This window comes from Salvia miltiorrhiza, chromosome 5 (assembly GCF_028751815.1).
Source record: "Salvia miltiorrhiza cultivar Shanhuang (shh) chromosome 5, IMPLAD_Smil_shh, whole genome shotgun sequence".
Classification (NCBI taxonomy): domain Eukaryota; kingdom Viridiplantae; phylum Streptophyta; class Magnoliopsida; order Lamiales; family Lamiaceae; genus Salvia; species Salvia miltiorrhiza.
In genome coordinates, this window is record NC_080391.1 from 24571919 (window position 1) to 24643038 (window position 71120).

Below are 71120 nucleotides of genomic sequence, written 5' to 3' on the forward strand. Positions count from 1 at the left end.
TTAAATTGCATATTTTTGTGGAATAGACTACTCGTTCGTGCTCGTATTATTTTTACAGGTTTGAACTCGAATTGGGCTGATTTGGATGATATTGGAGAGAAGTACTTGAAGAGACGAGTCCGTAGGCACAAACGGAGGTCAAATTGGACACCGGATGATGAAGAACGAGTGTCGGGAAGTTCGCGGGTCAAAGTGCACGCGTCGGAGGTCGCGCGGTCCGGGCATGCGGCCGCATGCCACGGCCGCGTGATAAAACAGAGAATTTTGGAGGACCATGCGGGCATGGGGTGTGGCCGCGCGTGGTCACGCGGGCACAGCATGCGGCCGCGCGAGCCGACCGCGCGAGTCGCCGTATTTCCGCCCAAAAATTCATTTTTCTACTAATTACGCGATTTTGGGGTATTTTGAGTCCTACTTGACCTAGGGCATATAAATACTCCTCTAGAACTTATTCTCTGCACCTTTTTTTTATCACCTTTTATCATATTTTTACTTTTCCTGAGAGCTGAGAGAGACGGAGAACACATCCAGAGCAAGAACTGAAGATTCTCGATTTCACTACGATTTTTATTGTTGAATGTTTTCCTATTTTATTAAGACTTTGATTCTAGTTCATATGTCTATGTGTGGCTAGAATCCTTTTTCCCAGGGTTTAGGGAGTAAACATGATTTGAGTTTCTGACTGTTTGATTCAATCAATCGAGATTGTTATTCTTTTTTGTGTTCTTGTTTATATTGTTTGCTTTATTGCTTGATCACCAATTTAGCATAATCATAGGTTTTAATTTGATATCGAGAGATGATAATTATTACCTGAACTAAGAACATAGAACACATTTATTTTAATTCTAAAGGGAATTGATATTTGTGAGGGCGTTAATCTTAGGAGCTTTTAGGAGTTGCATGTTAGAAGTGTGATCCGGAGACGGTAGCCTTGCATGTAATCAACGGTTTGTATGCCATGAGAGTGAGTATAGACTAGCTTTGAGATTGCCTTAGGAATCATCTTGATGATTGAATTGAACTTGTTAGTTATGAGAATCTGTTGAAACCTTTGCCTTGGAAAATTCTTCTCATATCTATTTCTCTATTTCCCAGCTTGATTTATTTGTTTCCTGTTATTCATTTATTTAGTTTTAAAAACAAAACTCTTAATTTCGGTTTTCTAGATAGAGGAATAATAATCTAGGATAGGCATTGGTTCTAATCAGTCTCTGTGGATTCGACCTTGTTTGCCACTATACACAATTGCACCTGTGCAATTGCGGCGTGTAAAGAAATTAGCGAACAATCATGTCCAACTTATTTTTGTTTCTTCTGTGTATATGGCAACCTCATCTTGGGTGTAGGTAGAACTTGCATGCATTCCTTAGTCGAGACCCCATTGATCTAGATGCAAAATATTTAGACGACTTGGGCAATTTTCTTTCTTTCTAGCCCATTGAGCCAAAAATGTCTTACCCATTGTATTCCCCTTTGCTAGCCTTTTTTTTATCTTAAAAATTCTTTCAATTCACTCACATAGTATCCCTGTAACTGAAAATTCATACTCGATCGTAAGGACTCAGTAGCAAATAAGGAAAAAATGGACAGAAAAAACATAGTGGAATAAAATAGGTAGAACTCCCATAATTAAAAAGGTAAAATGAGGACAAAAATGCCCTTAACAAAAAGGCGTAGAAAGAAAAGAAAAGAAAAAAATGACTCAGAAAAAGTTTTTTTTTAATGAGTCCAAGTTGTAGGTGCTCAGGCCCGTGATGAGAGACAATGAATCCATCTAGGCCAAGATTATAAGTTGTTTGGCCACAAGTCTAAATGACCTTAGCCTAGTTCTAAATTCTTCCCACCTTATGCTTTAAGCTCCATTACAACCAAATAAAAGACCTAAGGATGAGTGTTTAGAATTTGGAACTGAGAGGTGGATATGTAAAAAGTATGCAAGCCTATGGAAAACCCTTGATGAGATGTCATCTTAAGCGTAAACAATGAACTTAAACACAAAAGTAAAGAGCAGGCTCAATTTGAATTTTGATTGTCTGATGATCTGTCCATTTATTGTTCTTCTTCAAAAATTATTGCTTAAGTCATTATGCTCTGTGTGATTTATTTTCCCTTGATTGATGACTTAATTAGTGTCTTGAGTCTTTGTTTTGTCTATTTGGGAAAGTTAAACGTGCATGCTTGAGGACAAGCATGGTTAAAGTGTGTGCGTGTGACATGCTTAATTTTTGTGCTCGTTTTTGTGTTGTGTCTAGATAGAGATTGAATCTTTTCTTGTATGTTTTATGTCTGTTTGTGTCTGGGAGGACACTTTTGAGGTAGGGGGCTCGAGGAGACTGAACTGGACACAATGGAGCGCTTATGTGGGATTTGTGGAATGAGCTGAAGCCTAGCCATGTTAGTTTGAGTATTGTGGTGTGGGTAAGCTTTAGTGAAAGAGGTAGACATGATATGTCAACCACGTGATCACACGTCATGGGCCAGAACAGACAGTATCTCTCAGAGAAGAGGTTCTATTGATAATGGGTAAGATGAAGATGATTTCTTGGAGAGAGTGTTGCAGCTAGGGGTGAGCATTCGAATTTCGGATCGAATTTTTGCCCGATCCAATCCGATTCAAAATCTAAAATTCTCCTAAAATTTAATCCGATCCGAACCATATTATCCGAAAATCCAAAAAATTTCGAATAAAATCCGATCTGAACCGAAAATCTAAAAAATTAAAAAAAAAATCCGAAATGTGAAAAAAAAATCTGAAAACCAAAAAAATCCGAAATACACATGAACCTAACTGATTAGATAATTACGATTGAATTAAGGTCCTAATTAGAAAATCATTAATTATAATAAATCAAGATGAGAGTGTAGGGTTAGAATTTAGAAATATTTAACTATTTAAGAACTAATCTACATATATATTTGGGGTTTTGACAAATAAAATCACGAACTAATTCGAGATTGTAATTTTAACGTGACTTTTGAAGTGTGGCGAATTAAATCACCACCTTTTCAATTTTTGCAATTTCGTCCCGTTAATTTTTTTTCGATCGTCAGAGTACTAAATTGGAGCTTGCATGGATTAGTAAAGACGATGTCGTTTTTGTAAGGCCTAAATGACATCGTTTCGTACTATTTAAATTAAAAATTTCCTCAAATTATAACGGAATTGTATCCTGTATCTACGTCTTAATTTTCAATATTCAGCAATTTTATTACAAACAACGCCGTAAGATGAATATTATGTGACGAACTAATCCACGCAAACTCCAACTCAATAATTCGACGATCGGAAAAAAATTGGGGAGTAGAAATTACAAAAATTGAAAAGATGGTGATTTAATTTGCCACACTTCAATAGTCACGTTAAAATAACAATCTCGAATTAGTTCGTTATTTTGTTTGTCAAAACCCCTATATATTTATATATAGTATTATAGGGAGAAGTTCCGTAGAGAACTGCAAATAAGTAGAGGACAGAGAACAAATTTAAAAAGTTACAAATAAGTTTATAATTTTGTATGAATAAATTAATGTATCTTATGAATAAGATTTTGGCATGGGTTTGAATCCTTACAAGGGCGAGATTTTATATATTTTTACTCTATTTTTATTAAATATACATATTCATTAGTTATGCTGATATATTCGTTAAATTTATATATTTATTCGTTGTTCTCCATTCTCTATTTATTTGCAATTCTCTATGGAACCTAGCACTAGTATTATAATATTATTTATATTTATAAATTTAGTTCGAATTTTGAATTTTTTCGGATTTTAAAATTATCAATACGATCCGATCCGAAAATTCAAAATTTACTTAAAAATCAATCCGATCCGATCCGAAACAAATTTACTTCAAAATTTACTTAAAAATCAATCTGATCCGAAACAAATTTCATATTTCGATTTGGTTCGGATCGAATATTCGGATTTCAGGTATTTTGCTCAACCCTAGTTGCAGCTAAGGCTACTTACCGTTGACCAAAGGTCGGCCTAACTATCGGTCAAAATCATACTTGCATCACGAAGGGCATAAAGGGCATGATGGAGAAGACAAAATTGAGTAGAAATAATAGGGGGATTGACCGAAATCAAGGGCATGATGCCAACGTGATGGATCATGTGCAAATGTGAAAGAGATAGGAGCAAATATTCCAATCCCCATCAAGATCGGGAACATACATATCTAACTCCCTTCGAGATAAGCATGGATCTTGGGCATGGCAATTCTAACTCCCTTCGAGATAAGCATGGATCTCGGGCATGACAATTTGGAGAAAGACTCCGCGCATCTCTGGACAATCCTATTTCGAGAAGGACTATTCAGCCTAGCCGCGTGTTGGCCGCCCACGCCCTAAAATTTCTTATAAATACTTTTGCTCTGTTCATTTTTGTGTGCATGATTTACGAGAATTACCGAAGATTATGTACCAACAAAAAAAATTCAATTTCAATTTTTACTATTAAGTCCCGTTTTGGGCAAGACGATCGTAGTTCATATTTTTGTTCGGCAACATAACAGTCTGTCCATGTCTAGTTTAATAGTAAGTTTGCTTTTTATTATTTCCATGTCTCAATTGATTATTATTTTCGTTATTTACTTATGTCTGGCTAAGTTTATGAGTCTGAGCTAGACAAAGATGAAATGGATAATAACCAATAAATCGTGAGGTTGAAATTGTACTTAAGTAACTACATGTGTGTTCCCAAAGTGTTGGGCAAGATTCCGAAGTATCAAATTCAGCTTGATTAGTTAATAGGCCGTTAATTAATTGAGTTGAACTAGATCGTTAATAAATCAAGATTATAAGGTGTGCAAGATCACTTTGCATCTTGAGAATATCATGGACTCGAGAGGTTGAAGTAGACTACGGTTTGCCTTTGTTAATATCAAGTCTATCTAGGGATCAACATTTCTTAATTTAATTGCATGTACTGAGGTGTCCTCGTGCGTGGTTGATCAAGATGGTTTTCTAGCATAGATCCCTCGCTGAATTGGAGTTTATTAGTGAAAAAAATAGAAAATCTAAGAACTCATTGGTTGGACAGAAACGCAAGCTAATGAGCCGAGCCTCGTCAAAACCTTATCAGGGAAAACCCAGAGGGAGAGACACCGGATAAGGGAAAAGAATACTCGTCTATTACAACAAAGAGAGCGAAAAGAAAGAACATAGCATGCACGCGCCTGGTAAAACGGGCAACATGAAAAAGATAAAAAGAGCAACCCAATGGAGTCCGACAAAACTGGGGCCAAGGCCTAGCGCACCAGAACCTTGTGAAAACCCACGGCTTGACATTCCAACTACCAACCACCAATCAAGAGAAGCTAGCATCAAAGACAGTCACCTGCATGGTACTCCCAAAAATTGCCGACCACCATCAAGCAACAACACGCAAGAAAAAAGGAGTGGCAGCATTAGCCAAGACCAGAGGCTCAATTTCAGGGATAGCATGATCCCACCACGCCTCGAAGGTGATCTGCGACCCGGTTTTCCTCACGATAGATGTGCGAGATGCGAATAGTGGTCACGCTCAAAAGGTTCCGAATTTGCTTCCAGCGACCAGAATATCTCCAAGGAATGCAGCTCAAATTAGAGGTGAAAGCATTGACAATGAGCATGGAGTCGGATTCAATCCAGATCCTGCTCCAGCCATGATGGTGAGCCATCTCCAAGGCAATAAGGAAGGCGAAGCGCTCAGCAGCAAAGGCTTCACCTTTCCCATCTGAAAAGTGACAGCATCCGAGGACGTTAGAGTGTGCGTCCCTACAGACACCTCCCCCATGAATAGTACCATTGCGGATCAAGCCATCAATGTTAAATTTGACCCAAGTAGGCAACGGGGCGAGTTAGAAAACATTGATGAAGGTGGGCGGCAGGCGCAAATTGCTAGAGACATCGAGGCTAGTAAGAATAGTGAGTTCATCTGTCGAGCCTGACATGTGCCCCAAGTTGAAGTTACTAGATGCCTCTTTGATGGTGGTCTTCACCATAGCGACGATGCAGTGATGAAAATGTGGAGTATCGTAAAAAATGGCATTGTTGTGGCTCTGCCAAATACTCCAAATAGCCGTGAGAGAAGCAGTGTGCCACATATTTTTAACTTGTGGGCTGCCGCCGTTGTCAATAGCCGCGAGCACGAGGCTGCCGAAGTCACTAATGTAGGACCATCAAGTCCGAACCAATCGAAAATAAGACCCCAAATGTGGCGCGAGAACCTGCAATCCCAAAATAAATGGTTAAAGCTCTCACTGGCAGCCATGCAGATGGGACAATAGCCCGGGCATAAAGCCATGGTGGCTAAGATAGTCGTGAGAGGGAATATATGCGACGCAGAATGAGGCGCCAGGCTACAATCGACCTACGCGTGGGGACTTGCACGCAGGGTCCAGATCCAAAGACCCCAAGCGACTTCTGAGTTAAAAAGGGCGAGGTGTTTCTGAGGCGCAGATGCCAAAACCATACCAAAGTTATCATGTATCTAGAAGTGTGAGTCGGGATTATCGGAGATCGGGGCAAAGATAATATCAAATGCCACATCAGGGTGGGCCTCTACGAAGGCAGGGGTGAAGTGTCAGACCCCGTCGAACAAAGAATTCGAAATCAACCCGCCTAAGTAGACATGGAGGAAATGAGGGACGTGGAGATGATCGACGATTCTGTACCCAAGCCAATTGTCTGTCCAGAAAAAAGATGGTGGAACCGTCCTCGATGGAGCAATAAGAATCATGTGTAAGACTCGGGATGTGGTTGCGGACCCCGAGCCAAACAGTGGACGTGGACTACCGAGATTTGATGTTCAAACAGTCGGTGAGATAACGACACCTGAAGAGAGTGAAGCCAAACGAAGTCGAAGTAAGAATCTGTCAGCTCAGTCGCATCATGAAACTCTCGTTCATTAAAGAAAAAGAATGAACGCCCAGCCCACCTTTTTCTTTAGGTGTACAAACTCTATCCCAAACAACCACAGAGTTGGAGCATCGGCGCACGTCTCCAGTCCATATGAAATTCCTACAGTCTTGGTCAAGTTCGTGAAGGAGGGAGATAGGCCAATTATAAACTAGCATACTGTGGATGGTAGAGCTCTCGATGACAGAGGAGGCCAAACAGATCGTGCCCACCATAGAAAGGTGTATTCCTTTCCATCTACGAAAGTAAGAGATAATACGATCTTTAAGCGGAGTCAATCTACTCGTCGTGGCCTTCCCAGCAAAGATCGGGACGCCGAGGTAGGTGAAGGGAGGGCCTGCAATGGCAAAACCCAAGCATCGCTTCAGGCGGCGGCGCCTAGCTATGATGACGCCTTTGCCGAAGATGATGGTGGACTTCTTTCTGTTGCAAAATTGACCCGAGACTCCAGCATAGATGTATGCGCCGAGCATAGATCCTTGCCTTTTAACACGAGTAAAGATAAATTTTATCATATAATTGAAGTATACGTGACAAATGGAAATGGGGGCACGGACCATTAATGGTTTATAATTGGTAGACACACAGTAGTGAATATCGATCTTGACCAAGAACCGATAGAGTGAATATCCATGGATTCGACGTCTTGCCCAGATTGTCTGTATTACCGATTTATTCGTGTTAGTGTTTTTAATTAGTTCATTTTTGTTTAGAGTCAAATTGAGGTTAGTCCCTTGAGACCCCGATAAAGTCTCTCGTGACCAAGACAACACGTCAACCCCAATATTTTTTCTTTTTGAGTTTGTGACAAGAGACGGAACTACACCGACTCTATGTGGGATCAACCCTAACTTATCACTGGCACTACGCTTATGTTGGGCAAGAAAAATTATAAATTTATTTGCACAAAGCTGTGACGACAGCTTCGTCAGTGGTGGGGTCATTTCTAAAAATGGGTTGTGATGAATCAAAAATCAACATCTAACTATAAAACGATAAATGACTCGAGGATTTACGTGGTTCGATCGTTAGATCTACATCCACAGATGAGGGTTTTGGGTGTTTCACTATATTTTTGAAGAGTGTTTACATTTACAATTTGAGAATTAAAAAAATGACTAACTTTTCTAACTTATCTAACTTAACTTATGAGTGAAAAATGAATGACCCCTATTTATATGCTATTAAGTGAGCTTCACCCATTTCACCTCTAAGGCCCATTTATCTAAATAATCAGGCCTAAGCCCTTATTACATGAGTCTTGAGCTTGAAGCCGAGTCGTTGAGCTACCAAGATAATTCCCGATTGATAAGGTTAGTCAGTGCTGCACAAAATATTTGAAATAATAATATTAATGTCAATAATAATAATAATAGAAGAAATATTTCAGCCATGTTAATTGCACAACATTGATGCAGAGTTTACTCCTCATCAGGTTGTGTTTATACTCTTGTGCGATTGACAAAAAAAGAAAGTGAACATACTCTTCTAGGACGGAGGTAGTATAATTTTAACAAAATATATTTAATCTGAATACTCGACATGTATTAACTTATTATAATTCATAAATTTTTAGTATTAACTTATAATACTCGACCTGTAATATAATTTATAAAATTTATATTAATAACTTATAATTTATATAACATTATCCGACAAGTATACCAGTAATACTCGAACAATTAATAACTTATAATTTATATTAAAATTACGATTTACAACTAAAATTAAAATTACATAATCAATATTAAATTAAATTTAAAGAAAGATAGAGAAAGATAAATAAATTGCACCTATTCATAAAAGAACAAAAATCATAGAAAAAATGAAAAACGAAAATCTTAAAAGTAACAATTTTTTTAAAAAGAGAAAATTAAAATAGACACTAAGTACAATATTATTAAGGATATACCGAAATAAAATAAACAGAATAGTTAATGTGGGATCCAAAAAAAATTGATCCATTTAATTTATTTTTAAAATGAAAAAGAATTCAACTATTTTATTGTATTATCCATGTTATAGCTATTTTTTTATTTAAAAAATTATATATATATATATATATAAAAAAAACTCTGGCCAATTACACACTACTTGCATGCATATTAGTTGTGTGAGAGAAATACACATGACTAACGAAAGGCTTGGCGTAAAATGAGGTTACAACTCTCGTGGCCTTAGCAAGAAACCGAGCGTGACAATATATCATCTCCCTATTTTTGGCATTTTCATTTCTCCTACTTTTCGTACATCCATTTACCATCGTCTCATCATAATCCTCCATTTTCTCATTTCCTTCACAAACAATTCATCTCTTCTGACAAAAACTTAAAAATTGTAGAGAGAGAAATATATAGTTTAAAAGAAAAAGAAAAACAATCAATCATTAAACAGTACGAGGATGGGAGGAGATTCCGACCGGCCGTCCTCCGGCGTGAAATTCGCACGGCGCACCAACAGCGGGCGCGTGATGAGCATGTCCCGCGATGAGGAGCTCGACATCCCCGACACCCAAAACGAGTACAACAACAAGTACACGGTCATGATGCCGGCCACCCCAGACAATATGCCCGGAGCCTCCTCCGCCGCCGGCGACAAGCCCGACGGGCCCTCCACGGGCGCGAGATTCCGCTCGGACCGCGGGCGGCAGGGGGGCGAGGGAGAGTCCGGCCGGAAGGTGGAGCGTAGGGTGTCGTCGGCGTTCAAGGACAATAGCAACAACAAATCGATGTTCCTGAGGAGCCAGACGCAGGATTTCGACCACAACCATTGGCTTTTCGAGACCAAGGGGAAATACGGTATCGGAAATGCTTACTGGGAAGAAGGTGAATCCTTTGATCATGAGACCGGGATGAGCATGCAGGATTTCATGGACAAGCCATGGAAACCTCTTACTAGAAAGATCAATGTGCCGCCGGAGGTCATCAGCCCTTACCGGTCAGTAATCATAATCTTGTTACTATTTTTCCTAAAACATAATAAACAATCATATGTGGTGCTAATTAATTAGCATGTATGTTGTGATACACAGAGTTCTGATCGTGATCAGGATGATAATACTGCTCCTTTTCCTCATATGGCGAGTCGAAAACCCTAACTACGACGCTCTGTGGCTATGGGCCTTGTCCATTATATGTGAGATATGGTTTGCGTTTTCATGGCTGCTTGACATTCTTCCTAAATTCAATCCCATAAACCGCTCAGCAGACTTGTCTGCATTGAAAGAAAAATTTGAAACAACTAGTCCGGCCAATCCTGACGGTCGATCTGATCTTCCCGGCCTCGACGTCTTCATTTCAACGGCTGATCCTGAGAAGGAACCTCCTCTTGTCACAGCCAACACGATCTTGTCGATTCTTGCAGTCGAATACCCCATCGAGAAGCTGTCAATATACATTTCAGATGATGGTGGTGCCATTCTCACATTTGAGGCTATGGCTGAAGCTGTCAAATTTGGAGAGGTATGTAATATTCAAATGTTATATAATGGGCTCAATTAGCCATTCTTGTATAAGAAAAGGAAAAAATGTCCATCCAAATAAAAATATGGAAAAACTAGCCTTTTCTAACGTAAATGTACAATTATACCCTTAATACTGTTACACACTTTTTCGCAAAAGTGTGTAATAACATAAAGTGTGTAACTGCAAAAAGTGTGTAACAGTGTATTTTACACTGTTACACATTTTTTCACAAAAGTGTGTAATAATGTAAAAGTGTGTGGTTGCGAAAAAGTGTGTAACAGTGTAAAATACACTATTACACACTTTTTTCGTTTCTAAAAAGTGTGTAATAGTATATTTTATATTGTTACACACTAAAAGGGTATTTTAGTCAGAAATGCTATTATTTCCATATTTTTATTTGTATGGCTAGAATTTCCTATGACTAAAAGGTTTTGGCTAGACTAGGGTGTTGCCTCTGTTATATATATGCTCATGTTTGATCACACTAAAAACTCAATCCTGAGTAATACACCATTACTAATCAATTAGAGATAACAACTCTCGCAATCTATAATCCAAATAGTCGGACTTAGTGCAACAAATTGTGCTAAAGCATGAGCTAATCTATTAACATATTCATAGACATGAAAAACTCTTATATTGTGTGCATAACCTGCATTAATTCATTAATACTTGTTATGACTTTATTTGCATGTTTTTCATATTAGAGGTCAGTTATGATTTTAGACAAAAATTAAAAAGGAAAACATACAAATATTCAATTCCATCGAAATTAATCAAATCAAAATCGAAATTCAGTTTTGGTTCCGCCACTGGTTGGTCCGATTAAAGTCTTAGAAAAATTCGAGTAAATCGATTTTAGCAGAACCGACAGTATGCCAAAATAGAAAATCATTGTATTAAACCAAAGAGAAAGTGAATATCTAGAATTCTACAGTTGTGGGTGCCCTTTTGCCGGAAGCACAACATCGAGCCAAGAAATCCAGACAGCTATTTCAACCAGAAAACAGACCCAACAAAAGGCAAGAAGCGACCCGATTTTGTCAAGGACCGGCGTTGGATCAAGCGAGAATACGACGAGTTCAAGGTGCGGATCAACGGGCTACCCGACGTCATCAAGAAACGGTGCGATTCGTACAACAAAGCTGAGACTGCGAAAGAAAAGAACCTGGTCCGAGAGAAGAACAACGGCATCATTCCTCCCGACTACAAGATCGAAGTCCCTCAAGCCACATGGATGGCTGACGGAACTCATTGGCCGGGGACCTGGTTCAGCACGGCCCCCGACCACGCCAAGGGAGACCATGCCGGAATCTTGCAGGTATCCCTACCTAGAGTTTATGAAATTACAAATGAGAAAGAATAATTAATAGTCTTTTTTTGGTTGCAGATAATGAGCAAGGTGCCCGCAAGCGATCCTGTGATGGGAGAGGCGGACGAGAAGACTCTGGACTTCACGGGCATTGACATAAGGCTTCCGATGTTTGCTTACGTGTCTCGTGAAAAGCGGAAGTCGTACGATCACAACAAGAAGGCGGGAGCCATGAATGCTCTTGTTAGAGCTTCTGCGATCTTGTCGAATGGGCCGTTTATCTTGAACTTGGATTGCGATCACTATGTGTACAACTGCATGGCGCTTAGGGAAGGCATGTGTTACATGATGGATCGAGGCGGTGATCGGATTTGCTACATACAGTTCCCCCAGAGATTCGAGGGGATCGATCCTTCCGACCGATATGCTAATCACAACACTGTCTTCTTCGATGGTGAGATATAATGCTTGCTTTTTTGCTTTAAAATCTTATCCACTCGCTCACATGTACACAATTTCATATGAACAAAAGGAAATATGAGAGCCCTGGATGGTCTCCAGGGTCCAGTTTACGTGGGAACTGGATGCATGTTCCGGCGCTACGCCCTCTATGGTTTTCCTCCACCACGAGCAATTGAATATAAAGGCGTTTTCGGACATAAAAAGAGCCTAGCTAGGACTGCCCACCCTGCCAACACCGACGACGAGCAGCCGCTCACTGACCATCCAGACCTCAACCTTCCTAAAAAGTTTGGAAATTCAGCCATGTTCAATGAATCCATAGCTGTTGCTGAGTATCAAGGACGTCCCCTTGCAGACCACTTCACCGTCAAGAATGGAAGGCCCCCCGGTGCCCTCATCGGCGCTCGCCCCGCCATCGACGCCCCCACTGCGGCTGAGGCCATCGCTGTCATTTCATGCTGGTAATAACTTTACATTCACACAATTTGCTTCATATCACAGAGCCCTAATTTGTAGACCACAGGTTTGAGGATAACACAGAGTGGGGAGACAGAATCGGGTGGATCTACGGATCAGTGACGGAGGACGTGGTGACCGGCTACCGGATGCACAACCGCGGGTGGCGGTCCGTGTACTGCATCACCAAGCGCGACGCCTTCAGGGGCACGGCGCCCATCAACCTCACAGACCGTCTCCACCAGGTCCTCCGGTGGGCGACCGGGTCCGTGGAGATCTTTTTCTCCAAGAACAATGCCATCCTGGCCACGTCGCGCCTCAAGTTCCTGCAGCGGATTGCGTACTTGAACGTGGGCATCTACCCCTTCACCTCCATCTTCCTAGTGGTCTACTGCATCCTCCCCGCCCTCTGCCTCTTCAGCGGCCAGTTCATCGTCAAATCCCTAGACGTCTCATTCCTTTCCTACCTCCTCATCATCACTCTCTGCCTTGTCTTCATCTCCCTCCTCGAGGTCAAGTGGTCCGGAATCGCCCTCGAGGAGTGGTGGCGGAACGAGCAGTTCTGGGTGATTGGGGGCAGTAGCGCCCACCTCATCGCCGTCGTGCAGGGCCTGCTCAAAGTCATTGCCGGGATCGAGATCTCCTTCACCCTAACTTCGAAAGCTGCGGGTGAAGACGAAGATGATATATATGCAGATCTGTACGTGGTGAAGTGGACTGGGCTGTTTATCGTGCCGCTCATCATCATCATCATCAACATCATTGCGCTCGTGATTGGGATCGCTAGAACGATTTACAGTGTGATTCCTCAATGGAATAAGCTCTTTGGAGGAGCATTCTTCAGCTTCTGGGTGCTGACTCACTATTATCCGTTTATGAAGGGTTTGATGGGGAGGAAAGGTAGGCTTCCCACCATTATATATGTCTGGTCTGGACTTATTTCCATCACTGTCTCCTTGTTGTGGATCGTCATCAGCCCTCCTGAAGGAACCATCAACTCCGACGCCGCCGAGCTCAAGTTTTGATCAGATGAATAATCTTAACTCTGATATATCAAGAAATTTAGTAGGTTTAGTTTGTATTGTTGTCCCTCAAAGCTAGGGTGCATGCAAAGTAGGGTTAGGAAAATGAGGGGTTTGTAGTGAAGGTGCAATTGTGGTTTAATTGGTTAGAATTTGTGTGAAATGTTTTGTTGTAATGTGTTTAAACATGTATTGAAATTAAAGAAGAAAGTGTGATTTGCACTCAATGTAATATGCCATGTTAGTAAATAGATATTTGGATGTGCGTATACCATATATGCATATGAGAAAATTAAACAAAAACTTGTTATTTGTGTGGTCATTTTCAAGCTTTGTCGAGTAAAAATTTATTTTCACACTTTCTCTTTAGTATAAATTTTGTACTTAGAGCATTTGTATTGGTTGAGTCAAGGCTTGATTCATCCATGCTTCGGGCCCATTTATAAGCCACATACTGCATTAAATTAACTCATCATGTTAACTCATATATGAATTAGTTTTGAATTTTTGATTTTTAATTTAATTTATTTTTTTTAAATCTATCTCATCTCTCATCTTTTTTGAATAAATATATATTTTTCAATTCTTTTTTAATTATTTTTTAACATTTTTTTTTTACTTTTCATAATATCAATTTTTATTATTGTGAATTCTTCTTTATTTTTCTAACTTTTCAATACTCAGCTCAAATAAATTAAGATAAAATTAAGTTTTTATTATATTTATAAATATGATAATTGAGTTGGTATCAGTTTTATATGAATATAGAAATATAAAAACGTTTCTCGTCCATTGCACGAGGTGCACATGCTAGTAATATACTCCCTTCGTCCCATTACAAAAATGTCTCATTACTTTTAGGCACGAAGATTAAGACAATGTGTAAAAGTAGATAAAGTGGGTTGGTGAAAATTATTTAAATATTAGGTATAGAGAGAGAGAATATATTGCCAAAAAAAGGAATGAGACATCCCATTATGGAAAGTGAGACATTTGTAGTGGGGCGGAGAGAGTATTAAAAAGACAACTTTTCAATTTGAAATAAATTTCAAAATTAACTGGCAATTTTGTAGTTATAATGAAATTTATGTTTTATTGGTAAATTTTTCTATTTCCTTTTTCTTCACATTTTTTTCTGGTTTTATTTCTTTCTAAAAATGTGAAATTCGGCTAATTATAAAGTGAAGTATTTAATATGCATATCAAGTTAAAGATCATAATTCACGATAAGAGCTTTAATTTTCTACTACTCCCTCCGTCCCCAAAATAAGTTCCTCTTTGGGGACGGCACGGGTTTTAAGGAAAATGGTAAAGTGTATTGATAGTGGAAAAAAATATGTTATAATTAGTATTGAGAGTGATGAAAATGTGAAAAAGTGTTATAATTAGTATTGAGAGTGGTGAAAAAGTGAAAAGTAAGAATAAATAAAGTATTATTAGTGGTGGGGTAGTTGTCCAAAAATAGAAAGAAACAAAGAGGAACTTATTTGGGGGACGTCCCAAAATGGAAAAAGATGAACTTATTTCAGGGACGGAGGGAGTATATTGTATGTAAATATTTGATTTAAAATGTAAATATTATATTTCTTTAAAGATTAAATTTTTAAAAAATATATATATATTCTCTTTCTTTCTTTTTGAATAAATCTAGTTTTTAATTCATTTTCTTTTTCTTTTCACAATATCAACTTTTATTATGGGTTAGTAGTATGTTTTACCCATTCTCAAAGACAAAAACAAAAAATACACACAGAAAATAAAACATATAAATACTATCCATTTTTTTTTTTTGTAAAACTTGATATTTATACCCTTAATGAAATTATAAATAAAAAACTAACCCACACCACAATTTCATTTTCATAAACTGTTGAACCCTCCCCCTCTGTTCTGCGGCCTTCCCCCATCCCCCATCCGCCCCTCACCGCGTCATGTCGCACCGCCACCTCGCTACTCCATGTCGCGCCTCGCCTCACAGCACCTCGTTGCGCCTTCACATATCTCTCTTTCTCTCCTTTCAAATCTGCAGCCATGGCCTCCGCCTCACATCACTTTTTATTTAGTGGTTTTGGCAAATAAAATCACGATCTAATTTGAAATTGCAATTTTAACGTGACTTTTGAAATGTGGCTAATTAAATCATCACTTTTTTAATTTTTGTATTTTTGTCTTCCCAATTTTTTTCGGTTGCCAAATTATTGAGTTGTAGTTTACGTGATTAGTTAGCCACATAATATTCACGTTACAACGTTGTTTACAATAAAATTACTGAATACTGACAATTAAGGTGTAGATACATGATACAGTTTCTTTATAATTCGAGGAAATTTTAATTGAAACTGTACCAAATAACGTCATTTAGACCTCACAAAAACATCCTCTTTTAATCCATGTAATCTCCAATTCAGCACTCTGGTGACAAAAAAAAAAAAAATAGAGGGATGAAATTACAAAAATTAAAAAAATAATAATTTAATTCGTCACACTTTAAAAAATCACATTAAAATAACTAATTCATGATTTTTCCTTTTACCAAAATTCTTTTTATTTATCGGAACTAATATTTGGCGGTGCAATGCGCAATATTGCAAATCATCCTCTCTCCCTCCTAAATTCAATTCTAAACATCTATAAGAAAAATTCCATGCCCCCCGCAATCTCTCCCCAAAATTTCTCATCTCAATTCATCCCCACCTCAGCATTGCTCCCCCTTTCTCTCATCTGCATATCCTCTTCATTTCCCCTTCTTCTCATCTCTGCGCCTCCGCGTTTCGGTTCGTCAATGTTCACGTAGACACACGTAATCAATCATGGGTCAGCAGGAATTGATCTACAGTTTCGTCGCCAGAGGCACCACCATTTTGGCTGAGTACACTGAATTCAAAGGGAATTTCACCTCCGTCGCCTCCCAGTGCTTGCAGAAGCTTCCCGCTTCCAGTAACAAATTCACTTACAACTGCGATGGACACACCTTCAATTACCATGTTGAAAATGGATTCAGTACGCTCCTTTCGTTTCGGTTTATTCTCTTTTTTCACGCTTTTGGGTTGTGATTTCTATATAATTATTTGTTTGGTTGTTAATATGTGCATGCCGTTCTGTTTTGAGCGTTTGTGTCTATTTATTTCTAAATTGGAATTATAGCATGAAAAGGAGTTATGAAGTGTGATTCATCACGTTCTTCATATTGTATGGAAATTTGAAATTGATCCGATAACGATTCTGTTGTACGAATGCTACATCCAGTTTCAAACAAATCATTAAATACTTCCAATTAGCGTCAGGGAAGTCTTGCAACTATTCACTCTCATTCTTCCCGTTTCAAACAAATCATTAAATATAAGAATGGATAGGCCAAGTTTAGATAGTTTATTTATATGAATAAAATGTGTAGAATTTCTTGTTTTTATCTTTGATATAGATGCATATATTTGTGAATTTATTTATTCCAACATTGGATCTGTATAACTGTCTTTTTTTATGCCACATTTGTAGCCTATTGTGTTGTTGCTGTTGAATCTACTGGTAGGCAACTTCCCATTGCTTTTCTTGAGCGTGTTAAGGAAGATTTCAACAAAAGATATGGAGGGGGCAAAGCTGCAACTGCAGGCCAAAATAGCCTCAACAAAGAGTTTGGGTACGAGCTGTTTCTTTCCTTTTGTTAATACTTATACTCTCTACTGTATTTCATGCAGTTCCCAAACTTTGATGGTATTGCAGCCCCAAACTGAAAGAGCATATGCAGTACTGTGTCGATCACCCTGACGAAGTGAACCAACTTGCTAAGGTTCAGTCTCAGGTTTCTGAAGTCAAAGGTGTTATGATTGAAAATATCGAAAAGGTAAAGATGTTTTCTGCATTATCTGGCCAGCTAAAGCTTGTGTTCTTATGGCTTATCATGCATCTGAGCTTATTGTCGTAATTCTGTTCATCATCAGGTTCTTGATCGAGGGGAGAAGATCGAATTGCTTGTTGACAAAACTGAGGATCTTAGGTCACAGGTTAGTTTGATAGATCTTGGGTGCCTTGTTCAATGTTTTAACTGCAGGTAATTTTTTTCATACTAGAATTATTTGCTTAAGAATTAACTTCAGGTTAGTTTTTTTTTTTTTTTTTATGCATTTGGTGGCGTTTACTTTTGAGGATTAACCTCGATGGATTAAAACAGTAAGGTTAATCCCTTGTTTACTTAGATGGATTGAAACTTTGGGACATCCCAAAGCCCTTGATTATTTCTATCTTTTAAGCTAGTTTTGCTTGATTCATATCCCATTGAAAGGGTGGGATTGGAGAAATCCTACTATTAAGGATTAAAATATTCAATGATGCATTTTATCAATCATGCAAAACAAACGCCCCCTAAAGATCATAATTTGTGGCAAATGCCTCCATCCAATCATCATGTTGATCAAGATATTATTTCTCAATAAAAAGACTGAAACACCTCATATAATTTTAAAATGCTCAACTTTAAAAAGTGAAGGCATTTGTTGGTTTTTCACGATCCATAATTGTTTAAAGATAAAAACTCAAAATGAAAATTTAGGATCCATCAAGACTATAATAAATGTGTGTGTGAGTATCTGTCTGTAGAAACACATACATACGAAATGAAAACAGAGTTGGAATCATTAGGGGATATCACTGAAGGCATAACAACTTGACAAGTCAAAAACTTGTTCACTTCTTCCATTATTACATGTACTATCCTCATGTATGCCTGTATTAAATTCATATCTTTGTGATTATTCGCACTTGAGTTGTATAGGTAGATGCATTTATTGTGAACTTTAATAAAATCTAGGTACAGGCTTGCAGCCTATATAATAAGGTTAATTTTGTCTTTGTAGTAAAGAACATTTAAGTAATGTTGATTGCAAATTATTAAGGTGACGTGATGTTGTTTTGAATTCATATATTTGATATATGCTAAAGAATTGATGTATCTAAATCTTTTATTTAGATTTTGAGACTATTATATTTGTCATTCAAATCATAACTATATCTACAATTTTCTGGTTCTACTCTTTACTGCCAATACTATATCTGAGGTAACTATATATGCCATCTATTCACAAGCTTCCAAGAGGCAAAAATAATAATAACTGTGACCAGAACAGTGAAGTGCGAAATTGCCAAAATATTGGATGGGAAAATGTTCTGAGATCTGAACACGAAGAAAGCATCTACTAGTTTGACAGGCAAAATGCACATTTATCTTCCAGCAACACTTCTGTTGGGCAGTCTCGTCTCGTGTATCGCCTCATATTATAAATGTTTGTATGTTTGGGGTTTCAGGCCCAGGATTTTAAAGCAAAAGGTACCAAGCTGAAGAGGCAAATGTGGTTTGAGAATATGAAGATCAAGCTGATTGTGCTTGGCATCTTGCTGCTTATAATTCTCGTCATCTGGGTTTCGGTCTGCCACGGCTTCAAATGTTAATGCAAATATATATGCAGCATACACTGCATTTTTTAGACGAGTCTTTTCTTTTGGCCTGCAACTTGAGATTTGCTCTGATTCAGAGATGAAATATAGGTGATTAGTAGCAGACAAGTTTTTTGCCGATGATCATTACTTGTTTCCAGAGAGTTTCTTGCTGTATTTTTTGGTTCTTGTTTAAATTCCCTTTCATCTCTGTTGCCCTCTTTGTTTCATGTCTCTTATTTATTTTATTGCAATGTGATTTTTTATCTCATGTTTTATATACGATGATGATGATTATGCATGCATGCATATGCATTCCACGACTCGCGAAACACGGCGATAATCTACTAGGGTTATATTATAAAATTGAGTATGCTTATTATACTTTATTTATGGACAAATGTATAATTTTTATTTTTTAATATGTTGTACTTATATTTAATTAATTTTATAGTTAGATTTCTATTATTGCAGGAGATAAGAATCTTTCAAAACCAAATCAAACTGACTAGAACTTGGAAGTGTGACTGATACGATTGAAATAACCTCTTACAACTTTTAATTTTTTTTATCTGAATCATATAAGATTGCAATCAGAATATCACGTCACACATTAATTCGTATTTACTAAACTTTTCATTCAACTTTAACAAGTTAATTGAGGGTTTCTTTCTGTAAAATATTCATTGCATGATGGTATATATATATTCTTTATTTCAATTTGAATGTGATTGTGGTAGAAATTAATCACAGAACAGGGCATGTTGTATTGATCATATATCCTAGACTATTTCAAACAATATGGTGATATTTTCAGATAAATATGATACTTCCTCCGTCCCACCATTTTAGTCCCCTCCCACACTTTTCACACATATTAAGAAAATACATTTAATTTTTATATTTTTATCTTTTATACCCTTATTTATTATTTTCACACATCCTTTTCACATTTAAGTGAAGCATTAAATAAGGTTAATTTAGTAAAAATAATATTTTTATATAATATTAATTAGAAAAGTGGACTATCGTTTTGGGACATCTCAAAATGGAATGAGGGACTAAAATGATGGAATGGAGGGAGTACATGTTGTGAATCCAATATTTCTTTTTGAAATTTGTATCCATTAATTAGGACTTTCTTATTGATACGCAGAGACAACAACCAATGACTCATTATGTGGATATCTACATTTATGATTAATTACGGTCATATGTATCAATTAAATAACGTCGGTAGATATTTTAGCTAAAAATAAGGTAGCTAGGAAGGTTGAACAAACCGTGATCCTGCCTTCAACACTTGGATGTGATGCAATAATGTGGAAGGAATTAGGTAATTGTAAAATCAATTCAAGCTTACATATATGAGTTTCTTGGTTCAACTACAAAGTCGCGATTTGTTTGGGACTTGCGTGAATTAGTGACCTGATGTTGGATAGTGTGCACGACGCTTCAATCAATCTTTTGTTTCCATATCTTACTCATTCATCCTTTGCCTCTCTATCTAAGGTTTTCTTCTCGAGTTAATGATAATTTATAACTTGGAGCTTAGTGTTCTTTTTTATTACTTACTATGAATTATGATCTCACTTTAGTTTATTTTTTGAATAATTATGACTTTGAAAATTTGTTAAATTTGCCCCCATCATAAATGTCGGCGTAAGACCTAACTACGTTCACTTATAAAAGACGCTCTTTGGTGCGCTCAGAGATCACCGTTCAGATCTTCTGCCTAAATCGATTCGGAATCCAGGTAAAATATATATTTTAAAAAAATGCAATGACTTTGTTACCTTATATATACAGTATGAATGAAATTACAATCAACCGAGCAGCTAGTCTACTTGGTTGTGCTTTCAATATGCAAGCTGGAGCTTGGAGGTCAGCAGTTTGAAACTCAACTGCTTCATTTTTTGCATTTTTGTAAAATCTTGCTTTAACGGTCATCTAATTATTTTTTATTGGTCCTGGGGCGAGTATGTACTAGTGTATGGAGGACGGGAATACGTGTTGAATTCTGTGTTTTAAGGATGGAAATGGATTCCAACAGCTAGGAACTGTTTCATTGTATAAAAAAATAATGAAATTTGATATGTTCGATTAAACCGATCGAAACTAGCAATTTTTGCAGTTCGATTTTGCAACGGTTTTAGTACTTCAATTGGTGCATTTCGATTCGCATCTGTGCTATGCGGTTTAGTTATCGATTCTGCAGAATTGGTGCGATTTTACACCGTACGGTAGGGATGTCAAAAAAGCCCGAAACCGACGGGTCGACCCGAATAGACCGATAAAAAAGGTGGGTTAGGGCTGAATATTTTTAGCCCGAATGGCCCGAACCGAAAATAGCCCGAGCCCGATAGGGTTGGCCCAAAAACCGAGTGGGTTGGCCCGATTAACCGAACACATTCTTAATAATTGATTTTTAAACTTTAATACTTTGCTTTTTAATTCAATAATAACATTTTGATGCATGTAGAATATGTTTTGATTTTTTCCAATGGTTAATAACAAACATCTATGATATAAAAGTCAAAGAAAGATAGTCATTTATATTAAATCTATATACAATTTTTATCAAAACGAAATTAAAGTTAGATATTATGTAAACTTATGTTAAAAAAATACTCCTACTACTTTTTCTATCTAAAATAAAGCGAATTGTCTTGATTTAAAAAATAAGACATATTTTTATTAAAAGAATATGATTATTTATATATATAAAAAAACATATAAAAAATCGTAAAACTTACGGGCCCGAACGGGCTAGCCCGAAACCGAATGGGTTAGGGTTAGGGTCGAAAACTTTTAGCCCAAAAAATAAAAAAACCGACTAGCCCGAACCGAAAATAACCCGAAACCGAATGAACTAGCCCGAAATCGAGTGGGCTGGCCCAATTGACATCCCTACCGTACGGCACCGATGTGCACCCCTACTTAAGGGGCTCTTGGGTGTGGGTGCCCTAATGCTACAACTTTTAACAATTTCGTTAGTCTTTTAGCATATTTCTTTTAGGGCGTGTTTGATGGGGTATATTGGGCTTGATAAATTGTATTTCTATCCTTTTCCTTCTGTTTGATACGAATTGTATGTAGTAGCTAAGGCCCGCAGTAAACCTCAGGCCCGTAGCAATTTTACTGTTCCAATTAGAAATTGGAACCACCGCCCACCCCCAGTTCAGTAATCTCCCTCTGTACAGTATTTTGGATTACAATTCCCGTTGTCAATTTTGTCCCTGAATTTACTTCAAAATCAATTCCCTGGTTAAATCTCGCCCTATTCCGTCATAAAGTCAGACGCATTTAGGAAGAAAGTTCTTCGAGCCTTCTTCACCTACGAACTGAGGAATGCTATCAATGCAACATGTATTATAAAGAATGCAGCAGGTATTCACATAAACCAAAAATGCAGCATGTATTATCAAGAATCAATTTACCTATGTGGCTATGTCAAATGCAGTAGGTATTGGGGTGTTTATTGCTCAGTTTCAATTTTTTTGCCAAAGGTATGCCCAACAAATTGATGGAGTTGAATCTCAATAACATTTTCGATTAGTTGAGAGAAAAGAAATTTACAGATCTTGTAACCCAAGCAATTCTGACATACAATCCTAAAAAACTCTATCATCAAACCTATTGAAAACGAAATGAATCAAGCAGCTATTAAAAACCTTCTACAATACCAAAAATCTAAAAAACCCTATAAAAAAACCTTACCTTGATGGAAGGTACTCATGGTGTTTATTTCGAAGATAGAGCAAATGCACGCCACGAGTTCTTCCGGAAAATTGACTCAATTGTACAGCGGCCAAAATCTTCGTCGAAGAGCTGATTTTGTGTGAATTATGGAATGAAACTGAAATTGGTGAAGATGAACCAAATAAATGTATTTTAATTATCTGATAAAAAAATTCGTGCCTAAACAGAAAGAAATTGACGCTCATCTGCTGATTTTCGTGAATTGAAGATGAAGGATAGTTTAGACTTTTCCATGAGTAAGTGGAGGACAATTGCGTAATTTCAACATATAATCTACATCTTAATTTATATTATCAAATACATGCAATTCATATATGTATTTTAGTGGAGGCTATCAAACATTCAAAACGTATTATCTAGAGATTATTTACCAATTATCTAGAGATTAGTTCACAATCTACTCCCAATTATGTTACATGCTAAGAGCACTTCAAAAGAAAAGTTGCATATTCTAAATGGGAGGTTGCACTTGCAACACACATTCATTCTGCTATATGTTAATGTCACACATAAGTTATTTGTAGTATCAATTTAGAGACTAAAACATCAAGCCTTAATTATTTCAACTAACATAGAGCAGATATACAAGATAAGAAATCATTTGGTAGAAGGGAGAGGGTTGTATGGAACACTCCCAAATGCAGCAACATCACCAGGTCGACTGAATACAATCTGCCATTAATGAGAAAAACATAACATTATTTACATGATTAATTATGACATTAATTAGCATTTTAGAATGTACACAAGAATTTTTCATGACAGTATATTATACAGTGTTGAAAAATAGAGATATGATAGTTTTGATCAAGCAATGATAAATACATAGACATTTGGCGAAGCTATGTTACCTGATAATCTCCGAAAACACAATATTTGAATCCAGCAGCAAAAAAGTCATAATAGTATTCCCAGGTCCTTATGAACTTCTCATCAAATCCGAGAGCCATAATATGACTAACAAAGAGGAAAATTTAGCAAAATAATATGAAGTAATAGTGCAATTTGGTCATATTTCTACTTGCCACACCTTTGGTTTTGGAGGAAGTTCTGTCGCCAACATCTAAGGGTGTGAAAGTAATGACATCCTATTTCTTCTAGGTGCACCACACTGCATACATCATTTCAATGAAACAAAGCAGTAAATAATTTACCTAAGAAATATATTTAAGAAGAACTATAATGTCACCTAAGCCTGGACGCAGCGGCCATTGCAGATATTACTCGGTTAAGTGAAGGCAGACATCCACCATGAAATATGTATTCCTTGGCAAAATCATTGCTGAGCCTCGCCTCATCATATTTCTCGTCAGCTATTGCTAATAACTGATGTAAAAAATCAAGTAGTTTTAAAGCTGAAACTAAAATCTGCAAAGCTGTTTTATCAACCAAAATGTACTCGTTACCTGAAGAACAAGAATACCATTTTCAGCTAATGAATATTCACAGCATTTGAAAAATTCATCCATATATTCATGCCCGACTTGTTCTATCATCTCACTGAAAATTGAGAAGTGCATATGGTTTACAGTAAAGTGACAACTCAATTTAAGAGGTTGAGTTCATTGGAAACTTTAGAAATAAAGGTCTCACCATGATACTATCCTGTCATATCTATAGTTGCTAGGCAATTGGCGGTAGTCGCAAAGAAGAATTTCAATTTGATCCTGATATTGCAATTTATAACTTGATCAATACAAACTCTATAACAAGCCAATTCTTAAAAGACACCGTAAGATGAAGAATATTAGAGGCCTTTTCCATGCCGAACATGGTCATCTGTATAAAATAGTTCAATAAAATGTTATACCTGTAGACCTGCTTCTTTTACTTTCAGTTCTACGTATTGCAGCTGCTTTTCTGACAATGTAATGCCGGTATATTTGCATCCTGTGTTTTTTACTACTTCAAATGCGAAACCTCCCCAACCACATCCAATCTCTAGAATGTGATGATCTTTATTAATTCTTGCCTGTAGTCAAAGAGAATTGAGCACGAGAGTTATTATGCGAGCCACATTTCTATATTTTTTGAAGCTCACACTAACCCCTCTAGGTGACTCAAATCTCTGACTTACGGGATGGAGGGGAAGCGTGTTACTATCTAAGCTATGCTTCTTCATCTATGCGAGCCACATATATTATTATTTATTATTAGAGATAAGTATAGTTTATGTCCCGAACTTTGACATTTTTCTGAAAAGATTTCCTCAATTTTCGCTTATTTTACTAGAAATCTCGAATTTTGAAAAAGAAAATGTAATTAAGGACCGAGATCAAGAATCCAGCAACAGAAATATAAATTGCTCGCCAGATTCTCATGTGGATATTATATAGATTTATTTCCACCTTATTATCAACGTGAGTATAGAATCTGTCCCAAACTTTGGTCTTTGTTGAAAAATGTCCACCTTAATTTACGTGTATTTTTTGTCAATCCTAAACTTTGAGAAAAATTGTAATTATTGCCTGAGATCTAGAATCCAGAGTCAAATTTTTGTGTGGATTTTTCATGGATTTTTTTTTTCCACCTAAGTTCTAGAGCTATAATTACGACTTTTTTCAGAATTAAGAATTTCGTGATTCAGCTTTCTATTGTCGGATTCTCAATCTCAGGCCACAATTACAACTTTTCAAAATTTGGAATTTAAAAAAAATAAATGTAAATTGGAGATATTTTTTTTTTAAAAAGTGCCGAAAGCTTGGGACATAAACTAAACTTATCTGTTATTATTACTATATTATTAGTCTAATAAGCTAAGATATATTGAAGTATTAGTTGGGTGGTTTCTTCATTATCCACATTAAAACTCCTCATTTTACCCACAAGTGTATATCCTATCAAACACAAATTCTTCAATATTGAATGAATGGGTTTCCTGAAAAGTTCATTCTATCCACTCTACATATTTCACCTTCTCAATTTATTCTCATGGATTGAGGTATGAGTACTCAATCCTTCATGTAAAAGTTAAGAATAAGACTTGGATTTTAAAGTTCAGTTAAACTAGTGCTTAAGAAATAAATTAATTACTAACTTTTGGCATCCAAAATGATCAAGTCGAGGTTTAACTAATGTTTCAGTGAATTTCACCTTTTCAATCAAAGTATGGACTTTCCGAAGCTGTGCATTCATCAAGTCTTCACCTGGATTCTGCAATGACAGTTTAAGTAATAAAATTGGTAAAAGGCCTATCAACAGATCTATCTATTGAAATCACTAATATTACCCGAAACATTGCACAAGAGTACGTCATTGTCTCATCCAAGAATAGAGAAAACAATTCATTGCTCTGCCAAAAAAAAGAAGGAAGAATAAGTTTCAATATTATTAAACTATTGGTGTACATTATTTCTCCCAAAGTTTGCTATGTCATTAATATAGATGAACACATTTCATTGTATTATTTTGATTGCTTTGAGTTTTCAAATTAAATTAGCTTTGTACCTAGATTACATAATGCAAGGTCGGAAGTAGTCCCATAATTACATTTACTGCTATTTTTGGAGGATATTACACTTCGTATTATTAAAGCATAATCAGGAAATGGTTTGTGGTAAACCTCAGCCTAGACACGGAAAACTTTCATTCCAAAATAATTTAAAATAAATAATTAAGTGAGATATATGTCCACTCACTAGGTCATAATGCATCGAGACGTTACGGCGTGCCTGAGATAGTGAGTTCTTTCTGGAAACAAGCTTGAAGAAATTTCTTGCCATTCCTATTATAGATGCATAAAACAACTTTGGAAACCATCCCCTAGCGATATCAGCGTTCATCGCTGTATTTGCTATAATCAACTGCAAAATACAAGTCCCAAAATTATTTTTATTAAGCAATGATAGATTATTTGGATCCATTTCTTTACCAGAAAAAAGTTGAGAAGGCCTTCATTTGCATCAACAAAAGAAATGTCACCATTAATGTAGGCATCAGCAAATCCTAAATCATCCTCCATTGCGACCTGTGAGAACAACATCCAGTTTGACTACAATTACTGATGTCCATTTGTTGTAACTTGAAATAAACTATTTTTAACGTGTAATAACCTAACCATACCTTCCAATAGAACTGGGGTTTGTGAACTCTCAAAGTAACTTTTAAATTGCTCTTTTTTCTTGTACCTTCAAAGGTGAAGATTTTACCACCTTCTTCCAGAAGACTGTTTAGCCACAAGTTTTGTCGGTTATAATCTAACGCTTGTTTCAGCAAAGGCAAAGGTCGTCAAAATCACACACATTTTTCTTTAAACAGTCTTAGAATATTATTATCTGTTATATATTGCAGAAACCAAAGAAGCAGTTGGTTAAGTCATTGACTAGAAGCTCACATTAGACATCCAGTAGCAATAAATCGCTGGAGAAACCTCGTAACGAAAACAAAAGCCCCAGTTTCAAACCAGGATGGAACCATGCATTTGGGGTTGTTTGAAAAAGTATAATGTCTTCTAAGCATGCCACTTGCAGCAAGTATGCCTGCCTGTCAACATCGAATTTATGTCAATAGAATAAAAGTTGGTCCAGGTTTAAAAGTCGTATCTATGGTGTGGTGAAATACCTTTACTCCATCCTCAGGGAAGCCATAGCCTTGAAGTAGAACATGTTATACCACAAAAGACCATAAGTCATAATATAAACAAGATGCTCGACATAAAGTTTTGTAATTCACCTTGATATGCTCCACAGAACCATAGTCCCCTCTTTCCTTGGATAACATTGAGCTCAGACGAAGCTCTGGATGCAGCAACTGACGGTATAGGGTGGCTAGTTGATGACCTATACAATGTATGTTTAGGTGTACGAAGTGGATTTAAAATCACGAGATATGAAACGTCGTGTTCTTTTATTTTCTGTATATCCATTAAAAACATAACAAGAAACTGGTTTAGTTACCACAGTTCAAAGAATTTTAGTTGATGGAGTATTTAAAGTAAATTGCAAAACCTGAACGTTGTTGAGCCAATATGTTATACAAGCTTTGTCATTGGTAGTTCCAAGAAAATTCCTTGAGCCCCATGCCCCTCGGATTTTTGGCATTTGATTGTCGTCATGATGAAGGAAAATATCACTGTCGTGAGAATACAATTGTAAAAAAGGATTCATGACTTCAAAAAATTAGCATCTTCCCTAAATATTATTCAGGAAAAGTGCAATTAAGTCGTGCACAGAAAACAAAAGAATTTATGCTTTCAATATACCATCCATCTAAGGAAAAGTTCCGAAAGATAAACAGTCAATTTGTATGTAATACAAAAGTTCATATATCAATGTCTTTATGAAGATTCAACTTTCTAGATATGATCGTTATCGCTTAATGCAACAGTAGTTGGTTTTGCACAGAAAAAAAGAAGATAAAAACGAAGGTTGACATGAAGAAGATAAAGGAAACCTGTAGGAATATTGAAAAGCACCAAGTATTCTTAATTCATCATATGTCGCCTGCGTTCCTAGGATCTTTAGAGCATCTGGAGCATGTGCAGCAATTATGCACTTATCATATGCTTCTTCCAAGCCATCTTTACATGTAATAGTACAACCTGAACCTGCATCATTCTTGGTTACACTAATTTATATTTGAGATATTTGTTTGAGAGAAAGCAAGTGAGGAGTAGTGCTTTGATGTATACTTACCCATGTCATTGGTAAAAACTGAACATATTTCAGAATCGGTTTTCACTTGACATCCTCTACTTTCCAGCTCTTTCTTGATCTACAGTAAAATCTTATAAGAGTCTATTTACATTTAATATGTCTGAATCATGCCTAGCTTGTTCCTCAAATGACATTTGTAGATTAAAGAGAAACTCACTACCTACCCCATTGACATAACTTTGTGAAAGCCATTTCGGTGTAAACCGTTTAGTGAGGCCAAGAAGCTGGAAAAAAGAAAATCATTCTAAACATTTAAAAAGAAAGATATGGTAACGATGCCACATCAATTTACTAACAAATGTAAACGTCTACCTCCAGAATGTCGTGATTACGCAAGATCGAAAGTGTTAAATAGGCAGAGAAGGTCATCACTGCTGAAGAGCATGACCAAATAGAAGCACAAATTGGAATCTGGAAAGAAACAAATTTCAAAGTAAGATTTTTGCTTGCATGACATGGACATAAAGTATGATTTTTGAATAGTCTTACAAGAAAAGCTTTCTGAAATAACTCAGAGTAACCACGGGATTGGACGAAGGTCCCCAGTGTTTCATTCCGGTCAATATCTGGATTGTTATCGAGCTCTTCAACATAACTGCAATTAGTGGAGAACTAATAAATGCCATTATTACAATCAAAAGAGGGCTGAGTTTTCTTAATTATGATACTACTTACAGAGAGGCGTCGTCTCTGAACTTAATGATTTCCCTAATCATTTTCCAAAACCATGGATTCAGGGCATTCTTCTTTTGTGCAAACAAACTTGAGAGTCCATTTCGAGTGCCCCATTCATAACCTTGGCCTTGATCCAAGCTCACAGAGTATGAAATGTCAGAGACCTCAGTATCAACTCCAACACTCTCAAATAGTTCCATCACCTCTGGATACATAGCCTGTCCAATAATTGAATCACAGGTCACACTTACACACATATTTTCGATAAACAATAAATCAATCATTCACTGTCTTCACATTCTTCTATCATTTGAATTCAACTCAACAGTGAATAGAAAGTTTCAGTTCTTGGATCTATGACTGCAAATAGGACGAATGGAGTTCTAATCCATGAATGCATAAGGACTACTTTGGTGAGACAAAGTACCTAATAGAGAAAACAAGCATTTCCAATTTCCATTAAAAATCCCAATATTGATAATTCCAATAGCCTCGTAATAGAAAAGGCCGCGCACACTTGTATTGGAGAGAAAGAAAAGATGAAGAAGCATGAGCATGACCAAGGCATTCGGAGCCCAGACAAAAGAAATCGCCATTTCTTTGAGCTTGAGGAAAGCCAAGTTAAGTTGGATTTAGGGAAAATGAATGGTGAGGCATTTCATCGAACATGTGATGCGCTGAGGAAGCACCATCATTAAATATCTAATGCTAGCTCTCGAGAATTGGTGCTTTCTACCAACGCTGCGTCCTCAGTTCTACTATATCAAATTCATTTCTCCATTTTTTATTCAGGCACATATATAATTTGCCGCAAAAAAGAAAAAGAAAAATGCTGTTTATCATAGTGTTCTCCATTCAAGAAGAGTGAGAATATCTAATCCCGCCTTCTTATCATATTGGGTGTGTTTGATAGCTAAAACAAAACTTTGACTTGCTAAAATAAAATTAGAAAAAATCTCAATGTTTTATTTTGTTTTCTTGCTAAAATTGTTTGCGTTTATTTGACTTCATTGTAATTTATTTCAATACTTACATGATTTACAAAAATAAAAATATCTATTAAAATTGACATTTCTTTAGGTTTATCGAAGAAAATATGAAAGTCACCAAAATAAAGTACTAGAAAGCATAAAAACAAAATCTCCTGTACACCCGGAGTATTAGTGACATTTCGATATAGTGATAGTGTCATTTAGTGTTAGTGTCATTTTAGTATAGTATTATTTATATAACATGTGATAGTGTTATTTGTAAAACTGAATAGTGTTAGTGTCATTTCAAAATAATGTTAATATCATTTACACGTGGATATACAGTATATTCGAGTGTACCAAAGACCACCTCAAGAATAAATACTGCCAGTAAAAATTGAAAATAACTGTCCTTTATGTACCATTTTTATTTAATTTAAGAAAGCTATCTATAAGTTATGGAGATTATTATATAATTTTAATTAAATAATGAGTACTATTACAGACAAGCTTCCGGTACTACGTTGATAGCTTATGTGTGGGCCAGGGGCGAGCCTTGCCGCTACGGGGGTGGGGTGACGGTTTTGCTGATAATTGGACGAAGATGACAACGACTAATTTCCTTTTCTTTTATTTATTTATTTAAATATATAAGGTTAAAATTATAAATTACTCATGTAATTTATAGTTATACATTTCTTATCAATCCCGAATATTAATTATCTTAAAATTTTATTTTACGTATCAAACACTCAAATAAATAACTAATCTCACATTTTCTATATTATTTTATCTTGATTTTATTCATTATAATAGAGTTAATGAAAAAGGGACAAAAATTATCATTATTATTATCATTATAGATAGAAAAAGGGACAAAAATTAACTAAGAAATGAAAAAGACCTCACACCTGATCAAAAATCATAAATCGTAGGTCGAGAGTAGTGCCATCAACAATAGCAGTCTTGGCCTGACCGCCTAAATTAGTTTCCTTCTCATACACTACCACATCCACACCTTCTTTCGCCAAAACATACGCCGATGCTAACCCACTTACGCCGCCGCCTATCACCGCCACTCTCGTCATCTTCAACGTTAATCTTTACAATTTTTAAATAAATTTCTACATATGTTACTATCAAATTGTTTATGCCAATACCATGTCGCGATTTACAATATAATTAATGCTTACCTTGTGAAGTTGTATGGTGAGATTAGTGCAGCTATTACTGTAATATTGGAATATTACACCCCCTCCTTATATATAGTCCATTGAAAAACCGTTCTAGGTACTTTAGCTAACATTTGTGTAAGCCAATTTGAAAGTAGGGCGGCCGGGCGGCGCAGCTAAACTTTGTAAGCCAATTTCAAAGTTTGGGGGGCGCCGGCGTAGCTAAACTTTTTTAACAACAAATATGTTTACATAAACAAATAAATAATTCCTACATATAATTAAATAAATATATTATATTTTAAATTCTAACTTTAAGATATATAATTATTTTTTTTACAAATTCATATTAAAATTTCCTTCTCCTTAATATCATTAAAAACTACTATAATTAAAAATATTTAAATTTAAAATAATTACTCCCTCCGTCCACGAAATAACTTCATTGGAGGGAGTGGTACGCGTTTTAAGAAAAAGATTGTTGAATGTATAGAGAGTGGGGAAAATGTTGCTGAATGTATTGAGAGCGGTGAAAATGTGTTATAATTAATATTGGAAATTTTGAAAAAATAAAAAGTAAGAGTAATTATAAGTGGTGGGGTATAGTCCAAAAATAAGTAGAATTTTTTTTTGTGAACGTCCCAAAAAGGAAAGATATGAAGTTCTTTCAGGGAAGGTGGGAGTATAATTTAAACAATCATGTAAGCTTTTATGCAAGGCAAAAAAAAGCATTTACTTATTTTTTTCACCAACAAATGAAAACAAAATGAGAAAAGAGAATGTTGTTCAATATTTGAGATAAATGAGAGTAAACAAAATTTATTTTGACATTTAGACAATTATAACTTCTTTATTTCAAAATTATTTTTTATAATTTTTACATCAAATTAATAATCTTCTCGTAATTTTTAATTTTATATTTTTATATTAAATATTTTTTCATGAATCAAAGTTAACAATTTTTAGAAAGAATTAAAATAGAAAAAAATGTGGTGGGAAAAAATTGAGAGTAGAGATAAAATTGGGAGGTTAAAAAACTCATCTTTTATATGTATATACTTTATGTCAAATCTTAATAAAAATATATTATAATTATATTTTTCTATTTTTCAAAATTATATTTCTAGAGGGGAGAAAGACATATGTAATCAAAAGCATATAGTTTGAGACTTATATAGCCACCACTTTTAAACAATGACTTTGGGGGTCAAAATGAAATGAAAAGACAAGCATGCCCTTACTAATTAGTGAATAAAAATAAAACAAAATTTAAATTAAATTTTGACTTGAAAAATTTGTAATAAAACAAAATAAAAAATTGAAAGTTGACCTTAATAATTAAAAAAACAGAATGAAAAATTGGAACTGCTTATTTTTCTCCCCACCGCGACCTCACTTTCTCCCGAACGAACGGCGAACGACGACCTCTCACCCGAACCGAGACTTCTTCTCCTTCCCCGTTGAGAGTACCGGAGAAGCAGCAGCAGCGTCGATCCTGAGCAACGGAGGCTTTGGTTTAGTCGGGAGATCCGACGCCGATGGCGACTCTCGCCGATTCACGGAACAGCGGCAGACGGAGCCAAGTGGCGCGGAAATTCCGCCTGAGTCAGCAGAGAGCTAGGGCTCGTTCGACAGAACGGCGACTGATTTTCACCGGATTTTAGAGAAACCACGATAGCATCGGCTCCCCCAATTTCAGTGTAGCAACGCCGGGCTTGAGAAGAGATGAGTAGCCGACTGGTTTTGGCGAGCAAGATAAGAGATAGAGAGGAGAGATCGAGGGATGGAAGGCCATGAGCAAGGGCTAACTAGAGTGAGCTCCATCCCTTTGCCTTGCAACTGTAATGGAAACTCTGTTTCTAGTAAATTTCTGCTGATAGCATTATGGATGGACAGTTTTAAGGCTTTATCATGGGAAATAACCATCCATTGCGATGATTCCCAGGGGAGCTGTTTGAATGAGCACTGGAAAACATTTGAAAGTTATTTGTCTGGTAAGAAGTACTTGGTTGCAGTTGACCCTTCCTCATCAATCATTCCTGTAACTAACAACGATGACAAGGTTACAAGTTGTGCTGTAGTCTGCCCCAGTGACTTGATTTCATCTTCAGAACAAAAGCTGAGTTCTGCCGATGAGATTGGCAGTACTTGCTATGCATATCATATGATAACTGGTTGCTTCAATGGCAGCTTAAAACTGTGGAGGAGCATGCCAGTTGATTCTTTGATCTCAGAAAAGAAGTGGGCTCTTGTTGGTCTCCTTACTTCTCAGCAAGGACCTATACTAAATGTCACTATGAGTCCCTGTGGTCAAAAGATTGCTTCAGCCTCCAAAACTAGTCAACTCAATTATTCTACTACACTTTGCATATGGGAATGCATGCATGTAAAAGGTGTGGGCAGCTTCATGCTGGAAGATAAACTATGTTTTGATGGGGAGATTGTTGCTTTTAATTGGTTAAAACTGGGAATTGGTCAGCTATTCCTCGGGTCATGTTTGACACCTCTAATTTTGCACGTCAGTTTGTTTAGATAGAAGAAACTATGGTGTTTCCCACTGAAATTATTTGTTTTAAGGTTTATTTGATTTACTCCCATTTTTCGTTTCTCACTTATGGAGTAATATAATTCATTTAGCTTTACATTTCTATTGCAATTTCACACATGTTGCTTTGGAATATAGTTATTATTTTTGTTGATAAAAAACAACTCCTGATGATTGCAAACTTTGATGAATGTGTATTCCTGCCATATAAATGATTATTTAGGATTCCAATCATATGATTTGGTTGTAGATTGACTGGATTTTTATCAAGAGTGATAATCTAGCAATTGTGATTTATTTTTCTTAGTAATAAAAGTATAAAATTGTATCTACACAGAATTTTATTTGTTTAGCAATTATGATTTATTTATTTAATACTTTAAGACTCGTGAACATAATCGAGCTTATACGAACTTTCTAAATTTATATTTATATTAAAAATAGTGTTCAATTCATTACCCCCTCAAACACATTGGACATATATCGCATGAGAGTTAAGTACACTAAGAGTACGTGTTAGAGTGCATATAATAGCATCGTAGTAATTGAGACGTGTTTGATTAAAAACAAGTATTCGATTTGATGTGTTAACCCTTGAATTTAACATAGGAGATTAAAAATCCAAATTTCCGATGCCCGAAGTCCTTCAAATCGGGAAAATAGTAAGAGTTCTACGGTGCACATCGACAGTGCACAACTACGTACACAGTGAATCGGGGAATACACAGTCAACCACAAACGGGGCATGTTTTAGTAATTCATATGCAATTAAGTGAAATTAAGTATGCAATTTCAATTAATAGACATTATATTCAATAAAAATGAGTCAATAGTGTTCAATTCCATTACCCCCTCAAACACATTGGACATATATCGCATGAGAGTTAAGTACACTAAGAGTACGTGTTAGAGTGCATATAATAGCATCGTAGTAATTGAGACGTGTTTGATTAAAAATAAGTATTCGATTTGATGTGTTAACCCTTGAATTTAACATAGGAGATTAAAAATCCAAATTTTCGATGCCCGAAGTCCTTCAAATCGGGACAATAGCAAGAGTTCTACGGTGCACGGTGACAGTGCACAACTACGTGCACAGTTTAACAACTACGTACACAGTTTGCCCCAAACGGGGCATGTTTTAGTAATTCCGATGCAATTAAGTGAAATTAAGTATGCAATTTCAATCAATAGACATTATATTCAATAAAAACGAGACAATAGTGTTCAATTCCATTACCCCCTCAAACATATTGGGCATATATGGCATGAGAGTTAAGTATACTATGAGTACGTGTTAGAGTACATATGATAGCATCGTAGTAATTGAGGCGTGTTTGATAAAAAAAACAAGTATTCCATTTGATGTGTTATTACTTGAATTTGACGTAGGAGATACAAAATCCAAATTTCCGATGCCCCATGTCCTTCAAATCGGGAAAAAATAGCAAGAGTTCTACGGTGCACGGTGACAGTGCACAACTACGTGCACAGTTTAACAACTACGTACACATTTTGCCCCAAACGGGGCATGTTTTAGTAATTCCGATGCAATTAAGTGAAATTAAGTATGCAATTTCAATTAATAGGCATTATATTCAATAAAAACAAGACAATAGTGTTAAATTCCATTACCCCCTCAAACATATTGGACATATATCGCATGAGAGTTAAGTACACTAAGAGTACGTGTTAGAGTGCATATAATAGCATCGTAGTAATTGAGACGTGTTTGATTAAAAACAAGTATTCGATTTGATGTGTTATTACTTGAATTTGACGTAGGAGATACAAAATCCAAATTTCCAATGCCCCATGTCCTTCAAATCGGGAAAAAATAGCAAGAGTTCTACGGTGCACGGTGATAGTGCACAACTACGTGCACAGTTTAACAACTACGTACACATTTTGCCCCAAACGGGGCATGTTTTAGTAATTCCGATGCAATTAAGTGAAATTAAGTATGCAATTTCAATCAATAGGCATTATATTCAATAAAAACGAGACAATTGTGTTCAATTCCATTACCCCCTCAAACATATTGGGCATATATCACATGAGAGTTAAGTATACTAAGAGTACGTGTTAGAGTACATATGATAACATCGTAGTAATTGAGACGTGTTTGATAAAAAACAAGTATTCCATTTGATGTGTTATTACTTGAATTTGACGTAGGAGATACAAAATCCAAATTTCCGATGCCCCATGTCCTTCAAATCGGGAAAATAGCAAGAGTTCTACGGTGCACGGTGACAGTGCACAAGTACGTGCACAGTTTAACAACTACGTACACATTTTGCCCCAAACGGGGCATATTTTAGTAATTCCGATGCAATTAAGTGAAATTAAGTATGCAATTTCAATCAATAGGCATTATATTCAATAAAAACGAGACAATAGTGTTCAATTCCATTACCCCCTCAAACATATTGGGCATATATCGCATGAGAGTTAAATATACGTGTTAGAGTACATATGATAGCATCTTAGTAATTGAGACGTGTTTGATAAAAAAAAAAAAGTATTCCATTTGATGTGTTATTACTTGAATTTGACGTAGGAGATACAAAATCCAAATTTCCGATGCCCCATGTCCTTCAAATCGGGAAAATAGCAAGAGTTCTACGGTGCACGGTAACAGTGCACAACTACGTGCACAGTTTAACAACTACGTACACATTTTGCCCCAAACGGGTCATATTTTAGTAATTCCGATGCAATTAAGTGAAATTAAGTATGCAATTTCAATCAATAGGCATTATATTCAATAAAAACGAGACAATAGTGTTCAATTCCATTACCCCCTCAAACACATTGGACATATATCGCATGAGAGTTAAGTACACTAAGAGTACGTGTTAGAGTGCATATAATAGCATCGTAGTAATTGAGATGTGTTTGATTAAAAACAAGTATTCGATTTGATGTGTTAACCCTTGAATTTAACATAGGAGATACAAAATCCAAATTTCCGATGCCCGAAGTCCTTCAAAACGGGAAAATAGTAAGAGTTCTACGGTGCACAATGACAGTGCACAACTACGTACACAGTGAATCGGGGAATACACGGTCAACCACAAACGGGGCATGTTTTAGTAATTCATATGCAATTAAGTGAAATTAAGTATGCAATTTCAATTAATAGACATTATATTCAATGAGTCAATGATAGTACACAACTAGTGTACACATTTGAGATTTTAATTAATTTTGAACAAATTACCCATTAATCGAGCATAACTAATTAAGATTTTTATGAGCCTCCAACTCATTAGTTAATAAATATATTTATAAATTCAAGAATTAATTAATTAATTAAATTACTATATAAATGATAATTAAGCTAATTCATAAATACTATGTCAACTATGTATATAGTTCAACTATGCACAACATTTACATGGTTGATGTTATTCAACTATGTACAAATTTAATCAATTATTTACGTATTATAGTCAATTGTACACATAATAAATATTTAAAAATAATAAATAATATGTAACTTAATTAATTAAAAATAACTAATATACTTAATTAGAAATTTAATTAACTGGCTAATTTATATATAAAAAATATTTATTAAATTTCAGTAATAACTAATTAAAATTTTTTGAGCGAGCTCTAACTCATTAGTTAATAAATATATTAATAAATTCAATAATAATTAATTTATTTAATTAAATTAGTAATATACTAATCGATTTTAATCTAATTTAGATCATAATCAAGAATGGATACAGCTTGGAACTAAATAAATGACTCTTCAAATCAATAGATTTCTTGTGTAACAAAACTTACATGTGATATCTTCATGTCTTTCACTGCAGCATAAATTAGGTGTCTTGTTAATTTTACTTTGATCATCGTCTTCTCCTTCTGCATTTTAAAGTCTTACAATTCAAGCCCCTGGCAACACCATTAATCAAATTCTGCATCTTCATCCCACAAGCTCGCCAAATGATGGGATGTATGAGGGTTCAATTGTGCAATTTTCCAAGCTAAAGCACCACCCGGGGCAGATTGAGGCGGCGACGATCATGGTGCACATCCTCAACAGTAGCGCCTACGTCAAGGCCGCGCAGGAGCTCCGCGAGACGAACCCGCTCCAGAAGCCGAAGCAGGACCGCTACGCCCTCCGCACCTCCCCAAAACACAATCACATGAAATAGAAATAAGAAAGTAAATTGCCATTTCTATAATGAAAATGTTGAAAAGTACATGAAAGTTAGTATATGCTATTGCTGCTCATAAAAATGATCACAAAATTCCATATTATGCAAACTAAATTGCCATTTCTATGATCAAAGCTAAGCAAGGTTATCCACTCTAACACAGCAATCAATATATGAGACGATCCTTCTACGACACCACATTGCACTGCATTATGTGAAGAACCCCTAGAGCTGTTACCTGTTAGCATTGACAAAGGTCTTCAGGCGTTCAAGTATACCGTCACCAAGATGATCGAGCACGAGATCAACTCCGTCAACAACAACCCCTTGATCGATGTTTCTAAAAACAAGGCCCTCCATGGTGGCAACTTCCAAGGGACTCCCATCAGCGTCTCCATCGACAATTCCAGACTAGCAATCGCTTCAATAGGTAAACTCATGTTTTTCCGGCTGCCGAACCAAGCACCGCGTCGCCGACTACTGCTGGAGAGGAAGTCGCCGCTGCTGAGGAAGGGTCGCGCCGCCGACTGGAGTGCTCCGCGCCGCAGAGGAAGGGTCGCCGCTGCTGCTGCCGCTGGAGAGAAAGGTCGCCGCTTCCGGAAGTCGCCGCTGCTGAGGAAGGGTCACGCCGCCGACTGGAGTGCTCCGCGCCGCAGAGGAAGGGTCGCCGCTGGAGAGAAAGGTCGCCGGCGCCAGTGGAGATTTTTTGGGAAGGTCACCGCAAAGAGAGAAAGGGGTTTTCTTATTTTTGTTTTATTTTTTATTCTCTAAGTCAAATAAAATTTATTTTAATTTCCTTTTATTTTTATTCAGTAATTAGTAAGGGTTATTTTGTCTTTTCAATGCTTTTTGACCCCCAAAGTCATTCTTTAAAAGTGGTGGCTATCAAAGTCATAAACTATATGCTTTTGGCTACAAATGTCTATTGTCACTTTCTAGAGAGAGTAAGAGAGTAAAATAGAGAGGTTCAAATAAGTTCAAGAAAAGAGATTATAAAATATAAAATATTTTAAGTCCTTAGATCGTGAATATCTATGGTGCATTCATTACGTGTGAGTATGTATGTGTGTGTGTGTGTATATATATATATATATATTAAAGAGAATATGCACTTATATATGTAGTCATATTGAGGATTGGAACTCAATATTTGATTCTCCATCTTAAAAACACAAATTGTATTGCCCTTAATTTGAGCAGACCAGATCGGGTTGGGCGCATTGGTTCGGGTGATACTTTTGGCACTAATGTTATAATTTGTGCCAAAAGTACCAAATTACTTCCCTCATATGCTCAAAGTACCACAAATTCTATTCCAATATTTCACCTTGTACTATGGGGGAATATGCTTGACCGAGCCCTTGTATTCCGCTGTCAACATGCCTCTAAAATCTATCATGCCTAGGGCCTGTTGAGACCGTTCATGGTCAGAACCTGCCTCTGATCTAGCGCATGAAACTCCAATGATGTCGGGCCCTCAGTGGTGTTGGACTCAAACTTCATATCGGCGTCGAACTATGGCACCAAATGCTTCAAATCCTATCGCTGCAAATCCGATTTTTACATCCTCCACTAACCCCAATACCTCCAACGGGGATAATGTCTACAGTTTTGGGCACAACCTCCACCCGAGAATCAATGTCTTCCCTCCCACTCTTGGTGATCAGAGTCGAGATAGATTTGTCTTGTTCCCTCGTCGTGAGTGGTCTGCGTTAGAATTGCCCTTACCACCATAAAATCCTCGTTGTCCACCTCTTCGACGGAGGCATTGAGGTTGTAACTCCTCATGTGACTGACCGGTGCAAAGAATGGGGGGCTGGTCTCTCCCTCCCCGAGGAAGGTGACGATATTGCATCAAGAGGCTTCCATTTGGACTTTTTGAATGGGGAGGGCCTCAAAGTTTTTTCGGCTCATTTTCTAGCCAAAAAATGGGTTGGCTGCATCCTTGGGCTCCTTCCCCGTCTGGTGTTACTCTTCCTGCCCGGAGGTCTCTACATGGGGTGGCGGCACGACTTACTTCTCTCCTAACAAGGTGGGAGCCTCCGTGTTGGACGTGAAGTTCTCCAGGGGTGTGGTATCCACTGGAGAAGGGCTCTAGTCGGAACGAGACATAAATTTTGATCTGGTGGCTTTGGCTTTCTTGGACTTGGTGGTTTGGGTAGTGCTACGAATGGTGTTCGGTGCATGTCTTTACCATTTTGATGGTTGGTACAAGGATGACTACCGAACGTCAACATCACAGTACGAATGTGCAAATCTAACATCTCAATCATTCCTTGTTACAACGGGAAGTTATGAAAAGAACAACAAATCAAAATTTGAAGAAGGCTCTCCCCAACGGCTAGATTCATTCTTTGATCTATATACATCGAAAGATCAAGATACGCGAAGAGAGGAGGCTCCCCGATGTTGCTATGGATAGTAATAAGTTAAATCCTTATGAACCAGCAACAGTTAAAATAAGAACTAGTTCCACTGTAAACACATTGATCCTTGTCAAGTATTTTTCATTGTAACTGTGTGTTCACATAGTTGGAGACTCCCCTTGCTTAACCTCTTACCCTCTAAAGAAGTAAGGTGTTGAAGTAAGGAAATAAGTCGATGAGTAAGCTTCGGATGTGATCGTTTGAAAGTTGATGGAGTAACGAGTGCTACCGAAAATAGCAAACGAGATCACAACTGCGTAAATTACCACCCACGGTATTGCAACCGCGCAAATTAATACCAACAATATTGCAACCGCGTAAATTGCTAGTACGGTATTGCAACTACGTAAATTGCTAGTACGGTATTGCAACCACATAAATTGCTAGTATTGCAACCATGTAAATTGGTAGGAACGAAATTGCAACCACAAAAATTGCTAAGCAACAGTCATGATCACGGAACTCGTGTGATCAGTCTAAGGTTATTTGACTGGTTAAGCTGACTTGCAGCTATAAAACAAAGAATCCAAGGTTAAAGGATTCCTTGTTGAATTCGTGTGTTATACTTTATAGTTTCTCTTTTGCCTTGTTGAATTTGTTTTTAACTAGTTATATCAAGTATCAACAAACCAACAAGACATTCAATGGAAAACTGATTGTGTTTTTACAATCTGTACTTAGGTTCAATATTGCTTTATATGTCAAATCTTTTAACAAGCCGACCTCATGCATCACAAACTACATGTACATTAACTGACTTCCAAACCTTATCAGTTTGACTCAAGTCGCTGATACTGAGCATTCACAAAAGATTTTCATGAAAACGAGTTTTGATAATCACCAAATTCCGCACTTGTGTTTGAACAGAAACCTCAGCTATCAGTTTACCTGTTATTAGTGAGCTTATCTGATTCAACAACAAGATTACTCTCACCAAGTTGATCTATCTTTATCCAACTGACTCATTATCAGTTGAGCTGTTCAATATTTTGAGAATACATGTATTCTCCTCCCATACCCTAGAACATATACTCATATTGGGACCAACAAATTTTCTTAAGACCTTATGTTTTAAATTCCCTAATTGTTTGTTAATCTTATTATTCGCAAACATCTATTGAATTCTGCTTGTGACATGCTTTGGCAAACTAGTTGAGCTTTCAATGTAACATCCCAATTTTTCATGTATAAACTTCTTGTTTACTCCAATCTAATTGAGATGAACTTGTTTATTTCTATTGTTCATATGTTGGATTTTTTTTAAAAAAATGATTATTAGTTTATGTTAGGTCCGGAGGGTCTCGAATAGGTGTATGGAGGGGGGAATACACCTATGGGCTATTTTTCTCCTCTACAACAGAGGGATCTCAAGATAGAGATCAAAACGAAACTTTACAAGCAAACTGTGACACCTGTTAACTGAAAAGAGTTTTGACCAAACAGGGTTGACGACTGATACTGAAAACTCTTCAGTAAGGAGTTATCAGTTAAGTTACTGGAACTTAACTGATGCACGTAAGGGCTTCAGTCGAGTTTGCTAAAACAGAGATGATAACACTCTTCCTGACTATCAGAGGATAGATCAGTTAGACTGATATCATACGCAGCGGAAATAACTTTGTTTCGTAATAGCATCGATTGAGCACGTTGTTAGTCTTATGTTTCTCTTTGCAGTTATTCAGTATTCAGTTAATCAAATGAAACAACACAAGTAAGAATGTAAAACTGAAAGCTGTAAATAACACAGAGATTTTTACGTGGTTCGGAAAACACTTCCTACATCCACGGTCGGTTGATCAGACCAACAATCCACTCCGCAAGTGCTTAACTGGTGCACTGCAAACCAAACCGTGTGCTTGCCGGGTGCACACAACCGTACCACTGAAGATTCCACTGTTCAGTACCCACACTTCACTCGTGTCGGATTTCTCACTCCTAGCACAACCCGTGCTAAGATCTCTCAGAGTCAGAGTACCTTCCTGAACTCCAAAACACTCAAACACTCTACTCTTTCTCTCGAAAGGAGGTTTGAAAACTTGCCAACTATACTTCAAAGAACAAGTTCTTTGGAGCAAGTTTGACCTAGGCTTCTGGGTAAATAGAGGTTTGCCTAAGGTCTAAGAGAAAGTGTGTAATCAGCAGTGACTGATTTTTGGCTTTGGAATTCTCTTCTTCGATTCAAGCTTTGGGGAGGTTAAGCTTTTGGCTAAGAAACTATTTTGGCAGAGTTTCAGCTTATGTCGTTGAATCGGTGAAGATTGAAGTGATCCTCAAACGCTATTTATAGGAGAGGTCTTGAATAGATCCGTTGGCGGAGAACGTCTTCAAGATTTATTTCGTTGGAGAGCATTCGAATTTGGGCTGAGGCTTCAATCTTCGAGGTTCCTTGTTTGGTGGGAACGGCTATCTTGAAGAGCAGGAGATGTGACATTCCTGATAAAGTAGCCACCAAATAGGAATGACCTCTGCAGAGAGGGATGATCCTAAGATCTCTGCATTTAATGCGGCTGTCCTTTTTGGATTACGTGGCTTCCTTTGAACGTTGGAAGTTCAGTCCGAGGAAGAATGTTTAACTGATACTTGACTTTAGTATCAGTCCGCTGAGTCCACGCGGCACGCATTAAGTAATCAGTTCCTAACTGATTCTTCAACTGATACTTCAGTTGGTATCTTCAGTCTTCAGTCTTCAATCCTTCGTCCTTCAGTCTTCAGTCTTTAGTTTTCAGAACCGCAAGCTAAACTAGAAACGAACTCTAACACTTGAGTTCAAACCATTCTAGTCTATTACAATTAAGACCTATGGATTTTGGTATCATCAAAACAAGGATTAGGATATTCCACAAGGTTCCCAACAATTTCCCCCTTTTTGATGATGCCAAAACCATACAACAGTTCTAGACAAACAAAAAGACTGAACTCAGAGCACAAGTTCTAAAATTGGATGAATACAATTCCCCCTTAACAATAGAACCTATAAACTTGTACTTAGATTCAAGTACGCAACAGTTCTAAAACAGAACAAGGTGAAGACAGTAAAACATTAATCAGAGCATGGACAAAGAGTCATTGTCTTCAGGTTGAGATAAAAAAGAAGTTCTTTTCATTAAAAGTAAGACTGATAAGCCATCAATCGAGATACAGAGCAAGACTTACATTGGAGTAAAAAAAACAAAAACATCATGGGAAACTCATGGACTCCAGCAGTCTGCATTGTTGCGCCTTGAACTTATTGATCTTCATCTTCTGTCTTCGTGTTCCTAAGCTTATTCCACTCTCACTTGTTTTCCGTTGATTTTAGGTCTTATCATTTGGCTAATCTTCCTCATGATCATTGTGATGATCATTTTGCTTGATCGTCTTCAGTCTTTTGAGAATAAGTCTCTAAGAACTTTCCCACTTTTTGGCAACATCAAAAAGGTAGAATTGACTGAAGGATGAAGCTAAGACCATTGCGAGGAAACAGAATCGCAGAATGGTCCAGAGAAAGATGCTGAGGGTAAGAGGTAGATGGAGAATGCGAAGGTTTAGAAAAAGAAAAAAGTGAAAGATGAGAGGAGACGAAGAAATGGCAGGGGTTGATTTGCATGGCTCTCGAGACTGGGAAGAAGAGAGCAGTGAACATGCAAACCAAAGGAGGTTGAGGAGAGGGTTTTTGGTGAAGAGAAAGAAGCATAAGGGGGGAGGTGTGTGGGTAAGGAGAATCGAGTCAGTGGCTACCGTGAGGATAGACACTGTCGATGTTGCACCGGTTGACAACGAGCTCCTGCTCATTGTTGTTGCACCACACGGAAGCTTCACAAAAAGGTGAGAAGCTTGCCTGAGAAACATGTGAAGTCCGTCTTCTTGAGACAGGTACTTCAAACCGTATGGTCCGGGCGTGAGGATGGAAGACACTCGCTTCGCTGGATACAAGTGAGGGTAGAGCAAACTTTGACGTCGGAGAGACGTTGAGATCCAGTGGAAGGGTCTGGTGAAGACCAAGTATGTGAGCGTCATTCTCCCACTCCATGACTTTGCAGTCATTGATTTATCCTTTTGTCGGAACAAATTTTCTCTGCAAACTTTGGAAAGATTGGAAATTTTTCTCACAGTGAAGGCTGTGGAGAGTTGTTAGTTGATGCAGAAAATATGTGAAGACATCATGGTATAAATAGACAAATTTACCAAGTAAGAAGATGAAAAGTTTTTCGAAAATTATGCCTAAAATGTTTTTTTTGAAGTAAAATTTCACGTCCGCCGTCACTGTAGGGGACGGAAGCTTCAAAAGGTGAGAGATATCATTGCATTATGTCATGTCAATGAGGTTCTCAAGAAATTTGATCACAGAGGCAAAAGGTTGGAAAGATTTTTAGAAAAGATCAGGACATGTTCAATCAAATACGAATTTTCCCTTTAAAACTACTTGTCCTTCTCGGATATTCCATTTTCCAACAATCAGTTAAAGATTTTGAAAGAAACTGATCAGTTAGAGAAATAATTTTGAACTTAAAACACAAAGCTCTTAACTGAAATAACTGATTTTAAATAGTAAGCTTAAAAATACTTACTGATCAACTGATCATCGTAGTCAGTCGATACCACTTGATCCTGGTTGATTTATCAGGATGATTTCTCTTCAGATGAGCGCTTGTCTTCATTGCTTTCCACGTCAGCGGTCGTAGAGCAGCAGTTGGTTGACCACCAGTCAGCATGACTGTTTGAGAAAATCTTCAAACACAACATCACTCTTCTGGGTTGATGAGGCCGATCCTTCCATACAGATCGTTGAACCTTTCTTCTGGAAGAGCCTTGGTCAGCAAGTCCGCTCTCTGAACAGCAGTTGGAATCCATTCTACAGAGATATCCTTCTTTTCGATGTGATCACGAATAAAGTGATGTCGAATGACGATATGCTTGACTCTGGTGTGATGAGCTGGATTCTGGGAGATTGCAATAGCACTGGAGCTGTCGCAATAGATTGGGACTTCCTTTTCGTCTATCCCATAGTCCTTCAACTGTTGGACTAACCATAGGAGTTGTGAACAGCAGCTTCCCGCAGCAACATATTCAGCTTCAGTTGTGGATCTCTGTACTTGGTTGAAGATACAGATTTCCCTTCTGATCCTGGATCAACTTTCCAGTTTGTATTCATTGGGATCTTGACTGATTTCATGTGCTGAATACCGAACTTGGCTATCAGTTCCTTGGCATACTTGGACTGATTGATCAGTATTCCTTCGCTGGTCTGCTTGACTTGCAATCCGAGAAAGAAATTCATTTCTCCCATCATGGACATCTGGAATTTGTTGGTCATGATGTCAGCAAACTTCTTGCACATGCGTTCAGATTTGGATCCGAAAATTATGTCATCGACATAAATCTGAACAAGCAAGAGATCTTCTCCTTCTTTGAGAGTGAACAACGTTCTGTCCACAGATCCTTTCTTGAAACCTTGTTCAACAAGATACTCAGAGAGAGTATCATACTATGCTCTTGGAGCTTGCTTCAAGCCATAGAGCACTTTCTTCAGTTTGTACACCTTTTCTGGTCCTGCAACCTCAAAACCTGGAGGTTGTTCCACGTAGACTTCATCGGTGAGCACTCCATTGAGAAATGCACACTTCACATCCATTTGGTATACCTTGAAACCTTTTTGAGCTGCGAAGGCTAAGAAGAGTCCGACTGCTTCCAATCTGGTAACTGGGGCAAACGTCTCATCGTAGTCGATACCTTCTTCTTGACTGTAACCTTTTGCTACAAGCCTTGCTTTGTTTCTCACAACATTTCCTTCTTCGTCTTTCTTATTTTTGAAAATCCATTTCAAACCAATCACATTTGCATCGTCTGGTCGATCCACAAGCTTTCAAACTGAATTCCAATTGAATTCATTGAGTTCTTCTTGCATTGCGATGACCCATTGAGTGGACTTCAGAGCTTCTTCGACATCCTTGGGCTCTGTAGATGATAAGAAACAGTTGAAATTCTTATCTTCGTTGATGCAGTTCTGGTTGATATCAAAGACGAGGTTACACATTGATTTTCGAGTCTTGACACCATCTGATGGTTCTCCAATGATGTTCTTCTTTGAATGGAGTTCAAACCATCTTCGATACTTCTTGATCTGTTCTGGTGATGGTGGGGCTTCTTCAGTCAGAATGGTTCTGAAGTGTTGAGCACCTTCTGGAGCAGGGGAGAGTTGAGCTGGAGCTGCTTCGGCATGTTCAACTCGTTCTTCAGCAACTGGAGTTCCCCCTTGACTGATGCCATCTGCATTGGCTCCAGTCTGAGCTTCAGACCTTTGGCTGATCTTCTGATACTGAAGCTTCTCAGTATCTTCATCTTTTCCTGGTCCCCACACCAAGACAGTAGAAGGCTCGATGTTGTCGATTTCAGCCTTGGAAACTTCAGTGTTCTCAACACATCTTTCAGTTTCCTGTTCCTTGAAATCATCTGTAGACTCATCAAAGACAACATGTGGTGTTACTTCAACACAAAGAGTTTGAGAATTAAACACTCGATAGGCTTTGCTGGATCGTTCTATTCCAGAGTATCCTAGAAAGATTCCTGGATCAGCCTTGCTATCAAATGTGTTTAATCTCTTCTTATCATTGTTGTGGATGAAACACCTAGAACCGAAAGCATGAAAATATGCAATTGAAGGCTTCCTGTTCTTCCATAGCTCGTATGGAGTTTTTACATGTCTTTGAGTGAGGAAGGAGCAATTCTGCGTGTAGCATGCGTTGTTGACTGCTTCGGCCCAAAACTTCAAGGGGAGTTTTGATTCGGCTAGCATCGTCCTTGTTGCTTCCTTCAAAGACCTGTTTCTTCTTTCTGCAACTCCGTTCTGTTGAGGAGCTCTTGCTGCAGAAGTTTGATGACTGATTCCTTGTTCCTCACAATACTCACGAATGACAGTATTGAGGAACTCAGTCCCACGATCTGATCTGATGTTGATGATGTTGACTTTCTTTTCGACGCTCAGTCTTATCAGCAGCTTTGGCAATTCCACCAGTGTCTCTCTCTTGGTGTAGAGAAAGATAACCCAAGTATATCGTGAAAAATCATCCACAACAACTAAGGTGTACTTCCTACCGTTGTAGCTTCTTGGAGAGATTGGGCCAAACAGATCCATGTGAAGTAGTTGAAGAATTCTTTCAGAGGAGTGTCCTGGCTTTGACTTGAATGACGTCCTTGTCTGCTTTCCTCTTTGACATGCTTCACATTCTTGCTTCTTCTGAAACACAATAGAAGGCAGACCTTCTACCAGTTGATGTTTAGCAAGCTTGTTGATCGTCTTGAAATTGAGGTGGTTGAGTCTCCTGTGCCACAGCCAGTTGAGCTCCGAGCTGCTTTTGCTGATGAGACACGTTTCTGGAGGGTTGTCTTCCCATGAGACGACGTAGAGACTTCCTTGTCTGAATCCTTTCAGAACCACCTTTCTTTGATTGTTTCTAATAGTGAATTCGTCCTTTTTGATTTTCACTCTGAAACCGCTGTCACAAAATTGACTCACAGACAACAGATTATGTTTAAGACCAGAAACAAAGCTAACATTACTGATACTGGCGTTACCCATGTCGAGCATACCATAGCCTTTTGTTTCTCCGATTGAGTTATCTCTGAATGCAACTTTGGATCCAGCTTTCTCAACGTATTGAGATAGATATTCTTTGTAGCCCGTCATGTGCTTCGAGCAGCCGCTATCCAGATACCATGTCCTAATTGAAGCTTTAACTTCTTCCTTCTTTTTATGTTTCCTGATTTTGACCTGCAAGGAAGAGTTAATTTAGGTACCCAATCAAGATTTAGGTCCTTCAATGTTAGCTCGAGTTCCCTTTGGAACCCATATTTACTTTAGAACTGGTCTGGCTGATCTCTTGCGCTTTGCTGATCGTCTGACAGAAGTAGTTGGCACTTCAGTTGGCACATGAGCATTCTTCTGTTGAGCTTTCCTTTTGAAGGCCTCACTCTTGTAGGAGTTCTGTCTGATGAGTTGTTGAGGTCTTCTTTGCTTGACGAAGTATCTCCCTTGAGATACTCGAGTCATTCCAGACTGATGGAGACTTGACTGATGTCGTGGGACATGAGTCATATGATGTCCAGTTGCTTGTTGTCGTGGATGTCGCTTGGCTCGTCTGGACTCATCATTGTTTTATCTGCATGGATGTTGTTCTTTCTGAAACTGAACTGATTTCAGTTTCTGACTGATGTGGTTGTTCATCCCCCTGGACTGGTGAGGAAGATTTTTCTTGATTCCTGATGTTCCTTCCCCGATCTTTGACTGAAATCTGCTTTCCAGTCTTCTCAGTAGGATGATCTGGTTGGGGGCCTCCTTTGTTCGTCTGTAGCTCCGTGGAGGTGGAACATTTATTCTTGCCATCAGTTTGTGTTTGCGAACTTCATCCATATCATGATCTCTTGATTCTTCTGATGTGGTGTTTTCAGAAGTATCGTCCTTTGCATTGATCATGATATTATTTCCTTTCTCAGCTGCAACCTTTCCTCCAATGCTTTCAACAAGGCCTTTTGATGGAAAGTTGCTCATCATGGGAGACTTCATCATGCAGTCCTTGACTGTTTCTTCCAGTTTGTGATTGAGCCTCTTGATTTCATGAGAAGCTCTATCACATTCTGAGTTGGAGATTCTGAGCTTTTCTGCATTTAATGCGGCTGTCCTTTTTGGATTACGTGGCTTCCTTTGAACGTTGGAAGCTCAGTCCGATGAAGAATGTTTAACTGATACTTGACTTTAGTATCAGTCCGCTGAGTCCACGCGGCACGCATTAAGTAATCAGTTCCTAACTGATTCTTCAACTGATACTTCAGTTGGTATCTTCAGTCTTCAGTCTTCAATCCTTCGTCCTTCAGTCTTCAGTCTTCAGTCTTCAGAACCGCAAGCTAAACTAGAAACGAACTCTAACACTTGAGTTCAAACCATTCTAGTCTATTACAATTAAGACCTATGGATTTTGGTATCATCAAAACAAGGATTAGGATATTCCACAAGGTTCCCAACAATTTACTTTATTAGCATATGTTTTGTGTAATGTTTGTGGGGAATTTTATGCTTGTTGTTATATCCATGTATGTTTTTATATACTTTTAATTCATGTTTGATTATACTTGTTTAGCTATATATTCAGATACATGTTTCAGATTCAGTTACATGTCCAGATACATGTTCAGTATATCATGTCCAAATACATGGTCAGTTTTAGGGGTTTCAGCATATGTGTATAACAATGTGATTTATTAGCATGTTTAAGCGTATGTGGGTTTTTGCATGGTTCCTCACTGAGTATATTTTCAATATGATCACCCCTCTTTTCCCTTACAGTTTTGCAGTTGTGGAGTCGAAGTGGCTATGGAAGTCGAGAATGACTAGGGATAAAGAAGTTCATGTGGAAATTTAAGTTTAATTTATCTTGCCTTCGTTTTATGATTGAAACTTCATTTATTTTGTTTATGGTATATTAGTTTTATCCTTGTATTTAAAAAGATTAAAGCTGCATTCTTTTATATTTAATTTCTGTTGAATGAATTTTTTTAGGTATTCAAAATTTGCATCCTAAAACATTACTGTATTACTTGTTAAAAATCTCTTTTATTTTGACAAATCCATGAATCTGATGTAGTTATTATTCATGCTTTAAGATTAACTTTTATTTGATTAACCAAATTCGTTAATAAGGAGCTTATATATTTTTAAGGGTATGGTTCCTTTTACGAGAACTAAGAGTTGTAGTTTAGCTTATATATATTTATGAGGGCAAATAGCACCAAAATCCTTATAGTTTCGCGAAATTCGCATTTTTCTCTTGACCTTTAAATTTCTTGTTAAAATCCTTAACCATTGCTCGGATTCTCGTTTTTTCCTTAGTGACGTTTTCCGGCCATTGATTAGATGACGTGTCACCAGCGTGGCACACTTATGCTGAATAGATTAATTAGAAGCTAAACGACGTCGTTTTGCGTCTAACCTAATAGCGTCAAAATCCCTGAAGTTTAGCGGGATTCTCATTTTTCCCTTGATCTTAAAATGAAGCTAAACGACGTCGTTTTGCTAAGCTTCTTGTTGAGGGCGTCTGGTTTGGTTGAGGGAACAAGGCGGTCGATTGTTGTGTGTCGTCGTTTGACATAAAGACAGAATTGAGAGAAATGAGGGAGGCCGAGGTCGGCGGCGGCGGTGTCGCTGCTGCCCAGCCAAGGGCGGATGGGAGTGGACAGAGAGAGAGATTCAGAGGGTGCTTCAGTTTGAGGGATCAGACGAAGGACGAGGGGGCTCCTCGCCGGAGTTACAGCGTTGGCAGCCTCGTACTTGTCTATCCATGGTTGAAGTTCCAGCGGGATGACGAAGACGAAGACATGGATTGGGTGTTTTTTTTGTCTCAAGAACCCTAAATTGAGGTCAGGGGAAAATTGCGAATTCGGCGAAACTTCGAGGATTTTGGCGAAATTATGTAGTTTCCGTCGCCGGAAACTTAATCCTACGTGGCTTTCCGACAGCCATGTCAGCATTAGTTAAATTATCGATCAATTTTATGGGAAAAACGAGAATCGGAATTAAGTTCAAGGATTTTAACAAGAAATTTAAAGGTCATGGGAAAAATGCGAATTCGACGAAACTTCGAGGATTTTGGTGCTATTTGCCCTATTTATTAGTACTAGCAGAAAGAACGTACGTTGTACGTATAATTAATATTATTTTATTTGATAATATATTATTTTAAAAAATATATTAATTCTTTACTTTTATTAGATAATTTATGGAATGAATATATTTATCTATAAGTCTTATCAATAGCTATAGATATATATCACATAGATTTAGTGTAATATCTAATGAATTAATATATTTTTATAAATATATCATATGTAAAATAACCTTAAAATAAATTATTTAATAGGGGTAAAATAGACAATTCACATATTGTGCTTAAAGCTCTTTTTATATTAGTATAACAGGGGTAAAATAGACAATCCACAAGTTGTGCCTTAGAATGCCTTAGGCTCTTTTTCTATAAGTATAGATAATCAAATTGTAGTTTAGCTTATATATTTATTAGTATAATCAAAGTAATTTTTTTTTGGTTTTGTAATAAAGATAAGAAATATTTATTACTCCATATTTTGGCATATAAAAAAATTAGGGTGTTATATTCAAAGTCTGATTGAACTTCATGCATTCCTGTTATGTTGTGAGATGATTTACCCCCTCCTTTCTCCACTTCTTAATCCCCTCCCGTCATTGCCAATTTGAAAGTCTTCATTCGAAAATCGGGATGCAACACCACATCAGTGCCCGCCGATTTTGAATTAAGAGAAAATAAAAATGGTGGGAAAATTGAACAAATGTGAAAGTTTGTGATAAAAACATAAAATTTTTAAAATTTGTAGACAAAATGTATTTCGGCTAAAGTTTGTAATATTACATATATTTAACCCTAATTTTACTCATAATTTATTAATAGTACTTAAAGACTAAAACATCAAGCCTTTATTTCAACTAACTGACAGCAGACCATCCTGAGAAATCAGCTGGTAGAAGGCAGAGGGTTGTATGGAGCACTCCCCAATGCAGCAACATCACCAGGTCTATTGAATACAATCTGACATTAAGTGAGAAATAACAAAACATTATTTCATGGCACAAAAAGTAACAGAAAATTGTGTAAAAGCTAGAGATATGTAACCTGATAATCTCCAATAACACAATATTTGAATCCAGCAGCACAATAGTCAAAATAGTATTCCCACGTCCGTATGAACTTCTCATCAAATCCAAGATCAAGAATTTTACTAAGAAGAAGCAAGTTTCCTTTAGAAACATTAAAATGTAATAAGAAATGACTGTTTAGGAGTATATATAGAACTGTTAAGTGCAATTACCTTTTGTTTTGGAGAAAGTTGTGTCGCCAACATTTGAGGGTGGGGAAATAATGACATCCTATTTCTTCTAGGTGCACCACGCTACATGTAATCATTTTAATTAGATATGCATCAATACAATTTACCTTATACCCATATTTATTAAGAAGGAAAACGTGGATCACCTAAGTCTGGATGAGGCAGCCATTGCAGATATTACTCTGTTAAGTGAAGGCAGACAACCACCGTGGAATATGTATTCCGTGGCGAATCCATCGCTGCTCCTCCACTCATCATATTTCTCATCAGCTACTGCTATGAACTGATGGAAAAAAATCAACCAGCTAGTTTTTGTTAGAGTTTATATTAATTAAAACTATGTATTTTTATTCTTCTAGAACATAATATTACTTTCTTATCATGTATATTACTTTCTTCAATATAGAACATAATATACAATATTCTTAGGTTGCAATTATTTGGAGATGATGGGAAGGTGGAGATGATGGGAGGTCAGCTAAGTCATACTCTTTGGGAAGCCCTAACTTTCTCAACTGAAGTGGCTCAGTCATCATTTATATCGATGTGCTGATAAAATTTGCACATCAAGAATTCAAGACCTCTATAATTGGAATTGTTGATTTTGATTATTTATTATTTGAGAGATATTGTGGAGGTTCTTTTTCTCTTCTAAATACTTGTAATTAAGAGAATTCATCCATTGGGTTCTTGTTGGTACAATTTGGTTAACAATATTTTTCTCAATGGTATGGTTACCTGAAGAACGAGAATGCCATTGTCAGCCAATGAAGATTCACAGCATTTAAAAAACTCTTCCAAGAATTCATGCCCAACGTGTTCTATCATCTCACTGAAAATTCAGCATCAGAAACATATACATCATAACATCAACTTAATTTTAAATGGTTGAGATGATTGTAGATATAATAAAATTTAATGAGTCTCACCATCCTATTATCCTATCATATTTGGAGTTGTTAGGCAGTTGGCGGTAGTCACACAGAAGAAATTCAATTTGGTCCTGATATTGAAATTTTAAACATGAGAAATGACATCTCGTAACACTATGCACAAAATTAATCCGAGATTTCCTTATCATATATTCATATGCATGTAGTAACTAGATAAAATGTTATACCTGAAGACCTGATTCCTTTACTTTTGGTTCCAAATATTGCAGCTGCTTTTCTGACAATGTAATGCCAGTATATTTGCATCCTGTTTTTTTTACTACTTCAAATGCGAAACTTCCCCAACCACATCCAATCTCTAGAATGTGATGATCTTTATTAATTCTTGCCTGTAGTCAATAGAATTTAGCATGAGAGTCAAAATTAAGAATATATGATGATATGGCTCATTTAAATTATTTTCTAACATTCAGCATCTGCTACGGTCATTTCGAGATTTAAGGAATGTATGAGTGAACGTTACCTTTTCAATCAAGGTATGAATTTTCCTGAGCTGTGCATTCTTCAAGTCCTCACCTTGATTCTTTAAAGACAATAAAAGATATTATTGGTGTTCATCGAATTATAGTCTATAGATACAATACAAGGCCTATCAAGAGTCTATGAATACTACCTGAAATATTGCGCTAGAGTACATCATTGTTTCATCCATAAATAGAGAAAATAGCTCATTACTCTGCCAAAAGTCAAATAAAATAAGAGTAACCATATGATCATCTAGTATAAATCTCATGCATGTCATAGCAAGTTAAAAGCCAAAACGATTAACATATTAAAAGCTTGATCTTTGGTCCATTCAGGGCATAATTTGAAGAAAGAAATTTAATATGATCAAATTTGATTACTTGAAGGTAAATTTGTAAATGATTAATTTGCATTATAGATAATCATGCTTACTAGGTCATAATGCTGCGAGATGTTACGCGGGGCCTGAGATAGCGTGTTCTTCCTGGAAACACGCTTGATGAATTTTTTTGCAGAAGCAACTACAGAAGTGTGAGAGAAATTTGTCCACCATCCCCTAAACATATATACCAGCACAGTTCATATATTCTCATTATGTTCCATATTCAGGATTTATATACATTGATCTTTTTTTTGGTTGATTTATACTACCTTCCCTTGTTCAAGTTTGAGGTATAATAATCCAATTCTGTGTTTGCTATAATCAGCTGCAAAATACAAGTTGGAGAAAGTACACTTTTAGATAAAATGATAGCTGCAGAGTTAAAATTTAATGAAAGTACTATCTATTTCAGATCCACTTTCATACCAGAAGAAAGTTAAGAAGGCCTTCATTTGCATCAGCAAAGTAAATGTCACCATCAATGTAGGCATCAGCAAAACCTAAATCAGACCCTGTAACAACCTGTGAGAAAGATATTCAGTTTGATCCACAATTACCAATGTCTTTACTTACCTAATCTTACATACTCTGCTTGTTTAAGGATGCCTGAAATAGATTTCTTACCTTCCAATAGAACTGCGGTTTGCAAACTATCAAACTGACTTTTAAAGGGCTCTTTTTTCTTGTACCTTCAAAGGTGAGTATTTGACCTCCTTCTTCCATTAAACTGTTATAGAAAAGCCAAAGATTGAGAAGTAAACAGCAAAGGATCAAAGGCATTTTTCTCTCAGCATGGGATTCATATGAAAGATGCAGTTTTGCAAATGTCATTGACTCATTATACATTCTGAAGTTACCAGAAGCTCACATTAGACATCCAGTAGCAATAAAGCGCTGAAGAAACCTAGTAACAAGAACACGAGCCCCATTTTCAAGCAAGGATGGAACCATGCGTGTGGGATTGTGTGGAGAAGTATAATGTTTCCGAAGCAAGCTATTTGCAGCAAGTATGCCTGCCTGCCGAGATCAAATCATGTAAACAGAATGAAAACTGGCCCAAGAAAGCAAGAAATTTAAGGCCGTATTAATAGTTATGCACAATACCTTTACTCCATCTTCAGGGAAGCCATAACCTTGAAGTAAAACAATGCAATACCAATGAAAACTATTAAATCATCACACGCAATGCTAAACATAATGGACTGCAGAAAATGCTTCTAAGGATTTCAAATGCACCTTGATATGCTCCGCAGAACCAGAGTCCCCTCTTTCCTTGGATAAGACTGAGCTCAGACGAAGCTCTGGATGCAGCAACTGAAGGTATTGGGTGGCTAGTTGACCACTTACACAATGTCTTTATAGGTGTATGAGGTGGATTTAGAGTCAAGAAAAATGGAACCCCTGGTTCACAAATATTCTGTACATATATATCCATTGAAAACAGGAACCACATTAAAATTTATTATGTTCCGATAATTACAAATTTATTATCTAACTCGGAAACTATTTCACAAACCTGGACATTGTTTATCCAATACGTTATAATTTCAAGAAAATTCCTTGAGCCCCATGCTGCTCGGATTTTGGGCATGAAATATTCGTCGTGATGAAGGAAAATATCACTGCCATAAGGTTGAAGAATAAAAAAGGACTCATGATTATTAAGAACATACATATACTTTCAATACTACACATAGAAGGAGTTAGGATCCATTTTAAGGCAATATTTCCATAAGAGTATATGCATAAAGCTCTTCGTATCTCAAGTATTATATTCAGCCATGCTTGTGTGCAAGAAAGACGTACAGGAATTTTACTATCCGTCATTGCCAGACAAGAAGGTTCTTCTCAGAAGAAGATAAAAGAAACAAACCTGCAGGCATATTGAAAAGCACCGAGTATTCTTAGTTCATCATATGTCGCATGCTTTCCTAAGATCTTGAGAGTATCAGGAGCATGTGCAGCAACTATGCACCCGTCATATGCTTCTTCCAACCCATCTTTACATGTAATAACACAACCTGCATGATTTTTTAATTTGGATTAATACATAAATGAATCAACTTCATTTGAACTCTGTTCGTGATCGTTCTTCTTAATTAATTGTATATCGAATCTTGTTTTGGGCCCTTTATTCAGCTGGGATTTATATTTCACGTGCCTGTTTGAGAAGAATTAGGAAAATAAAAATCTCGACATATAGTGTGTTGAGAAGTAATTTGCAATTAAAGTTAATCGATGGTCCTTAGTATTCATGCATGTGTCTGTTCATCTAATTCATGCATTGCTAGATTTATGTTTAGAGGTGTCTATATAAATACCTTTGTAATTAATCTATGCCATTTGATGAAGTAAGCAAAATATGTTCAGATCATTTTCTCTACAAAGTGCCGCAGCACCTCATTCAATTAACTTTATATAAGAAAATGAACATAATATGTTTTCATATTATATTATTATATTTATTTGCTAGCAAAAAAAGATAAGAGAAAACAATCGAAGAGTAGAGTTTGGACATATATTTACCCTTGTCATTGGTAAAAACTGAATATATTTCAGAATTAGTTTTCACTTGACAGCCTCTGCTTTCCAGCTCTTTTTTAATCTAGTCATATATGATGAAGTAAAATCTTATAAGAGTCTATTTACAAGAAAAGTAGAAAACTCTTTACACTTAATATTTGCCGTGTTCCTCAAATGACGTTTCTAAAGTAAAGAATGTAAAGAATCTGAGAAACTACCCCATCCACATAACTTCGTGAAAGCCACTTCGGTGTAAGCTTGGTGAGACCAAGAAGCTGCACAAAAGAAAATCATTAATCCAAACATTTTAAAAGAAAGATACGGTAACGATGCATGCCACATTAATTACTAACAAATGTAAACGTCTACCTCCAGAATGTCGTGATTACGCAAGATCGAAAGTGTTAAATAGGCAGAGAAGGTCATCACTGCTGAAGAGCATGACCAAATAGAAGCACAAATTGGAATCTGGAAAGAAACAAACTTCAAAGTAAGATTTTGCTTGCATTGCATGACATGGGCATATATAAAGTATGATTTTCGAATAGTCTTACAAGAAAAGCTTTCTGAAATAACTCAGAGTAACCACGGGATTGGACGAAGGTCCCCAGCGTTTCATTCCGGTCAATATCCGGATTGTTATCGAGCTCTTCAACATAACTGCAATTAGTGGAGAACTAATAAATGCAATTATTACAACCAAAAGAGGGCTGAGTTTTCTTAATTATGATACTACTTACAGAGAGGCGTCGTCTCTGAACTTAGTGATTTCCCTAATCATTTTCCAAAACCATGGATTCAGGGCATTCTTTTTTGTGCAAACAAACTGGAGAGTCCATTTCGAGTGCCCCATTCATAACCATGGCCTTGATCCAAGCTCACAGAGTATGAAATGTCAGAGACGTCAGTTTCAACTCCAACACTCTCAAATAGTTCCATCACTTCCGGATACATAGCCTGTCCAATAATTGAATCCCAGTTCACACTTACACACATATTTTCCATAAACAATAAATCAATCATTCACATTATTTCAACGATCCATTGACTAGTATATAAAAAGTCAAACCTGAGTAAAAATGATGAAACGTAAATCGAGAGGAGTGTGATGAACAATAGCAGTCTTGGCTTGACCGCCTAGGCTATTCTCCTTCTCATACAGCACCACATCCACACCTTCTTTCGCCAAAACATAGGCTGCTGCCAGCCCACTTACACCTCCGCCTATCACCGCCACTCTCTTCATCTTGCCTATATGATTTTCATAAATTGTTATGATCAAGTTCTTCATGCCAATACATCAAAAACAATGTTGTCGCTCAGCCGACTTAAATGTGATGCATGCAAGCTTACCTTGTAGTGAAGTTGTATGGTGAGATTAGCAATATTCCAATATTGGAAGATTTCACTCATCATCGATATATATATACAGTCCATTGAATGTATTTCCACATATAATATGCATAATTAAGTTCTACCTACCTAGCAAGTTTGGCAACTTAGCTATTCCATATTCATGTGTACATTATGTGATAATTTATCCCATTTTTAGTTGTAACACTTATTTTAATTTCTTCTATTTCAATTTCTTGAATACCAGTTCAATTTTAAAATTATTAATTAGGATTGATTGTATCCAATTAGGATGCCTCCATCCTACAAAATTATGCATTTATACGTTCTCTAAAATTATGCACTTTTCATTTTTAGATTTTATCCCACATATAATTGAACAATTTTATGCTCAACTATCAATATACTCAACAATTTTATAATTTTAAGGGATGAAGGGAGTATCATATTTTATTACTAATTAATCTATAACTGTGCAATATAATTATGTTAATATTTACCTTGGATTGAAATTGTATTGTAAGATTAATTAGTGCGAGTACTATTGCAATATTGGAAAATTTTAATTGACCACCTCCTTATATATATATAGCTGCATCCAATATGTATTCTCATTTCTGTTTTATAATATGTGTAGAAAGATTTAATCGAAGTTCTAAATACATTTTGCTCCAAAAAAGTTCTATCATTTTCTGCGTTGTGTCAAGTAAGGGGGCAACTTAACATTAAAAAAGAAAAAGAAAAAAAGAAAAAAAGAGGTACAGGTCACTTAGCTATCATTATATTGTATGTGTTGTGCCAACTTGCCGAGTAGGGTGGCAACTTAACATTTTTCACAAAAATGTGGGTACAACTCAGTAGGGGTGAGCAAAAAATCCGAAACCGAATAACCGAATCGATCCAAACCGAAATTTTAAAATATGGTTCGGTTTTTTCGATTTTTCGGTTCGGTTTGGATTTTTTTCCATAAAATTTCGGTTTTTCAGTTCGGTTCGGTTCGAATTTTTTAAAACCGAACAAAACCGAATTATATTTATAATATATATATATATTTATATATATATATATATAATATTTTAATTATAATTTTATAATATCTAACTTCTAATATTTTTTTAATTTTATAGTTTTTTTTTTTGAAATTTTTGGTTTTTTTTTCGAAAATTTCGATTTTTCGGCGTTTTTTCGAAAATTTCGGTTTTCTTCGGATTAATTCGGTTTTTCGGTTCGGTTCGGTTTTAATTATAAAAATTTCGGTTAATTCGGTTCGGTTCGATTTTTTTTTTCAAACCGAACTAAAATATGGTTTGGTTTGGTTTGGTTTTAGCAAAAACCGAACCATATAACCGAATGCTCACCCCTACAACTCAGTGTATCGTATAACTGAGTTGACTCGCACCAAATATAGTGTTATTCATAAAGTTTAAATGAGAATACTAATTCGAATTAAGGTGTGGGTCAGAGTCTAAGTGAGGGTGCAACCCAATTGTACGGTACACCCGATTGTACCTAATATATATCACACCAATATGTTTTATGTGTTCATTTATTCTACACTTTTGGTGTTTCATTTCTTATTTTTGTTAATATATATATATATATATATATATTGAATATATTTTAGTGAAATATTTGTATGTTATTTTAATACTATAATCTATGTATAACTAATTATACATCTACAAATTTATATTAAAATAAATACTAATTTCACTTAAAAAAATTAAAAAAATTAAAAATATAAAATAAATCATATATTTTTCTTCAACTTAACTGTATTAAAAACTACTCCATTCATCCCCCAAATAAGTTTCTAGTAGGAAACAACATGGGTTTTAAGAAAAAATTGTTAAGTGTATTGGTAATGAATAAAAAGTGTTACAATGTGTTATAATTAGTATTAGGAATGATGAAATGTCAAAAAATAAGAATAAATAAAATATTATTAGTGGTTGGATAATGTCCCAAAATAGATAGGAAGTTATTTGGAGGACGAATGGACTATTATAATAAAAAAATATGAAATAAAAAACTTTTTTTAGAACCGAAATACGAAAACTTGATATTTACATATTGCTCCCTTAAAAACACAAAAACAAAAGTAAATAAAAATATAGAATAAGAAATAAGATTAACATAGCAAGAAAAAAAATTAATTTAGCAACTATTGTTCTTTATTTTTCGGTTCTAAGCTCTACACGCAAAAAATTAATTTGAAATAGAATACTCCATTCATTCCACCTATCTTGAGATAATTTTCTTTTTAAACGTCGCATTAATTTTGAGACATTTTTTAAATTTTCGTGCCAATAAAAAAAGGTCTCAAGATAGCCGGGACGAAGGGAGCACAAGCGAGACAGAATTAATACACCTTCGGTAATAACAATGTTTTCACAAAATGAACAGTGACCTATTTTCTCCCTGTTGTTTAGACCCATAAGCTTAATGAACGCAGCAGCCTATGGTACCAACCTATATTTCTTGGGTTAAAGTTTCCAGCACATCATATTTTCTATTAAAAGTTAACATTTAATAGAAGTCTAGTGCATGAATTTGTCTTTTTATTAGTATAACATTATTTAATTATATTTTCTAAATTTTCATTTCAACTTATTTATCCTAATTTTTTATAATAACCTATATATAGTTTTATGAAATAATGAAGGGATGTAGCCAATCTATAACGTTAACTCTTTAATAGTCATTTCTTTATATTCTTTTAATTTCAATTTCACTTATTTATTCTAATTTTTATATAATGACTTATAGTTTATGAAATAATGAAGGGATGTAGCCAACCTATGCCATTATTCTCATTATTATAGTCATTTTTTATATTTTATATTTTTTAATTTTAAATTCATTTTTATAATAAGCTATAGTTTTATGAAATAATGAATGGATGTAGCCAACTTGTCTTAATTACAGTCATTTCTTTATTTTTTATTATAAAAAAATTATTTTCGTTTCACTTATTTATTCTAAAATCTTTTATAATAACATATATTTTCTTTTTTTCTTTTTTACTTGGGGGAGTTGGGGAGGGGGAGCAGTGGGGTTTGAACCCGGGACCTCACTATTCACACACAGGAGGTCGCACCGCTTGGTATCCTGACTCAACATAGAACACTTCTAGTTTGACTTGCAATAGAACAAGGACATCCTAGTGATGGTAAGTTAACCCAAAGTCGTCGCTCAAGGAAGATCTTTAAGGGCAATTAATTATGTCACAAGAAAGCTGTAAACTTAAGAATATTAAACTAAAACATGGAAAGTAAATTAACGTGAAATTAAACTTAACTAAAACTTTAATCTTAAAATTATCTAGGCGAAAAACTATAAAACCCTAGGCAAGATTTAAACGCGATTAGAGTAAAGGAACTTGGAATTTAAATACTAACTAGGAATTTAAATACTTGTAATTTAAAAGCTTCTAATCTAGGCATGAAACTAAATTGCATAATTTAAAGGAAAGCATCATAAAAACGCATAAACTAAATTGCATAATTAAAAGGCATAATTTAAATTGTAGAATTTAAAGAAAGCAAGTAAAAATAAATAAATAAACTTGATTAAAGAAATACCGTAAAACCGTCTCGAGAAGTAATCTGTCACGTAATTACAACTCTAAACGAAGAACTAGTCTAAAACATGAATTGAAAGAACTAAAATAAACTAACTAAGAACATTAATCGAAACTAAAACTAAGAAAGCAATAAACCTAAGCTTTGGCTGCCTAGCGGAAACCAAAGATTAGGGCAAGGGGAATGTATTTTACAATGAAAAGTATGACCTTATTTATAGACTTCAATCTAATCTTGATCACCATCAACTTGCCATGCAAAACTGGACTCTAAAAGGAATAGAATCGTGTAAACATAGGTAAGTCCAACAAAATCGTGCTTTGCAAGTTATCTTCAACTCTGGCGAGAAATTGGCTACTCTGCACGTTCAGCGCCGGAAAGGGAAGTGCAGAGCTGAAAGTCAGCTCTGTATTAGCGAGCTCTGAAAAAGTGCAGAGCTGAAAAGTCAGCTCTGCATAAGTTGACTCTGTCGATCCTTAGCTCTGCTCTGTCAAATTTACTTTGGCGATCATGGCAGAGCTGGAAGTCAGCTCTGGTGGTCATGGCAGAGCTGGAGTCAGCTCTGGCGGTCATGGCAGAGCTGGGCTGGACAGCGCTGACGGTCATGGCAGAGCTGGAAGTCAGTTCTGGCGGTCATGACAGAGCTGGAAGTTAGCTCTGGAAATTTAGCTTTGGCGAGAGTAACTCTGCTCTGGAAAACGAACTCTGGTGCGTCAGCTCTGGAACAACATGACAGAGCTGGAAGTCAGCTCTGACGAATTCAGCTCTGCTCTGCAGATTTTAGCTATGCACAGGGAAGTTCAGCTCTGGAAATTTTGGCTCTAACTTTACAAGTCAGCTCAGCTCTGGCGACAGAGCTACGCTCGCAGCTCAGCTCTGGCGACAGAGCTATGCTAAAAACGCCATTCTTAGCCCAAAATCTCCAAAATTGCACTCTTCCATCTATAAAACCTAAATCTCCTGCAAAGCTTAAAATAAGCCATAAAACGCATCAATTTCCAGAAGATTTAACTTAAAATATGCATATGCAAACCCCTAAAATTAGAACAATTAAGCATAAATCATATCCCTTTGGGGACAATAACATATAGTTTTATGAATTAAGGAAGGAATGTAGCGAACTTATGACACTATTCTCTTTATTATAGTCATTTCTTTATACGTTTTAATTTCACTTATTTATTCTAGTATTTGTTATTTTGAGATATATTATCATTTTTTTTATAAATTACACAAGTAAATAAAGAAATTTAAAGATCGCACGACAATAAACTCAAATCCAGAACCTCAATTCTTGAACATTAATCGCCCTTGGCCGTTAGGCTAATACACACACGAGATATATTAGTGGCGCCGTTGCCGGGGATTGGTTTTAAGCAGGATTTTACTGATTTCAGTCTGTCTTTTATTTTTAGTTATTTTATTTTTAGTTTATGCCCCGTTCTTCTCGTACAGGCGTATTAGTTTTTGATCCAGAAATCGAGAAGACCGCACGAAAGTTGAAGAAGCAAGCTAAGGAGTGGAAAAAGAGATCCAATTCTGCTCCACCGAGTCTTGAGGATCAAGAAGAAATTGAAGATCCAATGGGTGACCGTAATAATAGGGATGAGGAGAACGATAGAGAGATCGTTGATCCTCGACAGGAACCACCTCAACTGATCAGAGAGTTAGGCCGTCATAGAAGCAATCGCCCTTTGTGCATTGTCCTTCCTGCCATTAATGGCAACGCTGAAATACGGCCTGGTTTCATTCAAGTGCTACCCAAATTCGGTGATTTACCTGGAGAGAGTGCACACAAGCATCTGGTTGAATTTGATCTAGTTTGCTCAACTCTACGCCCTCATAGTTTTACTGAAAATAATTTGAGGCTATTGACTTTTTCTCATACTTTGCAGGGTAGAGCGAGAGATTGGCTTTTTGATCTTCCTCCTGGTTCGATTAGAACTTGGGGAGATTTAGAAGAACAATTCTTGCGAAAATTCTTTCCTGAGTCCAGAGCAGCAAATTTGAGAATGACCATTAGCAGCATTAAACAGAAGAAGGCGGAGAGTCTAGCCGATTATTGGGAGAGATTCCAACAGCTGTGTCGCAAGTGTCCTGATCATGGATTTTCTGACTACCAATTGCTTACTAACTATTTTTATCGTGGTATGTCTTCTTTTGATAGGAAAATTGTTGACGCTGCTTGTGGTGGAAGCTTGACCAATAAAAATTTGGACGAAGCAAAGCAACTCATCGTTGACATGGTTTCAAATGGCCAACAATATGAGGATGAGGATGATGATCGTTATAGGCCAGTGCAGAAAGTAGAAGATTCCAACATGAACGAGAGAATTGATGCTCTCACCTCTTTAGTTAGAGGACTTGCTGTCTCTAAAACTCAACACGTTCAATGTGGAATTTGCTTTGAAAATAATCATCATACTGATGCATGTCCATCTCTGCAGGATAATAATACTGAGCAAGCGTGCATGGGATCCGCTGATGAGCAAGAGATGAACGCACAAAGGCAAAGGCGAAACGACCCTTTTTCCAACACCTACAATCCAGGGTGGAGAAATCACCCAAATTTTAGGTGGAGACAGCAGGAACCAGGGATGTACGCGCCGAATCCGCCGCAGGCTGGACAGTATGCCCATACCGCACGTCCTGCACCGAGTTCTGCACCCAATATGAACGATATCATGAAGAGCCTCGCCCAGAGCAGTGAAATTGTGAAGAATTTGGTGCAAAGTCAGCAGGCATTCCAGCATGAAACTCAGGCAGCGTTGAGTAATATGGGCACACAAATCACGCAGTTAGCCACTCAGGTGAACAAGCTGCAGGCGAATCAAGGCCGACTTCCTTCTGTCACGGAGATGAATCCCAAGGAAAATGCAAGTGTTGTAACTACAAGAAGTGGGAGAATTCTAGTTGAGCCACAACCTAAGCAGCAGGACAAAGAAGAAAAGCTCGATGAAGCCAAGGACAATGCAATTAGTGAGAAGTCACCAGAATCCACCGAACCTAGCTCTTCTAAGGTAAGTGGAAAACCTAAGGTTTCAATTCCTCAATCATTGATTGCACCACCTTTTCCTTCTAGGTTGGCTCAGAACAAAAGAATTGAAGAAGAGAAGGATATTCTAGAAATCTTCAAAAAGGTAGAAATAAACTTGCCCTTGCTTGATGCAATTAAGCAAGTTCCCAGGTACGCAAAGTTTTTAAAAGAGTTATGCTCTAAGAAAATGAAGTTTGGGAATGATGCGAAAATTCGAGTGAGTGAGAATGTTTCTGCTGTTCTTCAAAGAAAATTGCCCCAAAAGTGTCGAGATCCTGGTATGTTCACCATTCCATGCATTATAGGTAATAAGACTGTTGAGAGAGCCATGTTAGATTTAGGAGCGTCCATAAATGTCATGCCTTATTCTGTGTATAAGGATTTGCAATTAGGACCTTTGAAAGACACTCGTGTTATCATTCAGTTAGCTGATAGGTCTACTGCATATCCCGAAGGTGTTGTTGAGGATGTCCTTGTCAAGGTCAATGATTTGATTTTTCCTGTGGATTTTTATATTGTTGATATGGATGATTCTGCCTCTGCTAAGCAATCTTTGATTCTTTTAGGGAGACCATTCATGAAAACTGCTAAGGCAAAAATTGATGTGGATAGTGGAATGCTTAGCCATGAATTTGATGGAGATATTGTCACATTTAATATTTTTGAGGCTATGAAGCATGTTGAGGATCCTGAATCTGTGTTCATGATTGATGTTATTGACCCTTTGGTTGAGGAATTTGTTAAGAATTTCAGGGAGGATGAGCTTGAGCAGGTTATTTTCAGTTCCCTAACTGAAGAGAACATCAAAACTGAGGAGAATGAAGCCATTAGAGAGATTATCATGCAGCTGTACTCAACGGAGGAAATTCCAGTTCGGCACTTGTCGAGCAGGATGCCCATACCGACCAGCACAGAACCGATTTTGCCCTCTGTTGTGAAGCCACCAAAGCTGGACTTGAAGTTACTGCCCCAGCATCTGAAATATGTGTTTTTAGGAGAGGATGACACGCTGCCAGTGATCATCAGCAATGAACTCAGTGCAGAACAAGAGGTAAGGTTGGTAAGTCTTCTTAAGATGCATAAATCTGCCATTGGATGGACTATAGCCGATATCAAAGGTATTAGTCCCTCTACTTGCATGCATAGAATCTTACTTGAGCCTAATAGTAAGCCGTTTAGGGATCCGCAAAGAAAATTGAACCCTGTCATGAAAGAAGTTGTGCTTAAAGAAATTCTTAAATTGCTTGATCTAGGGATTATTTATCCGATTTCTGATAGTACATGGGTCAGTCCTGTTCATGTGGTTCCTAAGAAGTCTGGTTTTCAATTGGTCAAGAATGAGAATAATGAGTTGATTCCCATGAGGTTGCAAACTGGTTGGCGTATGTGCATTGATTTTAGGAAGTTGAATGATGCTACTAGGAAAGATCATTTTCCATTACCTTTCATTGATGAGATGCTTGAGCGATTGGCTGGTAAGGAATTCTTTTGTTTTCTTGATGGCTACTCTGGATATTTTCAAATTTTTGTAGCTCAGGAAGATCAAGAGAAAACCACTTTTACTTGTCCTTTTGGCACTTTTGCATGGCGTCGTATGCCGTTTGGATTATGTAATGCTCCTGGTACTTTTCAGCGTTGTATGATGAGTCTATTTTCTGACATGATTGAGAGTTGCATAGAAATTTTCATGGATGATTTTACTGTGCATGGAGACTCTTTTGACCATTGTTTGACTAATCTTGAACAAGTTTTGCAAAGATGTGTCGACACTAATTTGGTGTTGAACTTTGAGAAATGTCATTTCATGGTGAGAGAGGGGATTGTTCTTGGGCATGTGATTTCTGCAAGAGGAGTAAAAGTTGATAAGGCGAAAATTGATTTGATTGTTAAGTTACCTTATCCTTCTAATGTGAAAGAGATTCGTGCTTTCTTAGGCCATGCAGGTTTTTATAGGCGCTTCATAAAAGACTTTGCAAAGACTGCTCAACCTCTCACTAGGTTGCTTCATCAAGATGTGTCTTTTGTGTTCGATGACAAGTGCAAGGAGGCCTTTGATTTGTTGAAGAGTAGACTCACTTCTGCCCCCATCATTCAACCACCAATTTGGGGAGAGCCTTTTGAAATCATGTGCGATGCAAGTGACTTTGCCGTTGGAGCAGTGCTAGGGCAGAAAGTTGGGAAAGAGAGCCATGTGATTTACTATGCTTCCAAAACTCTCAACCCGGCTCAATGCAATTACACAACCACGGAGAAGGAGCTTTTAGCCATCGTTTTTGCTTGTGAAAAATTTAGATCTTATTTGATTGGCTCTAAAGTTGTTGTTTATTCTGACCATGCAGCTCTTAAGTATTTGCTCTCTAAAAAAGAATCTAAGCCTCGCTTGATCCGTTGGATTCTGCTTTTGCAGGAATTTGACTTGGAGATTAAAGATAAAAAGGGAGCCGAGAACTTGGTAGCTGACCATTTGAGCAGACTGCAGACTGTGTCAGACGGTATGCCCATACCAGACGACTTTCCAGACGAACAGCTGCTGCACATCGACGGTAACACTCCTTGGTATGCTGATTTGGTTAATTTTCTAACTGCTGGAGTTTTTCCTAAGGGAATGGAGACAGCCCGTAAGAATAAGTTGAGGAGCCAAGCAAAATACTTCATATGGGATGATCCTTATTTGTGGAAGACCTGTGCGGATCAAGTGATACGACGTTGCATCCCTGATGAGGAGATTCATTCCATTTTGAATTTTTGCCATGCTCATGCTTGTGGAGGTCACTTTGGTCCCAAACGAACAGCACGTAAGATTCTTGATTGTGGTTTTTATTGGGAAACTATTTTTAAGGATTCTTACAATTTCTGCAAAAATTGTGACAAGTGCCAAAGAACAGGTAATATCTCTTCTCGCAATGAAATGCCTCAAGTCCCTATTTTGGTTTGTGAAATCTTTGACGTTTGGGGAATGGATTTTATGGGACCGTTTCCTAGTTCTTTTGGAAATTCTTACATTCTTTTGGCTGTTGATTATGTTTCGAAGTGGGTGGAAGTGAAGGCCACCCGCACTAATGACTCTAAAGTTGTTGCAGGGTTCCTTAAAGCTAATATTTTTAACAGATTTGGAGTGCCCTGTGCCATCATTAGCGATCAAGGAACTCATTTTTGCAACCGCACTTTGGAAGCACTTTTCAAGAAATATGGAGTCCATCATCGAGTTGCCACAGCATATCATCCACAATCCAACGGTCAGGCTGAAGTTTCTAACCGAGAAATCAAGAGCATCCTTGAGAAAACAGTCAACCCGAGACGAAAGGATTGGAGTTTGAGACTGGACGATGCGGTATGGGCATACCGCACTGCATTCAAGTCACCGATTGGTATGTCTCCGTACAGGCTGATTTTTGGGAAGCAATGTCATCTACCTGTTGAGATGGAGCATAAAGCTTTTTGGGCCGTGAAGGAATTCTGTTTAGATGAGAAAGTTGTTGGCAAAGAGCGGAAATTTCAACTGCAAGAATTAGAGGAGATTCGATTGGAGGCGTATGATCATGCAAGTCGTTACAAGGAACGAACTAAATTTCTACATGACAAATACATTCGAAGGAAATCCTTTGAAGTTGGGCAGAAGGTTCTCTTGTTTAACGCACGCTTAAGGATTATGCCAGGAAAATTGAAATCTCGTTGGTTGGGCCCGTTTGAAGTTGTTAGTGTAAGTCCTCATGGAGCTGTGGAAATCCAAAGCCTCGAAACACGAAAGTGTTTTAAGGTTAATGGACAATTACTCAAGCCATACTATGCTGGAGTCGAGATGGAGTCGTTCAATGCGCTCAGCCTGACGTCTCCAACCATTGTCTAAGGATTTTGAACTTCTTTTCTGTCCAGCCAAGGACGTTAAATAAAGGCGCTCATCGGGAGGCAACCCGATTTTTCTTGCCCTTGTTTTGTTTATTTTCGTTTTTTCTCAAAAAAAAAAAAAAAAAAAAAAAAAATCTTGGGGTGTGTTTTGGTCAATTTCGCAGGTTTGGGGGTTGCCCTCCAGTTTCTGAAAAGTTGGGGGCCAAGGTGCAAATTCTAGAACTAGGGTTTTTGACTAAAGTCAAAATTCCCTCAATTTGGTTTCCCCCAACGCCACCCCCTCCATTCCGCCGCTGCTCCGTCCGTCCACCCCTGCCCCGACCACCAGCGAACCGCCCAACCACCATTCCTCATCGCCGGAAGCTTCAGCCCCTCATCCACCTACATGATTCCATTTCAGGGAAGTTTCTTTCTTTTTGCTTTTCGTTTTTGAAGCTTTTGATTTCTTTTAGTTGTCTGCTGTTGTTTCTGTTTTGGTCTGTCATACTCTCACACAATGAGGACATTGTGTTGTCCAAGTGTGGGGGGGGTGTCTTTGTTTTGTGTGTCTTTGCTTTGTTGCTATGTTGGTTTTCTTGTCAGTTTCGAGTTCTTTGGCAATGTTATGATGATGATGTGAAGAGTTGAGATTATGATATTGGATTTGGTATGATAGGCTGTTGCTCTTGTGATGGAATTGTGCATATGTTCGTAGGTGTTCTTGTATGAGAAAAACGTGCAAAATTTGATCAAAAATACTTGAAGCCTACTAAATTGTGAGGATTGAGCCTTAATGAGCACACATGACTAGCTCCAATTGTTTCTTTGATGAGTGATTGATTCGAACTTCTATGCTGAATTTCTGGTTTGCCCTGTTGCCATAATCAAGGCTGAGTTTGAGAACTTAATGCATGAAAATGATTAAGGCATTTAGGAATAACCATTGTTTGGCCTGAACATATTATCCGAACCTTCACGATTCCCTTAGTGAGCCCGTTTGTGCCTAATTTGCTCATGTTTTGTTTGATTAAAACTCACATATATTGAGCCTTAGCCTATTTTAGCCTGCTTTTGTCCTTTGAAAACATGTGAATGCACTAGGTTATGACAAGATGAGAAATGAGTATTTCTATCATTTTAGTGTGTTGAGTGATGATTCATTGAGTTATTGGGGATATATATGCTGTTGAAAAAAAAATAAAAAAAAAAAAGAAAAAGAAAAAAAAATTAATTAAAAAAAAAAAGTTCAAAGAAAAGAAAGGGTTTATTGTGTATACATTCATTCATGCTTATGCCCTATATGTTATATGTTGGAGTTGAGCACACCGTTTTGAGGATTGTGGATATTTTGAGGAGCTACTCTAGAGTTTTATTGATGGAAGGTCTGGTGTGTTGCATGTTTTCAGTCATATATTGAGCCTTTTTTATCCCTTTTCCTTGTTTATCCCACCTATACGTACCCAAGCCCCATTACAACCAAAATGCAAGACCTTTTGATTTGTGCATTGGTTCCATATTTTGGTGGAGATAGTGACATAAGGGCAAGTTGTGTTTGAAGGCATGAAGTTGTGAATTGTGTGAATCTATTCTGTCCATATTTGTCTTTTGAGAGAAATTGAGTGAACTTGGTGAGGCAGGATTGAATTTGCACAATTTTGACTTGAATGAAGAACATGGCATAATTTTCTGAGCAAGAGCATAGTTAGTGGTTTGTGGATGATTGTATCTTGATCAAGACTTTGAGTATTATCTATCATATTGTTGCCAAAGTTTTGTTTTTGCTCTTTTGAGTCTTCTTTTGTTCCTTCCCTGTCATTTTGTTCTTTTTGGTGCTCGAGGGCGAGCTTTGTTTAAGTGTGGGGGGATTTGATTGGGCGTATTTATACGCATTTATTTGGGGGATTTTAGTATGATTCTTGTGCTTAATTCGTGTTAAATATCATCTTTAGGATATGATTCTGGCCTTATATGAATTTTGATGGTATTTAATAGGTTTTGAAGAAAAGACATGATTTTGAGAAGAATTTTGAAGCTCGGAGCTGTGAAGAATACAAGCTGAAATTCGAACTGATTGGAATTAGTGAAGAATACAAAATTTGGTGGGTCGTTTTACACCAAAAATATCCGGCAGTCAGCCGGTATGCCCACACTGCGCAGACAGTAGTAAGCAAGATCGTCTCCCAAGGGACTGGCGAGAATTTCTCTAATTAAAGCCTGCAAGTAACCTACGAAATTTTGAGAAGAAAATATAGTAAATACTAAACTTAAAATTAAATAAATAAAAATTCAAATAACCAATTTTTCTAATCAACCAAAAGATGAATAAAAATTCCAACAATTAATAAAAGAATTCCAGCAATCAATTAAGTCCACCCTAGCTCAATTATTCCGATCATGGATGCAAAAATAACTTTAAATCATGCAAACAAATCAGTTATAACCACCGAAGATGCTTCTGACGTGATCATATTTCTCCTTAATTATTCGGTAACCAGGAAGACGCTTCACTAATTACTACCCTAATCGACTGACAACCGTAAGAGACGCTCTATAGGTTTAATGAGCCGACAGCATTAATATCTAGAGAAACCCGATTCAAAACCAATAAACTCTGACGCAGGATTATTGAATTAAGACTGCTTTTCCCTTGACGCTGATGTGTCAATTTACCACTA

The 71120-nt window shown here is 36.9% G+C and overlaps 5 protein-coding genes across 7 annotated transcripts; 3 read left to right on the forward strand and 2 right to left on the reverse strand.

Moving 5' to 3' along the window:
* The first annotated feature begins 9131 nt into the window (after positions 1-9131).
* LOC131024188 (cellulose synthase-like protein D1) lies at positions 9132-13952 on the forward strand. Its single transcript, XM_057953696.1, has 6 exons — positions 9132-9848; positions 9943-10372; positions 11316-11699; positions 11769-12144; positions 12223-12613; positions 12676-13952. The coding sequence occupies exons 1-6, from the start codon at positions 9313-9315 to the stop codon at positions 13631-13633; spliced, it is 3075 nt and encodes a 1024-aa protein (XP_057809679.1). The 5' UTR covers positions 9132-9312; the 3' UTR covers positions 13634-13952.
* A 2307-nt stretch (positions 13953-16259) lies between these two features.
* LOC131024189 (putative vesicle-associated membrane protein 726) lies at positions 16260-19328 on the forward strand. The gene is made up of 5 exons (XM_057953697.1): positions 16260-16630; positions 17126-17267; positions 17351-17471; positions 17569-17631; positions 18929-19328. The coding sequence occupies exons 1-5, from the start codon at positions 16441-16443 to the stop codon at positions 19070-19072; spliced, it is 660 nt and encodes a 219-aa protein (XP_057809680.1). The 5' UTR covers positions 16260-16440; the 3' UTR covers positions 19073-19328.
* A 3938-nt stretch (positions 19329-23266) lies between these two features.
* LOC131024192 (uncharacterized) lies at positions 23267-30039 on the reverse strand. 3 transcript variants are annotated; one of them, XM_057953700.1, is made up of 23 exons: positions 29576-30037; positions 29149-29366; positions 28963-29068; positions 28786-28884; positions 28638-28697; positions 28453-28531; positions 28211-28364; positions 27766-27889; positions 27491-27671; positions 27380-27408; positions 27153-27301; positions 26882-26984; positions 26691-26786; positions 26458-26622; positions 26049-26111; positions 25913-25972; positions 24630-24791; positions 24413-24486; positions 24226-24319; positions 24009-24145; positions 23850-23930; positions 23671-23776; positions 23267-23491 (listed from the first exon to the last, which is right to left on the reverse strand). In XM_057953700.1, the coding sequence occupies exons 2-23, from the start codon at positions 29361-29363 to the stop codon at positions 23417-23419; spliced, it is 2412 nt and encodes an 803-aa protein (XP_057809683.1). In that variant the 5' UTR covers positions 29364-29366; positions 29576-30037; the 3' UTR covers positions 23267-23416. The 3 variants fall into 3 exon arrangements, with proteins under 3 accessions (XP_057809683.1, XP_057809684.1, XP_057809685.1); XM_057953701.1 differs by having other exon boundaries at positions 28211-28358; positions 29576-30036; XM_057953702.1 differs by lacking the exon at positions 23671-23776 and having other exon boundaries at positions 29576-30039.
* A 21721-nt stretch (positions 30040-51760) lies between these two features.
* Positions 51761-57843, reverse strand: LOC131024193 (uncharacterized). Its single transcript, XM_057953703.1, has 24 exons — positions 57716-57843; positions 57387-57603; positions 57201-57306; positions 57016-57114; positions 56865-56921; positions 56650-56728; positions 55997-56144; positions 55640-55745; positions 55360-55540; positions 55228-55256; positions 54992-55140; positions 54748-54850; positions 54550-54645; positions 54393-54448; positions 54174-54297; positions 53890-53952; positions 53740-53799; positions 53444-53605; positions 53253-53326; positions 53062-53155; positions 52470-52606; positions 52306-52386; positions 52110-52215; positions 51761-52025 (listed from the first exon to the last, which is right to left on the reverse strand). The coding sequence occupies exons 2-24, from the start codon at positions 57497-57499 to the stop codon at positions 51951-51953; spliced, it is 2298 nt and encodes a 765-aa protein (XP_057809686.1). The 5' UTR covers positions 57500-57603; positions 57716-57843; the 3' UTR covers positions 51761-51950.
* A 4375-nt stretch (positions 57844-62218) lies between these two features.
* LOC131025698 (uncharacterized) lies at positions 62219-69619 on the forward strand. Its single transcript, XM_057955489.1, has 4 exons — positions 62219-62327; positions 63039-63388; positions 63479-63952; positions 64031-69619. The coding sequence occupies exons 1-4, from the start codon at positions 62219-62221 to the stop codon at positions 68465-68467; spliced, it is 5370 nt and encodes a 1789-aa protein (XP_057811472.1). The 3' UTR covers positions 68468-69619.
* The last annotated feature ends 1501 nt before the right edge of the window (positions 69620-71120 follow it).

Coding starts and splice junctions, on each gene's coding strand:
- LOC131024188 (XM_057953696.1), top strand. CDS start 9,313: ATGGGAGGAGATTCCGACCGGCCGTCCTCCGGCGTGAAATTCGCACGG. Junction 11,700..11,768: donor ACCATGCCGGAATCTTGCAG/GTATCCCTACCT, acceptor TTTTGGTTGCAG/ATAATGAGCAAGGTGCCCGC. Junction 12,614..12,675: donor ATCGCTGTCATTTCATGCTG/GTAATAACTTTA, acceptor TGTAGACCACAG/GTTTGAGGATAACACAGAGT.
- LOC131024189 (XM_057953697.1), top strand. CDS start 16,441: ATGGGTCAGCAGGAATTGATCTACAGTTTCGTCGCCAGAGGCACCACC. Junction 17,268..17,350: donor AGCCTCAACAAAGAGTTTGG/GTACGAGCTGTT, acceptor ATGGTATTGCAG/CCCCAAACTGAAAGAGCATA. Junction 17,632..18,928: donor CTGAGGATCTTAGGTCACAG/GTTAGTTTGATA, acceptor TTGGGGTTTCAG/GCCCAGGATTTTAAAGCAAA.
- LOC131024192 (XM_057953700.1), bottom strand. CDS start 29,363: ATGTATCCAGAGGTGATGGAACTATTTGAGAGTGTTGGAGTTGATACT. Junction 26,623..26,690: donor GCCTTCTCAACTTTTTTCTG/GTAAAGAAATGG, acceptor TGTATTTTGCAG/TTGATTATAGCAAATACAGC. Junction 24,146..24,225: donor ATGGTATTCTTGTTCTTCAG/GTAACGAGTACA, acceptor TTTTTACATCAG/TTATTAGCAATAGCTGACGA.
- LOC131024193 (XM_057953703.1), bottom strand. CDS start 57,499: ATGGGGCACTCGAAATGGACTCTCCAGTTTGTTTGCACAAAAAAGAAT. Junction 56,145..56,649: donor AGTTTTTACCAATGACAAGG/GTAAATATATGT, acceptor AAAATCATGCAG/GTTGTGTTATTACATGTAAA. Junction 55,541..55,639: donor ATTGGATAAACAATGTCCAG/GTTTGTGAAATA, acceptor ATATATGTACAG/AATATTTGTGAACCAGGGGT.
- LOC131025698 (XM_057955489.1), top strand. CDS start 62,219: ATGACAGAGCTGGAAGTTAGCTCTGGAAATTTAGCTTTGGCGAGAGTA. Junction 62,328..63,038: donor ACAACATGACAGAGCTGGAA/GTCAGCTCTGAC, acceptor CTTCTCGTACAG/GCGTATTAGTTTTTGATCCA. Junction 63,389..63,478: donor AGAGTGCACACAAGCATCTG/GTTGAATTTGAT, acceptor CATACTTTGCAG/GGTAGAGCGAGAGATTGGCT.